General features: G+C 40.4%; 2 protein-coding genes across 5 annotated transcripts; one reads left to right on the top strand and one right to left on the bottom strand.

The window, feature by feature from the left end:
• Nucleotides 1–1,051: 1,051 nt before the first annotated feature.
• Nucleotides 1,052–3,037, bottom strand: LOC311081840 (uncharacterized protein). The gene is made up of 3 exons (XM_084112544.1): nucleotides 1,684–3,037; nucleotides 1,465–1,573; nucleotides 1,052–1,372 (listed from the first exon to the last, which is right to left on the bottom strand). The coding sequence occupies exons 1-3, from the start codon at nucleotides 1,877–1,879 to the stop codon at nucleotides 1,285–1,287; spliced, it is 393 nt and encodes a 130-aa protein (XP_083968670.1). The 5' UTR covers nucleotides 1,880–3,037; the 3' UTR covers nucleotides 1,052–1,284.
• A 23,051-nt stretch (nucleotides 3,038–26,088) lies between these two features.
• Nucleotides 26,089–67,551, top strand: LOC311080814 (uncharacterized protein). Of its 4 annotated transcripts, none has more exons than XM_084110957.1 (4): nucleotides 26,089–26,135; nucleotides 26,430–26,578; nucleotides 65,495–67,012; nucleotides 67,129–67,261. In XM_084110957.1, the coding sequence occupies exons 2-4, from the start codon at nucleotides 26,494–26,496 to the stop codon at nucleotides 67,137–67,139; spliced, it is 1,614 nt and encodes a 537-aa protein (XP_083967083.1). In that variant the 5' UTR covers nucleotides 26,089–26,135; nucleotides 26,430–26,493; the 3' UTR covers nucleotides 67,140–67,261. The 4 variants fall into 4 exon arrangements, with proteins under 4 accessions (XP_083967083.1, XP_083967080.1, XP_083967081.1 ...); XM_084110955.1 differs by lacking the exon at nucleotides 26,089–26,135 and adding exons at nucleotides 62,533–63,604; nucleotides 63,797–64,524 and having other exon boundaries at nucleotides 26,444–26,578; nucleotides 65,495–67,545; XM_084110956.1 differs by lacking the exons at nucleotides 26,089–26,135; nucleotides 26,430–26,578 and adding exons at nucleotides 61,025–61,975; nucleotides 62,533–63,604; nucleotides 63,797–64,524 and having other exon boundaries at nucleotides 65,495–67,545.
• Nucleotides 67,552–72,089: the final 4,538 nt, after the last annotated feature.

Raw genomic sequence — 72,089 nt, 5'->3', positions numbered from 1 at the left:
GATCATTTACAATAGAGATTGATCGCTGCTAGAAACATGTTGTATTCACCAAAGTTAACGCTGACTGCATAGATCTAGCTAATTAGATCCTTGTGTTGGTTTGGCGAACATGAATGTCAGTTTAGAAAGAAAAATGGATTTACCTGTTCTGCAAAAACAAAGCAACTGAATGTCGGACTGGAAGCCGTTCTGCCGGCGGAGTTCTCACCACCTTTCGAAGGTTTTCCCGATGTAAATTCGGGACTTCGCGTGTTCCTTATCCTTGTCCCTCTTCTTTGCAATTTGTTCATCGGAACGTTGTCTCTTTGGTCGTGTGTCGGCCATAATTCAAACTTCCCTCTTCATGCTTCTCTCTCCTCCACACCCCCTTCACGTGCACACGCACTAACCCCCCAAACCCCACCCTCAAATACTTCTTGTCAGTTATTGGCTGGAACTCTGTTTATAATGTTTCTTGGTGCGGGTGAGCCCAGTTTGTTTTTGTTGCCGTTTGTAGAGCCTGTGTGGCGTCTAGAGAGACCGTGTTTTTTACAGTGTGTTCAGGGGACAGACAGCTAGCGGATAGTGAGGAGATGTTTGCTGTATGTGACAAAAAATGTTTTGGCCTAAAAAACGCGTTGCATCACTTACAGCACCTTTAATCTAAACCTAAACCTAAAAATTAAACCGAAATCTTCGGTGCATCCGGCACCTTAACTAACCTACCTAACAAAACAAAAATACAAGGAGTGGCGCTCACTTCTTACCTAGTGTGTCTAGACAATCATCTGCTACGGGTGCAGTGTATATCGCGATATACTGACCTGCGTTCTCTTCCCACTATAACAGCTGTTAACCAATGCCTCAGAGCAAATGAAAAAGTAGACAACACAATACGAAGAACAAGCACATAGCACACAACTCAGTTCGCGGGCAGAGACAGACACAAGAACTCGATTCACTACAGAAAACTCATTGCGCTACAAGGAGCTCAGTTCGCAACAGAAAACTCATTCCACTAGACAGAGAGAAGATAATGAAATGGAAGTGTAAGCACAGACCTGAGGGTGGATGGAGGCGGTGCAGGTGTCTGCACTGACCTGAGGGTGGATGGAGGCGGTGCAGGTGTAAGCACAGATCTGAGGGTGGATGGAGCCGGTGGACTGTTTAAAAATCCACACTGTAAAAATCTCGTAAAACAACAACAACAAAAAAAACACACACAAAAAAGCCAAGAATCAAACCACCCAACCAAAGGAAGCGATCATCACCAAAATGGTAAAAAAAATTACAGTGTGGAGGTGATTACCTGAGGGTGGGTGGAGGTGTAGGCCTGATTTGGCTGCCGGACCAATTGTCATCATCCTCATCCTCACTGGACAAAATCACTCGCCTAGAAATGTATAATATACAAGCACAATCAACGAGTTTTTCAAATTCAAATTTTCATCATCCATTTAGTAGTAGTAATTCAAATAGCCTCACCTCTTTTTGCGCTTCCCCCTTCCCGTCTTCTCTGTAGAATCGGACTTGGTTGGTACATCTGTGTTCTGTTCATACTCGACTAATTTTGTGCGGGCAATTTCATACGTTGCTTTGGGAAAGAGACAAATGAGTGGCAATTAGTTTCATTCAGAGCTAATTTAAACCGAATCAACAGTGAACTCATCATGTCAGATAATCTCATACAAATGGACACCTTACCGACTTTTCTCTTGACAGTTAACTTGTATGTCGCCCAGTCAGTGTGAGGGTCCTGTTGCTCTATGACCGCCTTTGCCATGTTCATCCTTGCTGGTGGCCAGTAGCATTCATCCTCCTCAGGCCCGATAAACCATTTGGTCGGTATAACTGCCAATCCTCCACTATTTATAAATTCTACTATTGCAAAAGGTAACATGCTTAAAGAAAAACAAATACATACAAAAAATTTAAAAAATAAAAAAACAAAAAAAATAAAAAATAAATAGCACACTAGTGCAGGAGTGGCAATGCCACATATCCAGTCTTGAGTGGCAATAACACCATTTTTGTTTTTAACTCCTCCACAGGTAACAGCTGCAAGTCTTCAGATAAATTAAAAACAAAAAGGATTCCAAGACATGATGAGTCCATTGGATAGGTGAAAAAGGATTTGGCAGTTTCAAAGAAATTACACAGGACTTTAACAGTTCCAGAATGTGACAAAATGTTCCGCACAATAAGAATCCATCCCCCTACAGAAAAACAGTCATCGCCACGAGAGGAGGAGATCAGTGTCTGTCCATCATTGTAACGCCTGTATTGTTCCCATGTTGCAATTGAATTAATCAATGGTCCAGAAAAGTGGAGCTGTTTAAGTGGGCTGAAAACTGATGTGGTCTTTTGGCTTGCCACTTTCTGCTTCTCATGGATCCGCCTGACGAGTTGTTGGACAGGGTTTTGAGGCCGACGGACAAGTTTTTTCAGTTTACCTAAAAAGGTCTCAAAGGGAAAAGCTGAAACACTATCTAACGGGCCGAATTTTCGTGCATCTTGAGCTAGGTGGATCAATGAATGCATGTTATAGCTGACAAATTCAGTGCCATAAATTGCAGCAAAATCTGTTACAAAGAGTTTCAAAATCTCCTCAGCATAGTCACAATTGTCAGGAGAACACAAGGCAGGACTCAGAAGAATTCTCATAGATACCGATAGAAGTAAAAAGTTTCTGTACATTATACTGGGTATATTATTGAGGAGAACAACAGGGCCAGTGTAAAGTAAAAATTGACGAAGCTCTGTAGCTTTCCATGCGCTGAATTCAAACAAGGATCGTGGTTTCCTTGCAAAATTGCTAGGTAAATATTGCCTGATAGAAACCATATATGCTGACATTACAACAAAGAACTTCATAGATTGCCTGCATTTCAGCGGCCCCTTCAACCAAAGAAATATTAACTTACGCATTGCCCCCAAGCACACAAGGTGCATATAATCTAACACAAAACTGGTAACTAAACCTATACCCAAATCATTTAGGGGGGAGGCTGACAGTTGGTGCTGTTGATAGCCTTGCCTACCAAATTGCTCATCTGTCCTGAGCTCTGCTGATATTTCAGGATAAGCCACCTTCCCATTAATGTACTGGCCTTTTTGAGTGCACCTCTCACACCCATAATAGCCTGTATGGCCTTTGGAGCATTTAAGAAAGGCACGAGCAGGTGCATCACAAATAAAAGCATCGGGTAATGGTACCCTGAAATTGTACACAATACCACTCTGAGAAACGGCTTTCATATCTACAATGAATTCTTGTAAATACTCTTGCACATTTGCGGGTTTGGACACACCCGAGTACACTCCAATTACAAAGACACTACACTCTGGAATTTCCTTAATCATACCCAGAATAGGCCACAGACTCATACTGGAGCTACGGAATAAGGGCAATCCATCGATGTTAATTCGAAGTGTGAGAGTATCAGTCACATTTGCTAAATGTCCTAAAGATGTTAGTTCAGCTATGAGAGCATTTTCGATTCCAAAGTGGTAGTAGGACCCCCCAGCCATATTCGCCACATTGCGAGATCTGTCAGTTGACATAAGAGTTCTGCCATCCATTGGGATATCAAGGCCCTTTCTCCTTAGGATTTTAAGAAGTGCAGACAGCGCTGTTTGTGGTATGTTGAATTTTGCAGCCCACTCTGCAAGCCTATGCGAATCATCATCATTATCATCTTCCAAGTCAGAACATTCATCTCCATGCAAATCACAGTCACTATCACAACCAGGCACCCAGTTTTCAGAATCCAAATCATCAAATGAGGAAATGTTAAAATCATAAAAAGAATCTGAGGAATTTTCATCTTCTAAATCATTTGATGAATTCTCAAAACAAATCTCATCACAAGCATCGTAGAAAGTGTCCGTGGAATCTTCGTTTTCAGTATGCTCTAACAAATCATCCAGTGGGTTTTCCTTTTCAGAATCATGTGCCAACAAATCATCAATCATAGACTCCTTTTCAAGTAGACGCAAATGTTCCTCCACTTTCGCTGATATTTTCCTCCTTTTAGTTCTTTCTGAACACTCCATTATTTCTATTAAAAAAAATAGAAAATAAAAAAAGCATTTTAGTTTTTAGCTATGATTACAGGGGATCGGGAATGACAAACTCTAGAGTACAATTGCAATTCATATAGTTTGGTGAAGCTGGTATTAATGTGGCTGATTTTACCAACTGTTCTTCTAGTAGCCTTCAATTTGATCAGTACACTATTTTAAAAATAGCATTAATCTCTGTTAAGGCCTAACCTTTTACTATTGTGTGTCAATTGATTTCGATTAATATGCGTGAGGGAGAGAGAGAGAGAGAGAGAGAGAGAGAGAGCGAGCGCTCGTGTTGTTTGAAGACGGTGAAGGCGCTGATCCACTTGCCCGACACGACTGTCGCGTGGTGTCGCGACGCCTCCCCACATTGGTACGTTGATGGGCGTTTACTGCTATGGGCGTGGTTTTGACCGAGCGGGAAATGTAGCGTATTAAAACAGAGGACCTGCGAGAGACTTCCCTCCGTCTCCATATGCTCTACTTCTATTGGATAGCCGCGTCGCGTTCAACAGAATTCATTTGCATAAAGATGGGCATCGGCCAGCTTTTTGACGCGCAGCATTTTTTCAAATGAAGCGCCGCCTTCCCGGAATGCTTTGCGGGCGCGTCAAAGTCGCTTGACGTCACCCATAGGAATATAGTGGAACGCGGCGCGACAGAAGTGTCGCACGGACAAGTGGATCAGCGCCGTGAGAGTGTGCGCGCGCGCGGCCGGGTCTCTCTCTCTCTGCTCGTTCGTGTTGTTTGAAGACGGTGAGAGTGCGCGCGCGCGGCCGGGCGGGCGGGTCTGTCTCTCTCTCTCTGCTCGCCCAGCAGTCATTCACCGATCAAAATAAGGCTTTGGCGGGACAAAAAAATTTGGCCACGAAAAAATGCAGGATAACCCCTGTATCAGTCGGCCTATGTAGCTTATAAGGTGCATGGCAATATGGAAAACACTGTCGATCAATCCACAATATTAAACGACGCATTAAACAATTCACACGTCGCCTTAATGTAACAGACAAATAAACATATTTATGTAGATAAATTAGTCCCTTATTACTATGGAAAACCCTTCCACGTCGCTATTTGTTCCATTTAAGAGGTGAATTCGTAGTGCAGCAAACTCCGCTTCTCTGCGTGCTCCCGCGGCCAGAGGATGCAAATCCTGGCGGGAATAAGTGCCTTGACACGACACCCTAGCCGATAAAACATTGCTGACATTCAAATGGACTTTCATCTGTGTTTTTGCTTTAACTGTAAATACAAGTGCAAACATTAAAATGCCACCAGCTGGTAAAAGCGGAGAAATGGGCATTTTACAGCTTTTTTTTTTAACAGCTTGCTAAACGTTATGCCTGTTCGACTGCTTTGCTAACAAAGTTCACAACCAAATCCTTCTAAACAATATATTCAAGTCAACCACTCAAAATAAGCTCAACATATGCATGATATTGACTTAATAAATTAAACTCGTCTGTTCAACGCCATGCTTTAACCAGGTTTAATTAATGTTACCGAAGCTAACGTTACCTCACTGGTTTATATTCGCTAAAAGCTAGTTCCCTGGCCTCTTAACTAATACTTTACAAAAAAGCTTTTGGTTAACATTCATCATACGGTAAAATCATCCCCTGTTTATTATAGCCTACATTGAGGCAGATTCTTACCTGTCTTTTGTCCACACGACACCGTAATGGATCCTTAACGGACAGCAGACTCAAAGGCGGCAAAGTTGTTGCTGGGCAAACTTCTTTCGCTCGGTGATGGGGGTGGAGCTTTCCGGATGTGCGCTGCACAGAGTGCGCACTTCTTACTTTAGGGTTTTAACATTTTGTGGGGAAACCTGCTGTGGCAAACTTGTCTGTTGAAAGTCGTATAGTGCTTAAGACCACTATTAAATTGCTATGGCTTCTAAATAGCTTAATAGTCTAATAAAATTCGTATAAAAAGTGGACCTAGCCCAGTGGCTATTGTTAAAAATAGCATCCATGTCTGACATAATCAATTTGGAATAATTATATATGAAAACATAATATCTAAAAATAATATATAAATATTAATATCTAATAATAAATAACAAAAACTAAAAATGCAAAAACTACAGAAATTAGAAATATAAGATATTATATTAGGCTATATTTTATAATAGTATAAATACTATATATTTATATCTAATATCTATTTCTATTATATAGAAAACATAATATCTTAGGAGTGGAGCCCAGCTGGAGCCCACTTAGTTTAGCCCATCTACTGCCCATGTGGGGCCCAACAACAAAGCCCACTCTGAGCCCATGCCCAGCCGAAGCCCAACTAGCCCAATGGCGCTTTTCCACTGCATGGTACGGCTCGGTTCGGCTCGGTACGGTTCGACTCGGCGCGGAACGGTTCGGCTCGCTTCGCTTCGCTTTTCCACTGCGTGGTACGACTCGACTCGGTACGGCACGGTTCGGTTCGCTTTAGCTCGGTTGCTTTTCCACTGCAGTTAGTACCGCTTCAAAGTGGGTGGGACTGATCGTTAATAGTTGCCGCATCTACTATCATGACATCATCCTAAACGCGCCATATTTCAAACGCACAACACAGGAACAATCATAGAACAATGGAGCCTATCGAGGGGATGGTGTTCTTGATTCTCGGCATGTGGATGTTTTTAACTTCAAGACGGAGAAATGTGTTTAAAATGAGGCTGATGGCAGCAAAACAAATTACTGCAAAAAAAAACAAAAGAGTCTGGGAACTCTTACAACAAAGCGAAGATGACGACATCACTCGGTTTGCCCGACGGCGCACGAGGGTAAGCTAATCTTGTTTAGGGTCTCAATCGCTATATTGTCACAAAGCATATAATGAATTTAGCTGCCAATTTTATGTATTAAAATGTGTACTCTGTGTATTTCAGATGTATCATATTTCGCAAAGTCGCCGCCACAGACCATCTGTTTGGACATTTAACAGAGCTTCTGAGTGGTGGGATGTGATTGTTCCTGGGTTTACAAACACGCAGTGGTTGGAGAACTTTCGAATGTCGGAAGAAACGTTTATTTACTTATGCAACAAACTGCGTCCTGCGATGGAGAGACGGGACACAAACTTCCGCGTGTGTGTACTTCTAAAGAAGAGAGTAGCCATTGCACTGTGGAAGCTTGCAACCGGCTCTGAGTACAGAAGTGTTGGAGCAATCTTTTTGGAGCAAGCATTTCAACTGTGTGTCGGTGTGTTCAGGAGTTCTGTGCTGCAGCAGAGACGTTGTTGGTACCAGAACAAATTCGTTTTCCAGATCAGGAGAGGTTTAAAGAAATGGCTGCCTACGTTGAGAACAGATGGGGACTTCCACAGTGTATTGGTGCTATTGATGGATCACACATACCCATAATAGCACCACAAGACTATCACTGTGACTATTTCAACCGTAAAGGCTGGCACTCCATCATCCTTCAAGGTGTTGTGGATGGAAAGGGACTTTTCTGGAATGTGTTCACAGGACTGCCTGGAAGCCTGCATGATGCTCGGGTTTTGAGACTGTCCACACTGTGGGAGATGGCAAGCCGTGGAAACCACATACCAGCTAGCACCAAAAACATTGCTGGGGTGAATGTTGGCTACTACATCCTTGGAGACTCTGCCTATCCCTTGCAGAACTGGCTATTAAAACCATTCATTGACACTGGACGGCTAACAGCGGAACAGCGGGTCTACAACATGAAAATCTCCAGAGCACGTGTAGTGGTTGAAAATGCTTTTGGTAGATTAAAAGGAAGATGGCGTTGCCTTATGAAAAGAAATGACTGTGCGGTCGACCTTGTGAAATCTATGGTGCTGACATGCTGTGCTCTACATAACCTTTGTGAGAGTCATGGAGAGGCCTATGAGAGTGCATGGGATCCACCTTCAGCAGCAGAGCCTGTGCTGGGACTGGCACAGCCTGTAGAGGAGGAGGGCAGGGATGTCCGTGAGGCTCTGATGCGTTACTTGAATAGTTGACTATGTCTGTTCTGTAAAGTGTGTTGTAAATAAACTTTTGTGGAGTATTTGAAAAAGTTTCCCTTGCATATTTATTTACCCATTTATTATAAATATAATATTAATAATAAATAGCATCATTATAAAGATGTAAGACTCCAGCTTTGATATTTGACCACTGTTTATGATAAATCTGCTTTGCAGTGACATTAAATTCTTAATTTATTCCAGGAGTGCAAAATTATTAATCTGTGACATTTGATATTTTGAATAGGAATTATCACTCATAATGCAGTCAATCATGTTTTCTCAGGTTTGTGTTCACTTACATGCAATATACAGCATTCATCAGGGCTCATATCCAATTGTGTGCATATTTGGAGAAATAATTATCACATGTTCTTTTAAATATTTTGTCATACAGAATAGCCTTTTTGTTCATTTTATGTCCAAACATTATTTTAAACCACGAGCGGAATATGATACAAATACTCAATAGCGGTTTAAAGTGAGTTTTAAGTAAAAGTGTACTATTAATCTTTTAAATTGTGACATGTAGCTTGATGATACCTGTTGCTCTAATCCACATGCACCATTAAAAAGGAAAGTACACGTTTGACAAGTAAATTTTATTGAAAAAAATGTAAACAGATCAAACGTTAAACAAAGTGCAAATGTATGTAGTGCAAAAAAATGTATATAAAGACATATATAAAGACAAATTTAAAAGTAAAGAATGTACACCAAGCAAACTTTAAATGTGCAAATGTATGTAGTGCAAAAAATAAATATAAAAAATATAAATAAGACATAAACAAATTTAAAAGTAAAAAATGTACACTAAGCAAACTTTAAACGTTGTGCACAAACGTATGTAGTATAAAACCATTCACAGGAAAAACAAGTTAAAAAAATAACTATTTCCGTGAAGTATGGACTAGGGAGTTTTAGTCGGGCAGAGAGTTCTGTTCTTGTCGGTTCTGTCACTGTTCTGTTCTGTCACTCATCGCCTGTACAAGCATCCCCATTACGTTGAGAAAGGCTTGATTGAATGCAGCCGTTTGTGCATTTTCCTCCCTCCTTAAGGCCGCTTCCTGCTCCCTTGCTTGCCGGGCCTCATCTATTGCCATCTGCAAATGGAGCTCCCTCTGTGCCCGGTTCAGTTCCTGCTGTTGAATATCAGCCACCTGCATCTCTCTTAAAACAGCAAGATGCTCCTGATGGTGCATGCTCCGTTTCCTCTTGCCTGGACACAAAGAAACAAAAGTTATAATTGTGATTTTTTTTTCTAAAGGTTTTTGCTAAAAAAAGAAAATAAAAAATTGAGAGTAAAAATAAAGCTAACATTATTACATATCAATTAATTTATGAAAGAACTGTTCATTAACAACCCCATGATCTACAGTGTGAACTAATCAAAGTTACAGTAGCTAGCAATAATGTATTTATGGTGAGCAACAGGATTTCATGATATATCCAATTTTAGTGCAGGCTTTCAAAACGACATAAGAAAAGGATTAGGTAAGCTTAGTCTAAATATATGATTTGTAACAGTAAGTGTTTTAGTCATATTTCATACCTGGTACCACACGCTCTGGTGTCCTGCTGGTGCTGCTGGAGGTTGCTGGTGTCGACGGTCATGCTGGTGGCGACGCTGCTATCACCAGTTTGGACGTTGAGGCATCACTGCACGGAGAAAGTGCTAACGAGTCAATCGTAGACAGTGCATCTGAAACAAAAAGTTTGTACAATGTTTGTTAATGCACAAATTACAGCAACACAAATCAAACTAGCAACAATAACAAATCCAGAACATTTAAATAATAATTGAATAGGCATACATGTAAAAAAACAAAATAAAGCTTTACAGTATAGATGGTCAATAAAGTGAAGCTTTCAAACTTAATATATTGTACACAAAGTTACGTACCATCCTCGATTGTGTTGTCCAACAACGAGGTGGGCGAGTCCAGGGCACCCTCTCTCCCATTGCTCGCAGGTCGACTTCCGTAGATAGCGTCCATTTGGTCGAACCACTTCCACGTTCTTCTGTTTGCACCACTCCGGCCGTTGTGATCCTTTATGGCTCGGTAGTCACTTTTTAGTTTTTTTAATTTGTCCCTACACTGTTTGTAGGTCCGGTGGTAGCCGTGGGCGGCTAAGAGCTGTGCTACTTCTTGGAACACTTTTTCATTCCGTGTTGCCCCATCTAGCTCTCGCTGGATCCGCTCCTCGGCAACCAACGAGAGGAACGTCTGCACCTCGTCCACTGACCACGATTCAGCCATTTCTTTTTTTGAATTTTTTTACTTCTTTTGTCAAGTAAATCCTCTAAAAACAGGTGCTACCGCGTTGGCTGTTGTCTGGCTATTTAAATCTAGCGGGTATTGTGTCTCGTGTCGCAAATACAATGACGCTGGTAGTGACGATTCTGTCTGACCAATCAGTGATCTGCAAGTGTTTTCACGTCACATTTTAGTATCGGTACGGTATGCTTGGAACCTCAACAGAGGTGGTACCATTTAAAGCGAGCCGAAGCGAGCCGTACCGTACCGTACCATGCAGTGGAAATGCGCCATAAGTGAGCCGTACCGAACCGAGCCGTACCGTACCATGCAGTGGAAAAGCGCCAAAGCGTGCCGTGCCGTACCGAACCGTACCGTACCATGCAGTGGAAAAGCGCCACAAGTGAGGCCCATGTGGGCCCCAAGTGGACGTGTTTGCAGGGTAGAGGGAAGGCACATTTTGGTTATTCTAAGGTCACATAGCAACGTTACAAAGAGGACATTTGGGACGTTAACAGAACGTTCTCGCATGGTCCTCTGTTGGTCATATAATAACGTTCCCGTTGTGACTTTAGGTGGACGTTCCATACTGGTAATTCTATGGTCACATAGCAACGTTACAAAGAGGAAAAATTAATGAAAGCAAAGATGTCTGAAATGTACATCTAATTCATGGAAATATTAAAATAATAACCCCATTAATTACATTAAGAATTACATTTAAAAATAATAATACTAGTTAACATGCTAGCCTACTTATTGGGTCCTCTGTACTAATTCTGGGAAAGGGTCTAATTTTATCTTTTTTACTTCAAAATAAAAATTAGGCTATGACTTTGTTAGGGGTAAACAGTTTAGGACCCATGGACCAGATGTTTGAAAGAAGACCTGGAGTCAGAATTATACAAAAATTAAGAAAAGTTTTACTGAAGATAGTTTGCAGTTTCATCAGCAGAAGTTCAGCTTCAAGACTCACACAGGAGTTTGTAGGCCGCCCCGCTTACAGTTACAAAGATCACAGCAGTTATACCATTTCCAAGGTCTAAGCTACGTCATTGCTTACAGGTTGAATGATTCTGATTGGCTAAGAAATTGATAAACATAGTAATTTTCCACACATATACAGATAGACAGAAGCATATCTCCATAGATTATGCCGCTGACACTCGGACCCTGAAGTTAGGCACGTCGTGACCTTCCAGGTCGCAAATTTGGGTTGCTGGGTGCCAGCATGTCTCGAACAACAACTCAGTCAATCTCCAACAATGCCAGTGGTTCCTTTACCTGTAAGCAAGAAGACTAACACACACACCCGACACACATCTTTTCCAAGGTTGGATTTGGCTAGGCTCTAACTATAAACAGGAGTCTCGTCTCAAAACATCAAGATAACAAGTTCATTCTCTCAGGATAGGACACTTTAGTCTAAATGGAAAGTATAGGCTTTAACTGACAAATGGTACCTTAAACTATAGACTTCAATGACCCCTATGTGTTTTAACATGTTGAAGACCTTTCTCAAACACAAAACCAGTTCCTATTTCATTTCTGGAAGCTGGGATAAATAGGCAAGCAATGTTACTGCATTCAAATATCAAATATTGACATTAAAGAATACATGAAAAGAACATTTCAGTAATCACACTGGTAACTTCTATAACAAAGTAAAATCTCCAGAGAAGTCATTCAACTCATTTGATATTTAGAAGGAAAAGTATTGATTAATATCTTGATGATAATCACTCATTACATATACATTGAAGCAGCAGTGGATTCCATTCCACCCCCTTCAACTTTTACTCTACAAATCTACAAATCTAAAAACATTGATGTGTCCACAAATCCCTCATTAACAAATATACATAAAAAATACAATGTCATATTAGAGAGTGGCAACGTGAAAATAAGCGATGCATTAGTGATGCAGTTCCATTTTTCACCACAGATTTACATTGGAAAATTGTGGAGTTCTGTGGAGCTCTGACACTGTCTGCTAAGCTTCATAATACTGCTGAAGTCATGCGTTAAATTTGAATATCTCAAGCGCACTTTACGACTTGAAATAGTCTAAAAATACTTAAAAACATTGCTGCAGAATGCTGAACACATTTATCATTTATAATTGTTTATATAAAGGTCTTAAGCCAAAATACATATATGTTTTCTACTGGATGAATATTTTGGTGAGGCACCCATCAGCGGCTGACACTGACTCTGTTGTATTCAGAGCCACTGCTGTATATATCTTCCATTATCTGTCCGTGATGTGCGGAGTGTGGAGCACGCTTACAGTACATGACATGGAGGCGCTGGCGCAATCACTTGCATTTTTTTCTTGTCAACAGTGGAAACAACTTAAAATACTCTATCATTTCTTGTCATCCAGATAAGAAAAATACATTATTTAAAGCTTTTATTTGTGTAAACTCACAATAACAAGAAAACGTGCTTCTGCAAAATAAAGAAAACAAACAGGTCGTGCTTTCACGGTCTTCCTTGAACTGGAGCGCATCTCAAAAATTAGCCGAAACACGACGTAGCTATTTTTGCAGCCAACACTGACTCAGAAAACATTAGTTTGTTAATAAACAAATAAAATGCCTCCTTGTTATTTTTTCGACACATTTATTATCATTAGCCAACTTTTGCTGGTGCTTTGCGGCAAGCTTTATGCGTGAGCTTGAGCGCAGAATAGGCCTATTTCTCCTTGCATGCACCCAGTATTTAAGCAGCCTAATTAAATTAATACGTGCGATTATTCAACTAATTAATTGCTTAAATAAATAACTATAGTCAACTAAAAAAAATCTTTAGTCGGGGGCAACTCTAATTAGCTGAATTAAAAACATAATTCGAGAATTTATTCTGATTTAAGGGGAATCAGAATGCCATACTGACTGGACGAGAGGAGGAGCTGGGGATGGAGGAGGGTAATTAGCTCCTGAGAAACGTGAAAGCTGCTGATAATACTGAAGGAGCTTATATATGTATACAGTGATAGGCGTCGTATTCCTATAGGTAGACATGATTCAGCGGAGAGTCAGCTGATGCAAGCTTGACTAACGTGACCTGCCAGAACTGATGCTACGCTTATTGTGTGATGGCCACAAAGTTCACACCACAAGACTGAACAATGCCTTCATTCTGGGGAAGACATTTTTTTTTTTACCATCAAAGAAAAAGATGTATTGGTTCAGTCAGGTTCTGCACATCCTACTAGAAAAGAAGAAACAGGTAAGACGTTTATAATCTCATACATTAAAATAATGAAAGATTTTTCATGAGCAATAAGACGAATAAAACATGACAATTTTACAACTGAGCAATATGACTCATTGGGTCTCTTTGCACTTCCACAATTATTATTTTATTTATTTTTTATAATAATTTTTAAAGTAATTTTAAAAATAATACTAAATAATGCTCACAAAAATATTTATTTGAAAAAATTACTTTCAATATAACGCAAAGTATGGTGATATAATGGTATGGTTTAATAATAATAAAATAATAATTATAATTATTATATAGGCTAGGCCTATATATAGCCTACACACACACACACACACACACACACATACTGTTTTTTGTTAATTAGGAGGACTATTTTTTCAAACCAGTTTTTTGCAACACTAAACAGTCACCCCTTTCCACTTGTGCTAGAAAGATGTAGTAAATCTTAAAAAATCCTATTTGAGCTATACAACACAAATCTCACTTCAAAATTTGAATAAACACATCAGAACTCAAAATACAAGAACTTGACACCATGCTGTATTAAGAGGACAAACAATAATGAGGTACTTAGCGCCGCCCATGACACAAATAGTAATTACCAGGGCCAACTTTATTTGTCAGGACCATGGCCATACACATACACAAACATGTAAGCTGTGTATTAAAGGGTCAAACATGGGTAAATGTGGACTGTGTGATACAGTGCCTTCACTTAAGTATTAGAGCAACAGAATCCATACTATTTGTGAACAGAAATGAAAATGAATGAATGGCAAAATAAAATTATGCATGTCGACACATGTGTCTGGCTTGAGTAAAGAGAGTAAAACTAACGTGTCTTCTCGAAGAACTCGAAGGACAAACATCTATCTTTGTCCTTGCAGAGAGCAACACAAACACTGCACACAGTGTTCAGTGACATCTTCTATCTGTGCATGGTAGAAAGCACACAGTGAACTCAGAGAAAACGCTACGCTTGAGCAAACAGTTTGTTAATAGGCTACTACAAATGATAGCCGTGAAAGAGACTGTGAACACATTGAATAGGATATGTTTAGTTGGTGAATAGCATATGCTACTATTACAGAGTAGCGATAACGTTAAGCGCACCAGAATGAAATATAATATTCAGAAGTAAACAGCGTAGGTGACTTACAGATTCAGTTAACATCCACAAATGAATAAGCGCGTCGATTCAGGGAGCAGTGCAAAATGCCTGTGCAAAATCATTTTTTGTGTGTGTTTTTAGTAATTGTTAGTTCGGTGTTTTTGAGTGCTCATTGTTACAATTTCACAGCAAAAGTTCAGTGACATTTTTATTTGTGCATGGTAGAAAGCAAATACTGATACTGACATAATGACATACAATAAATGTGGAAAATTGAACTACACGATTCAGGGAGCAGGCTACAAGACTGCCAACCAAAGATTCCTCTGAAGGACAGACAATAAGACTTTAACCGTACACCATAACCAAAAGCAAGCAATTAAAAAATACAAATGAGAAATACAGGTTGTACTAGGCAAGGCAAGGCCAGGCCAATCTTTTCACACTACATATCGTTTCTATAAACAGTCAAGGGCAGAGATAGCAATGGCCATGGCCTGAATTGGGTGGCATATTGACGTGGTCAGAGAAAGACAACTGGTCAGTCATGACACCCAGGTTTCTCGCTACTGATTTGGATTCAGGTTGTCGTTCTGTGAGAGGAATTCAGAGACCTGTTTGAAAACTGCTCTTTTCATAGACTCAGATAAAAATGGGAAAGGTGAAATTGGCCAATATTTCTCAACTTCAGCAGGACTGAGAGAAGGTTTGAGCAGGGGAGTTACCCAAGCCTGTTGAAGCCAGTGAAACATGTGTGATTGCTGACACAATGGTAAAAGTTATGGCTTGGATGAGGGTTAGTAAGAATGGGTTCAAGCAGACATGCAGTAGGATGGCCACAAGTCAGTGAGCGAATGGTGGAAGTGATGCGCAGTTGATGGGGAAGACAGGTTGTTTCCAAGTGGCTCTGAAAAAAGTGGCAGCCATTAGTGACCAATTCTCTGTCAAGAAAGCAGCAAATAGATCAACAGAGGTTAGTGGCTTTGGTACATCATTGTAGAAAACTATTTTAGCAGCACTAATGCAGGATAAGAAGGAAAATAGGAGTGCAGGGTAACCCTTGAGATTAGTTGGATCACTAAAATTCTGACATCTCTCAGCAGCTCTGAGATCAGTATGCAGATTTCAGATAGTAGAATCAGCCATGGGTGAGGCTGGTTTGAGCGAGCAGGTTTGGTGGATAGAGGACACAGCCTGTCCAGACATGAGCTTAATGTAGAGCAGAGATACTCTGTGGCATCACTGACCTCCAGTGAGGAAAATGTGTCGATGTAGAGTTGAGGTGACCAATGAGAAGTGGGTGGGAGACAGGTCGCAGTAAAAATAAACCAGTAGTGGTGGAACAGAGAATGAAATTAACTGAAGGAAACAGTGGTCAGAGATGTGCAGAGGCGTGACCAGTAGGCATTCTGTGGCACAGCTTGGGTGAGAATGAGATCAAGTTCCTTACCTGCTTTGTGAGTCAGAGGGCTGCAAACCTGTTTTATCAGGGACAGCCATACATATTTTTATAATACAAATAGCAAAATCTAAATCTTTATCATTCTATATCATTGATAAAGAATTCTTTATCCCCCCAGGAATTCATATCAGATCACAGCTGACCATACCTGTAGATGCTGAAGAGGACTGACGTCGCTTTTTTGGCTGTGGCATCTCACTCTCTTCATTCTCACTTTCAGACACATCACTACCTACATTCACTTTCTCTGCAGAAAAGTGTGTAGAAAAGCATTTGTTTCCATGCACCATATAGAGCTCCTTGTAACTGAACTAAATAGTGTCAATTTATAATATGTATAAGAGCAAACATTTTCTTACAAGCAAACATGTGTTCTTACAGTAATGCTCAAGGTTAATTTCATCAAGGTTTTTCCCCTTGAATTCTGATACTCTTCCCTGTTCAAGGGCCATCAGCACCTTGCTGATCTTTGCTAGTTGTAATATCCCTTTTGGCAACCGGTAAAACTTTCTATGGACTTATATCATGTCCCAGAAAAACTGCTAACTGGTCCATCTCAGTATCTCTCAGATTAAGCACTTAGATAATGTTGCAATATGTTTCTGCAGCTTTGTGGATGACAAATTCTTTGGATGTTTGGCTCCACACTGGTGGGCAACCTTCCTGATGCAATCCGTGCCATGGTAGAATGAGGTCTCAGTCATGGGCTTTGCGCAAAAAAAAAAAAAATTTCATCCAGTACACCACATGTTTGACAGTTCTTTACAAGTAGCTCCATGGAGTCCAGCATACTTGGGGGCAGGAGTATTGGCACCTTTCTGTCTCGCTTGCCTCTAATTTCGATGCGCTGGAAATGCTGGCAGAGCTTCTGCTCAACTTCAGATAAAGCATCAGCGACATCGTTGTGTAAAACAGATGTGTTTCGGAGAAGATATGAATCCAACCTCATTTTCGAAACTTCTGCTCTCCTGCGATTAAACAGAATAACTTCACACAGAGTTATTTGGGCAGGTTTTGACCAGTTCTTCTGACTTTTCTCAAGTTTGAGCTTTTCTTGGTACAGTTTAGTTTGATTGCTCAGATGAATGTGCATTTTTTTAACATCCTCAGTAAAAGGGAGAAGTTCTGGAGATCCATTTCGCTTCATTAAGCGTCTTCAAGGCTGAGGATGACACATATTCATTCCATTTTGTGGTATACATTTGCTTGAACATTTTTACATTTTGGACATCATTTCCCTCTCCTGTGATCACTGCTTCACATTCTGCAATATCGGACATTTTTTTAAGGTTGTGGCCCAGTTTTAATGCCAAAGATGGAACTGTGACGATTTCATCTTCATCTCGGAATCCCGAGGTATCTTTAACAGCCTTGATAACATGATAGAAGTTTGAGGGTATGAAAAAGTCTTTAATACTCTGTAGATTTCCCACTTTCCTAGCACAGGCAGAGGGAGCGACATGGTGTTCATTTCCACTAAGCCGAAGCAGTTCACGATTGCTGACGGTGTTAGGTAATATCTATTGTCCTATGCAATTGTACAGCCTACTATACAGTATAACTTTGTGATTGTTGTTTGAGTGTAAAATTGTTCTTAAAGTCCTAATTGTGAAATTAAATTATTCAAAGGAGTACACGTTACAAGGCAGTGCGAGGGGAGCTGCCAGATCCAGATGTCCTCAAACTTCTTGCCAGACATTGCTCCACTCATCACCACCATGGCGATAAATGTGGACGTCTCACTGGTTGACTCCGCTTTGGGAAAAGTCCAGGAAGGTAGTCCCATATCCTACCAACATCCATTACCAGTGAGCCGGGTTGTAGTACACCACCCAGATGCCCCTCCACCACCACCTCTACCTGTAGATGGCTATAGGCTGGAGCCTACCAGCTGTCAGTTTGTCTGCCGTCACCAACAACACCTCCATCTACAGTCACTTGTAATTACAGTAGACATGGCAAGGAAAATAGAGGTTGCCACCAGGGAGCAGAGCAACACTGTGGAGTGGCACCATGTCAGGAGGCCAAGACTTCTTATACTTCTTATACTTCCAATAACTTCTTCCCGATTCAGGGAAATATGCCATGTCAGAGGTCAGAGTTCTGCTGAAAACTTGGCACAAAGAATTAAAAAGGGAGTGGCTCAAACGGCTGCAATGAAGAGGGGACTGGCACTGGAACCGGTTGCCATCCAGGAGTACTGCAGAGTAAAAAACACAAATTACTGGCCTTGTGGGTTTATCATCCACCCAGACACCCCCTGGTTAGGGTCATCTCCTGACGGTCTGGTGTTTGACCCAACTGAGAGCAGCCCCTTTGGATTGCTGGAAATTAAATGTCCCAACGCAAAGAGCTATGTGGACTGTAGCTACTTGAAAATGCAGAGTGGCACATTTAAATTGAAGCAGACTCACAGCTACTACTGGCAGGTGCAAGGCCAGCTCCTACTTACAGGGATGGAGTGGTGTGATTTTGTAGTTTTTGCAGAGGAGGATATTCTCATACAGCGCATCTACAGAGACTGCGAGGTGGCTAAAACCATCAGGGAGAAGGGAGATTATTTTTATTTTTATTTTTACATGGTAGTTTGAACAGGGTTCTCTACCACTTTTTTGCATTTAGAGTTGCCTTTGATTGATATGCACTAAATTTTTTATTTGAAAAACATATTATTTATTAAGAATCACTGCTGTTATGTATAATAAATATTACTTTAAATATGCTTCTATGTGTGGTCTCCTCTTAATGCTATCATGCTTTCAGCCAGGTGTGTAAAACAATGCAGAACTCTAAACTTTCCTTAGTTGTAACTTGTAACTGCCCATCTCATCACCAGTTGTGGAGGAGGGGGTTTAAAGAGTTCATGAATATACGTGTATACAGTTTTTATATTTAAATTACCTTTTTAATAATGTAAAAGCTGTGTCAACAAAAGGCTGTTTAATGAATCAATTCTGGTAAGTAAATGTTTAACAAAACTATAGAACATTCATTAGAAACTTTGCAAGAAACTAAAATTAGAATTAGAATTACATTAGAATTAGAATTACATTAGAATTAGAAATACATTCATTAGAAATACATTCATTAGAAAACTATTAATAAGCAAAAAGTGAAATGTCATTAATACATGAGTCCAGAGTTATTCATTGTTGAGTTGCCCATACGGGAAACGAGTGAAAACTTATCTCCGAGTTATAGCGTGACGAATTACTACAAAGAGGTACACAACAATGTAATGCCGGCTTTTTCACCCGTTAGAAGGCCAATCGCCTTTCTTTAATCTTGAATCCACTCATTAATACTTCCTAGTTTGATCTTAGTGTCGATGTCAAAACTCTTATTAGCACAGCAGTGCGGGATGCAATTTTTTTTTCCCCAGGATGGTAGGGGAAGGTACCGGCTTTTTCGCCTCTGATTGGCTAGAAGGGCTCTCCTCCGATTGGTTATTTGATTTGGCCGTGAAACGTCATCTCACGTTCATGGCAGTCTGTTCTGGTCATCTTTACCGCCAACAGAAGTGAATTATGTAAGTAAACAGTGTGATAAGTGCGTGTCATCACATTTATATTCCAAGTTCACATTTTCATAGCATGTTTAGATCGTGTTTAGATTAGTCCTAGCAGTTTGGGGTAGTTTTGTGATGAGAGAGAGAGAGATGGTAGTGGTGGTGATGCTGTCGACTTGCGCGCTAGTCTGTTTTGATCTTCTTTACCGCCAACAGAAGTAAACTAAGTAAACGAAGTCAATCCAACAGTGTGATAAGTGCGTGCCGTCAGATTTATATTCCAAGTTCACATTTTCATAGCCTGTTTAGATCGTGTTTAGATTAGTCCTAGATGTTTGAGCGAGTTTTGTGATGAGAGATAGTGAGAGAGAGGTGGTAGTGGTGGTAGTGGGTGGTGCAGAGGTGTGTGTGTGTGTGTGAGAGAGAGAGAGAGAGATGGTGTATCTAGGTGAGGCAAACACTATGAGTGTGGCGACCGAGTTCTTAAAACAGGGAAAATAAATAAACCAACTACGCCACCCTGGGGGCTTTTTTTTACCAGGGAATCGCCCTCAACAAACTAGGAGCACACAAGGCTCACAGGCTCGTATCAGTTGGAGTCAGGCATGAGACATGGGTGAGGTACAAACAGTAAAATCACTTTTATTGATTAAAATGATCCAAACAAATCACAGAAAAAGAAAACCACTATCAACAAAAAGATATTCAAAATTGGACACTCCTGGCGACGGAAATTGGGGACGGCAGCCAAGTCCCTCAACCCAAAGGACCTCCCTATTCTCCTAAAAAAAAGAAACAAAGGAAACCACAAACACACATGCACTCACACCGCACTCAGTCGAAACACCTCCGTGTGGCACAGCAATCACTCCAAAATACCACCACCAAGATGAGGAGGGCTGCCGCCCCTAGTTTCCTTGCCGCCAAGGCCTACAATAAAGAACACACACGTAAGACTCACACCACAAATAAAAACAAAACAAAAAGAAAAACAAGAACTACACAAAAACAATTGTTAGATCCAAATGCACAGTATTCATCTCAAAACAGTATGATAACAAACATTCTCATCACATGTGGAAGGATACATTCCAGATAATCACCTCAAAACATTGTTTAATACTACACATTCAACACTCAAATTCAGGATACTCTTATGAGAACAGTTGGATAACCTGATATCCTAGACAGCATCAGGAAAATACAGACCAGGTGTTTGTTTAAATCGTACCGGGGCCACGAAGACCGCACTTGAGCAAAAAAAGGAATTAAGCACCAAAACAAACAACATTCACATGATAAGTAAATAGACAAAAAGAATGAAAACTTAAATCAAAACAAAAAATGAACAGTGATGACTAAGAGTAATGAGCATCAAAAGCCACTTTAAATACAGCTCATTATATTCTGAGTAACCAAGATCAAATCCCGGGCAATGAAGACATCCCCACCAGTTCTCATGCAATGAAACAGTTGACGTTAATGGTGTCGTTGAGGTCGGAGACGTCGTAGAGACACTAGCCATTAAGGCTACATAACAGAGCAGCACAACAGCACACAGAATTGTACACTCACAGTCGGATATCCGTGAAATCAAGTCAAACAGCAGCACGTAGTAAGTTAGTGGTCGCTCAGCAGCTTATGTTGAACTGGACCTCTAATTCAAGCATCCAGTGAACGAAAATGATGACGAAACAACCCACCATAACCTTGAACAGGCATATGAAACACACCGGGATTAGAACACAAAACAAAGAGGAAACTCACCAAGCGGACTTGAGGTCGGACTGAGGCATTAAATATAAAAGGTTGAAAACATACCTGAGACAGCAAGTCATTAAAGAACCGCGAAACTCATCCGCTTTACCGGAAGTTCGCACAACAACGAGCGCCACCGAGTGTACGCCGATCAATTCCCCCGTCCACTACAACAAAGAAGTCCATATCACCCGGTGCCACAGGAATCACTTGCAACAGAGTCGCTAACCTGCAGCTCTTACCTCTCCAGCTCTTGCACACCGCGCCGGAACGACAACAATGACATGACGTCACGTGTAATGCCCTCACAGGAAACGTGCACCAACCACATTAATAGCCCTCATAACTAGCGCTAAATCACCATCCAGCCGAGCGTTAATAGGCGGAGCGAATGCCTACTGCTACATGAGGGTAAATCGATCGAAGGTAAATCGACTGTACAGTAACTTATAGCCACACAGAAATGTATTTTCCGAGAAATAGGCACCCAAGCTGGAACATCCACTCCCACCCAAGGCACCCAAGCTGGAACACCACAAGACGGCTCTGGAACTGAAGCGTCATCTCAACGTGAGCACCTCAGAGGTCGTCTCAGATCAATGTTTAATGACCTTGTGGACAAGCTTCAAAATGATGAGACCTTCCAAGCCCCAATACAATCCCTTGTCTCATCCTACGAGTCCATTCTTACTGACAGCGGCCTGATTTCAGCATTGTCTACCTTTGGGAAGATGAGGAGTGCTGCTGCAAGTAACATCAGAATGCAGCCAAGAAAGGGTCTGCAAATGAGCACACAAATAGGCGTGCAGCTGTTGCATATAATGTATACAGCTGTTGCCCGTCGTAAGACTCCGCTGGGGGGTAGATGGGCGCTCATCACTGGTAGACCTCCAAAAAGAGCCCGGAGGGAACACAACTATGGGAAGGTAAAAGAGGGGAGTGGTGCACTGCCAAGAAGACTGGCACCACACTCCCTTGCCCAGTGTGTCTCTACTTGTGTGTCCCTAGGTAGCCAACACAGCAAGAAATAAACATACTCACTCTGACACACACACACACACACAATTACTAATAACATAATAACACAATAATTACTAGTATGCTTAACATGAACTAATATTGTCTATTACTAGCACTTATGCAATGTTAGGTTCACAATAAATAAAAATCTGTCATATTTTAATCATACTGTGGTGTCTTTTCTACAATTGGCTGACTGCGGCTTCATTCATCTGTGATAGCCTATTAAAAATGTTCATGCCTGTGACTTTACTTTGGTAATAATTTGGATGTAATAGTTTCATTAAATAGTTTCTGTTGAGCAGGCAGGATACAAGTTAGGACCAACACATCTCTCGTCACCTCAGGGAGCCTTAATGAACTCTGTTGACTGTTCTGTTAATTGTGCTGCTGTTCTAAGCCTATTTGCTGGTTGGGAAAACTTGTAGCCTATTTGTTAGAGGTGATTGTCAATGTTACTCCACTGCAGTGTACAATAGTCATTACATGTCTCACTGCTTTCCATACCTAGTTCCCTCTGTGTAATTGTTTGTATTATTTAATGGACCTTAAGTCAAAGCTGAGCATGATGATGCATCACTAGTTTTCATTAGTCTAGAATAGTGCACTGCACTGCACACAGCTGGGCAAAATAGTGCCGTTTTATTGTATTGCATACATCTTAAACCCAGGCAATGCATAGGCCTAAATATGCTTATGTAACTGTTCAGTACTTGAGAGCCACGGCGAGTTTACGAAACGTAGGCTGGTCAGATTTGTGCTCCCAAGTTCACATGTTCGTCACAAAATTCCTTCAAACAGCTAAGACTAATCTAAACAAGATCTAAACAGGCTATGAAATTCTGAACTTGGAATATAAATCTGAAGACACACACATATAGCGCTTTCTTAGTAGGCTATGTTGGATTGACTTTGTTTACTTCTGTTGTAAATACGATCAAAACAGACTAGCCGACAGTCTGCCATGAACGTGAGATGACGTTTCACGGCCAAATCAAATAACCAATCGGAGGAGAGCCCTTCTAGCCAATCAGAGAGGCGAAAAAGGCGGTACCTTCCCCTACCATCCTGGGAAAAAAAATATTGCATGCAGGATAGCTAAAACCGTAAGTACTGACATGCACTCTCATATACCGGAAGTTGATAGGTGCCATCTTGTGCACGGAGTCTATTACTGACAGAATTTTCATTTTTGGGTGAACTAACCCTTTAAAGGTACAATATGTAAGATTTGTATGTGCATTAAAATATCCCAAAATCACAAGGCCAGTGTTATATATTTTGTTAAGTTGATTACTTACAATATCCCAAATGTTTCCAACTATTTTTAAATCTTGAGAAAATTGTGATTCTAACCAAGGAAACGGGGCGTGTGAACAGGGGTGAGCTGGGAGTCGCCAGTCAATGGCGTCATATCCGCGTTACCCTCGGTTTCCGCTCTTACTGCGTGGAGTCCTGGGCAAATGAGGAAGTTGTAGTTGTGGCATCTATCAAGCAACAAACGTTAGCTTGTTTCGTGCAGTCATTATGGAACAAAATTATTCTTTACCGATTGCATCTGGTTCTGTCGACAAAGACAAGTCCCATAAACGTAAACGTCAACGTACGGGTATTATTGCTTTAGGTTTGTGTTTAGTTTATTGACATTGTTTATCACGTCTGGAGTTTATGGCCATGTAAATAAATATAGCATGTGTTATACATAAAGATTAATCAGTATTTTGGCAAATGATGTGGGTATGTTCGAATGTACTGTTACAACAATTGTTTAGAACACGTAAAACTGCGCAGCGTTATCACAACAATGAATTCGACAAATACAATAACATCTATGACAACCAATTTAGTATTAAACTGTAACAAAATTCAAATTCAAGAAAGGAAGAGGACAGGGTCGGCTTTCGGAGCTATGGGCGTATTTATTTATAAATGAAAGAAAAACAACAACAAAAAGTCACGCACACAGCACTGTAGCAGCAAAGTCCAAAGTCCAATGTAACAGCAATCGTGTCCTCGCGCTTCCCGCACTCGCGCTCTCAGCCCACAGATCTCCGCGTGTCTCTCTCCATGAATGAGGTTTCCCCGTCCCTTATATGCGATCTCGCCACGCCAATCACTGAAACAAGACACAGGTGTTTGTCATTTGCACTTGACCCACTTACGCCGCACCTGTCTCCCGATCCTCTCTCCCGTCACAGACTTCGCTAGATCACGCCCCCCTTGCCACATAAACCTTACTTTTCTTGCGGTTAATTCATTTTAATGAAATAAAAGCATGTCATTAAACGCAACATTTATAAAAATAGAACTTTACCTCATCCATGAACATGATTTTTCGATTCCCGTCTGACTGATTTACATCCACGGTGGAGTTGAAAACGACAGTTCCCATCATTCCATGCTCCTTCACATCGTCATCAAGTTACGTCGTTGTTGTTGTTTGGAATGTAGCGCCCTCTAGCGGCAGAAAATATTGCATATTGTACCTTTAAGCGTATTATATGGGCAATAAAGCTCGATTACGGTGCCGTTGTCTGTTTTAGCAGACTACTGCCATCTAGTGGAAGCAGGTTTTCTCAGTCAGCTGTGTGTAATGAATGAATCAATTAAGAGTCAATGAATGCACGCGTGTCACCTGATCCACAAATGCACATCTTACTTGTTGCATGCACAAATTCTGACCTACATTAATACAAAATCGAGGTTTTGTATTAACACTATGTCTCTATTTATACAAAATGCTGCAAATTCATGTGATTCTAGATTTTGCTCACACAAGTTGTATTGTATTAGTTTAAATGTAGTAACGCACATTTGTGAATTTGTAAAATAGATGGGTAGTTGTGCACACATTAATAATTAGCACCAGGTCTATTAATTTGTAGTTGTTTGTGTGTGGGTTGTGAAATGCTTAAAAACCGCAAAAAGAAAGTCTCAAAATCCAAATGAATCAAATGAGAATGACATCAATGAATGAACGCGTGTCACCTGATCCACAAATGCACTTTGCAAATGGTATTCTGTCCTATCCTTATTTTGGCACTGAGTTAATCTCACTTCTTAAATCTCTTAAAGAAAATACATGCACTTAAAAGCTTTCCTTGTATGTGCATGTTATTGTGTCAATACAATTGTAGGGTATGCCTGCTTGTCATATCTCTTTGTCATGTCATCCTTTGTTTTTGTATAATTATGTTTTTATTTTTTATTTTTTATTATGTATATGTATTTGTATGTAATTCCTTGACAATGTTCTTATGTTATAGAGCATAAAAAAAGAGTACTAGTGAAGAAAAAAAAATGCACATCTTCTTTGTTGCATGCGCAAATTATGATAAACTAATACAAAAGAAAACATTTATATTCACCAAAAATGTCTCTATTTATACAAATTGCTACACATTCATTTAATTTTGAATTTTACACACGCAAGTTGAAAGGCATTTGGTTGTGGATAGTAAAACATATCTGCAACATTGTGCTTGCACGTGTTAATTATTTTGATACTATATTCATCACATACAATTCCTATCGGAATCATACAGGATATGTATTGTCCTATAAACCTATAGGAATGGTTCCAAAATATGATAGAAATTCTGTTGGATATTGGATATTCTATTCTATTTATTCTTATTGGAATCCTTTAGGATTTTTTGACAAGGGGTTTTAAAAACTGAACAGGACTTTTATTTTGGTTTGGCGATATGACGTCATAAGGCTGCACTGCTCATTCGTCTTGATTCGGCAGAAGAAAGGGTTTGTGTTTTAAAGCATTTCATTGTTTAAGTCAATGCAAATCGTTACCGTTTTATTCTAACTGCGAAGAATGTGTATTAGTCATGCTTTATCTAAAATTACTGGTCAAAACTGTGAACATGCAACAACACGTGTAATAACTTTTACAAACCAATTGCAAATGGCTAATCGGGTTATTTATGATCATCACTATGACTGACTCTCTTATTACTGAACACTGGAGCTGAATGAGATTTAGCTTGGAATTATTATTTTACTTTTTATTCATCTTTTGTCTCATTTTATACACAACAGTATCCAAACACACAGAAAACTCCTGGTGAAGCAACTGAGATCCACGTTACATACTGTTATAAAGATGGCATTTATTAAAGAGGAGAGTGAAGACTTCAAGATTGAAGAAGTATTCAGCATGAAACAAGAAGATACTGAGGAACAAACAGGTAGGTTTCTTTCTCAAAACTGAACTCTGTCATTTGATCCTTATTAAAATGCCTTTACAGAAATGAATCATATTTTTTGATGAGTGTCCTTATTAAAGTGGTTTTATTTGACATGGAGCCTTATGTGGACAGACATGTTGAGATCACATGGGACAAATACTAATGAAGCCTTCAAGTGCACCTGAGAAGATCAAACTTCCATGTTGGTCATTATTATTTTGACGTCATTCAGAAAACCAGAATAATCATACTGAAGTAGCCTAAGAGCTAATCATTAATCATTTAAGCTTCTCATTAAACATTAAACACAATATCAACTCTGACCATTCCAACCATTCTTTTTTTATCACTTAATTATGCAACCATATCAAACAAAAACACTTATTTAGCATAAAGCAAACTGAAAATTGAGTAGGGCCGGCAGCTATCGATTATTTTTAGTAATCGAGTTTTCTACCGATTATTCCATCAATTAATTGGATAAAAAAATTGGGATAATAAAAAAAATAGATCCAAGTGAACAACAGCCTTTAAAATTACTTAAATCACAAATTTATTATAACAAGCAATAATAATGGGTTCAAATAGCATATCAAAGTAAGTAATTATATTTAACAACGTTAAAATCCAACATGTAAAATAAATTATATAAACTAATATAAACATAACTCAGGGCTCCAGACAAATTTTTTTGCTAGGAGCGCAAGCAGAAAATTTAGGGGCACACCTTAAATCATCCTGCAACGCAGTTATTCACATTTCCCCCATTTTGACTGTATTACTAACAAATGCCTTGGTAATAAATAGACTTAACGTTAGGATAGCCATTTCCATAACAGCAAAAAGGAGAACAGTATGCAGCATTTAGTGAGGTAAGAATAATTGCATAGGACTCTGGTGTACTCGCAACTACAATACAATTTTGTCCATCATATCGATGGTATCATGATACAGTGATTCTGAAATAGTCTATTCATTGCCAGACAATTTGATCTACAATATATCTTGATGTAGACCTATTTGTAACAGAAGAGGCAAAAAAGTGTTTGTTCACAGTATTTGTATTTATTCAAGACATTGTGATGTCTGTTTAAAAAACTGACCACTGAGATGAACCTGTCTTGAAAAGTGCACAGTGCCTATAAACATAACATTTCTGGACTTCTGTAAATAACAGAAATACATAAATAAACAAATAATGAATGCGAAAAATAAATAAATACACATTTCAGTTCTTAACAAAGAAGTTCACCCTCTGTATCAGCTCAGGCGACAACAGCACCTCTAGGGTCATCATGGCCAAATTCGTGCTCTTTTGCCCATTCAGGATTAAATGAGGTCTGATGTTTCGGCATGTTAATGTTATATGACATGACGTAGCCAGCACGTGGACTCCACGACGTGGAGGCTTGTTTACATTTTTAAACAATGATATATCAGATATTTATTTGACACCGCTTTCAGCCAATCATTTGTTTGACCAAAGATCTTACGGCATTAGACACTATGCTGCTGCATCCCGATAAAGAGCGGGGTTTTTTAGGCCGATTCAGCGCAACTCCAAAAAGGAGGACAAATGAGTGTCCGGCTTTAGGCTGCGCCAAAATCCGGATGTATGGCAACCCTACTTAACGTACAGAAATTACAACTTGCAGAAGATGAGACAGAGTTCTTTATTAAACTCATAAAAGACAAAATAATTACGGGAATACTATATTTTAAACCACAAAGAAATGCCACAATCAAGAGCTTGAAGCAGAAATGAGGGAGAAACACCCAGAAACGCTTCATATGTGCCGTTCACAAGTATAAGGGGATTTTTCTTACCATTAATGCTTGGATAACACACCTACGTCTCCTTCGATTTAAAATAATGGTTGGTGCAGTGGCTTGGATGTATGTAAATCTACCAACATATGTTGGCATAATTATTGTAATGGTTTATCGCAAGAGGAAAAAATTACGTTTCAGGCGAATAACATCGGTTAATGGAAACCCCGTCATTTTGCAATAGTTTTTTATCTGCATTTAGAAAATATCGCAAAATATTTGTGCAAATCTATAGGCTAATGGAAACGCGGCTACTAAAGCACTGAGCCTAATTTGGTGTAGATAAAATTAACTTTAATTATTGTCATTCATAATGTCTTAATATCAATTTGAACGCAAAACGAGTGAAAAAAATAAATAGATATTGTGGTGAAAATAGCCAATAAGCGTCCTCTGCAGCTACACTGTTTACAATGGTAATTTCATCTTTTTTATTATTTTTAAATAAGTTTGAGGTATTCCTACATCTTGAAACTTTTAGTTTTAAAAAAGCTTGTAAAAGATGTGTAGTACTCGTAAGCGTATGACTATTTCTGTCACAATATAATAGTTATGGTTAGTGTTACTACATTAAAGGAACACTCCACCGTTTTTTCATATTAAACTATGTTATTCCTTTAACTAAGACGAGTTGATGCATATCTCTCTCGTCTCAGTGCATGCACTCAATCGCTCTGGCGCGCGGCAACACTTTGATAGCACTTAGCTAAGCCCAGTTCATTCATTAGGGACCAAACAGAGATGAAGCTAGAAGCGACCAAACACTTCCATGTTTTCCCTATTTAAACACAGTTACACGAGTAGTTACACGACCAAGTATGGTGACACAAAATAAAATGTGGCGCTTTTCTAAGCGGGTAAAAAGGATAACTATAATGTATGGTGGAATAGCACTTGAGACTCGGGAGCACTTCGACTCGGCACAGTAAAAAGTCACGCTTGAAAAATCCTCTCCCTATCACTTCTGTCATTAGAACCAACGTGACTTTTTACTGCGCCGAGTCGAAGTGCTCCCGAGTCCCAAGTGCTATTCCGCCATACATTATAGTTATCTGTTTTACCCAGAGCGATTGAGTGCACGCACTGAGACGAGAGAGATATGTATCAACTCGTCTTAGTTAAGGGAATAACATAGTTTAATATGAAAAACGGTGGAGTGTTCCTTTAAATCCATGGTGAATGTTGCTGATTTGTGGACTTAAAGCCTTCTATTACTTGTTCATTCATGGGACAATGTTTCTCCTGGTTTTCATGTCAGCGCACGACATCCATGGTTTATAACAGCGATCACAGCGATGTTATTAATTCTGTGGCGAATTCAATGTATTTCTTCACTGGATCTCCCAGCGCTGTGTAGTAACGGTGTGACTGGTGAGTAGCTCAAACCAATAAACAGTCCGTGAAGCACAAACGAGTAGCACAATTTCGTTCCGCTTTCATTTCGTTTAGAGGTCAACCGATAGTGGATTTTACCGATATTTAGGTTTGACCGTACATGCCCATAACCGATTATTCAACCGATATTTTTTTAAATGGATACTGGATTAAAAACAAACATAACACTCCAAGTAAAACAGTGGTGAACTGAAATGTGCTAAATATGTAAATATCAATATATTAAAATGAGAACGAATTCTACAGAAAATTATTTAAACATTAAAATATTACAGGTTAAATGTGTTTCTTTAGCTATAACCTAGAAACATACATACATTACAGTCCCATTTGTTAAAGGAGAAGTTCACTTTAAAATGAAAATTCTGTCATCATTTACTCACCCTCATGTTGTTTCAAACCTGTATGAATTTCTTTCTTCTGCTGAACAGAAAGGAAGATATAGAAGAATATCAGTAACCAGGCAGTTTTTGGGTCCCATTGACTTCCATAGTAGGAAAAAAATATACTATGGAAGTCAATGGGACCCAAAAACTGTCTGGTTACTGATATTCTTCTAAATATCTTCCTTTCTGTTCAGCAGAAGAAAGAAATTCATACAGGTTTGAAACAACATGAGGGTGAGTATATGATGACAGAATTTTCATTTTAAAGTGAACTTCTCCTTTAACTAGGATGTATTAGCTGCTTTCATGAACTATAGGCAATATACATTTTTACTGCATGTATTAATCAAGCGTGCTGCACAAGCCCTGAAAAGTGAAGCCAAAGCGTCTCGATTGCCCCTCGGTGACTGGTCCTAGTATAGGTCATAAACCCGCCTCCCCGTGTTAATTAACGGGACGTGAGACCAACTAAACAATTAAATTACACTTCAGATATCTTTTTTCCAAAGATGGTTTCTGTCATTTGCTGTCGTTCTTATCAAACTGATGTAAGTTCAAGTGTCTGTTTTTAAAATAAGCTTGTTTTTAGTTACGTGATGCTATAAAATTTATAGATTGACAGCTGTTATTGACAGGTTCTCTGAGCGAAGTAGTCGCTGAAGCACCAACAGACTTTTTTTCAGGATCTTTGGAGGACTGAGGAGATTGTATTTACTTTATTTTAGCCTCTTGTCATACTGCAATCAACAGACATCAAAATTGGAGCGGAACAGAGCAGACATGGGTCACTTAAAAAAAGTGCAGGGAGAGTGCATTCTGCGAGAGTGAGGGCGGGGCGTTGATTTCGCGGCTTTACTTCCTGCTCATTACTGCGCAGGTCTGGTCCTGAGATCGCTACTGCGCAGACTCAAGTTCCAAGATGTCAGCGCCATATCGGGATACTGGTGGCTTCAGTTCTCACCAATGGAAGAGAGCGAAGGGGCGTCGTCGTCCATCTTTTTTTACAGTCTATGGTATTATTATATGAGCAATATAATTGTACCTTGATCATTCATGTTAGTTCATAGTACATTAACAAAGGTAATAACAGATAAAATAAAAATGAAAACTCAATTTAAAATGTATTAGTAAATGTTGAAATTAACAAACTAACAATGAACAATATTTCTACATTTATTAACCTTAGTTAATGCTAAAAATGGAATCTTATTGTAAAGTGTTACCATTTCATATAAATCCAAATAGTCATGCTGAAAGATGGCCATCTTTAAATATCTGCAAAGCATTAAATTACATATATTACATGTACAGTCTCACTCTATTTGCTTTTATTTTAGAACACTTGATGATTATCTAATCAAAATAACAAAATGTATTGTAGTGATTAAAAAAAAAGAACTGAAATCAAATGCGTTTCTGATTTGTTTGTTTTTGTCGGCTGCATGAACATTTCAATGTTGAGATCACGTCACTAGCTTTAAAACTTCGTCAGCTAATGAATGCATAAAAGTGACCAGCTGGATATAAACTAATGCAAATAGATGGTAACAATTGCGACATAGGACATTTGTGTCAGGTTTGCGTGTTTTTTTATCACATTGATTTAACCGCTTGAGGTAGCCACTACTAATGTTAGTCCTCTCAGCCTCGACGGCAAACACCGTTTACTGTGAACGGAGCTAAAGTACTTTAAACATGTAATCTGCATGCATGTAAATAAAGCGTTGTGCTTCTCTGTGGGGGTATCCTATCGAAGGCAGCCCAATCAAGAGTCGTACAATTTGGGATCAGGGAGGCTCCGACTCGATCGGGAGCAGTAAAATAATCGTAATGACACCACACAATTGAGAATTTTTGGACAAAGTTGGTTTCGACAAGCCTCGAATCAGGCTACGTCCTACCCACCCCACCCCCTCCAATCATTGTGGCGTACAAATCGTGCCCAAAATCGTGCTTAAAATCTTTGTGTGACCAGCATTAGCAAATCGGTTCACAAGAATAAAAGCGAAAGTGATGAAAGCGAGTAAACCATGAAGTCAAAAGGAGAACACAATTTTTCTTCTAATCTCCTAGTATGCAAATTCTTCATTCCAGACATTCATGTTTTAATGAAGATAAGTGATTCATGTTAAAAATTGTAAACAAGTACTGCTTTGATTATGGTTTGTATATCTGGAGTCCTAGTTTTGGTTTCTTTTTTTGAATGATGAGTATAAACTACCTGCCACCTGCTGATGCAGTCAGTTATTTTCTCTCATGTACACGCTGTGAAGGCATCCTGAAATTGCTATTGCTGTTGCTATTGTCCAAGTGAGGGCGGAGTGGAAAGCTGAAGTAATGGCGTCCTGTAGGCAAACTGACATGGGTCCAATGTTGGGGGCAGGCATGTTTTCAGGTGAGAGAGATCAAGCCTCTCAAAACACCAGGCAATGATGGGGGTAAGAATGACATGGCCGAAGTCATTGAGGGTCATTGCAGCAGCATGTTTTGGGTTATTCTTTGGGTTGTTACCGTGTCGACACACCTGTTGTTGTGATCCAGAACAGAACTGGTGTAAATATTAATGTCCGTCTGGGAATTCAATGTAGCCTGAAAAACAAACACATCCCAGTCCAGTGTCCTGGAACTGGTGCCGTAATAAAGAATCTGCTTCCTCCTGCTGTCCTTACTGTGGGGTCCACATGTTTAATGATGGGGGTGTGTTTGGGTAGCAGGAACAGGGATACGTGGTCTGATTGTCCAAAATGAGGAGGGGTGTTGCTTTATAGGCCTCATGTTTGTACAAACATGATCTAGAATGTTGTCTTCTGTTGTAGGGCTGGAAATGTTCTGATAAAACTTGGGTCCTTACATTAGTGTGATTTAAGTCACCATCATTGACAAAGGCTCCATCTGAATGTGTTGTTTGCAGCTCGCTAATAACAGTACAAATATATTTCATGGCTAGCTTAGCATTAGCATCCGGGGGTACATACTGTAGTGATTATGGTGCTTATAAATAAATTCTCGGGGCAGATAAAAAAGGTCTGCACTTGATAAAGAGCTACTTGATATCAGTAGAAACGAGGGACTTACTTTGTAATAACAGCATCAGTGCACCAAGATCTGTTTACATGGATGCAAACGCCACCACCTTTTGCTTTTGCTTTTACAGCAGTATAGATGCACTGATTGCAATTTTCTTGGTCGATTCCGATGTTTTTTTGTGTGTGTGTGACCTGCCGATACCAATTTTTGAACTATAATTGACAGCATATACAAATGAAAATCTACTTTTCTGTAATGCAAAATTTTAGTTTCTTAAAAAAACAGAGTAATAAAATAAGAACAAATAAACAAATTTCAAGCAACAGCACAAATTAATGCAATAAAAAGAGATATGAAATAAACATGGCTTTAAGTTTTTCAGGTTGGCATACAGTATATTCAGCTAAGAAATACTACAGAAAAATAATCAAATGTAAAATAACACTGGATCGTCTTCATTGTAAAATATTAAATACAGATTAATGCTTACAATTAGTTACAAAAGTTATTCCGTCAAGAGCAGAGAGTGATTTTCTTTGTCTTTTATTCTTTGATTAACATGACAGACAGCAGCAGGAATATTAGGCTGCTGTCACTTTAAGAGCATATGCACAAATCCAATATACTGTTACACAACTTGCGTTATCTTTCTCAACTAATTAGATTCCAAAACTGACTGTTTAACTGAATACTCGCCAAGAAGGGTATTTTGACTAGTCTGGCTATCACCATACCAAGCTCAATCTTTTAAGATTGAACATTAGTCTGGGGAGTCTGCTCTGTATTTTCTACTGCACAAGAGGCATGATCAACGGGCATAGTTCAAATGACTCTGTACGCAATTGGATAGTCCTTCAACCAATCAGACCAACGATCCAGGTGACGTACTTTGCAGCGAAAACTCCAGGCAGGAAATGTGTTAACAAACTTGTTGGTTTGGAGCATTGATCAGCGGTTTGCAGAAGCAGCAATGGCATCGAGCGATTTTTGCAGGTTGTGCAAAAAAAACATGAAAGTGAGTGGTATTTACACCCACTCGAGCAATTTGTTTGCTAAACTAAAGAAGCCATTGAGCATCGTTGAGAGGTTAAAGGGATAGTTCACTTTGAAATAAAATTTTGGTATGTTTTAGCTTACCTCAAGGGCATCCAAGATGTAGGTGTCTTTTTTTCCGCAGAAGTTTCAATTTTGATATTTTTAGGTCAAACCGTTCTTGTCTGTCAGTCATATAATGCAGGTCTGTGGTCATTGGAACGAAACTGTGGCCAAGGCGACATCTAGTGTATATATCTATACCCGCCCGCGCCCTCAGATCACTTGGACGCGGCTGTGTTCAAGAGGTAACAACGATATAAATACTGTTCGTTTTCTCACACAAACCGCTCGTTTCGTGTCTTAGGCCATCAATGTGTACTTACGATGGGGAATTGTTTAATTTGGACGATGGGGAATTGTTTTAATTTGGACTCTGTGCTTGCTCTTTGAGGTGGTGACCATAGACCTGCATTATATGACTGACAGACAAGAACGGTTTGACCTAAAAATATCAAAATTGAAACTACTGCGGAAAAAAAGACACCTACATCTTGGATGCCCTTGAGGTAAGCTAAAACATACCAAAATTTTATTTCAAAGTGAACTATCCCTTTAAAAGGAATTGGACTGGATTAAACCCGCCAATAGCGCACCAGGTGGATAAGCCAGTTTGTGATTGGTCCCCGCAAATTTGTAACGGAAGCAGGATAGAATAATGTACAGGTTTCCAGCCTGAGCTGCAGGGCGAAATCAAATTGCCGGCAGATCGGGCTGGGTTTACCCAGTCTATATTTTGACAGTTTTGAGTGTATTTGGCCATTTAAGTGCAGTAAGCCCTCATTTTGGTACCTGTGACTCACAAGCTGCTTGAGACTGACAGGCGGCTTCCCTTATATAGATCTGTGGTGCGCCCGCTTTTGGTGTGAGCACAGGAATTAGTCAAATTATGTGCAATACAAGCACTCAAGGGCGTAGATTTGGTTTGAACATTGGGGGGGTTGAAGTTTGGGAATGCCTCTTGATATTGTGATCATGGTATAAATATTGGGGGGGTTGTAATGCATAGATTTAAATATTGGGGGGGTTATCTCCCCCCCCCCCCCCCGTCCCCCCCGTCCCCCCCACAAACTACGCCCCTGCAAGCACTATTTGCCCCAAGCGAATGAGATGATTGATTGAGTGAGTGAGTGAGAGGAGGTGGGTGTGTGTCATTTTGCCATTGGAGAGAAGAGAGCGAGAACACGCAGCTGACGTTATTGCCTCGGAATTGATCACTGGTCCGGGCCAATCATGCGGAAAAAAATGGCCGGTTGATCGGTGCATCTCTACACAGCAGTTCTGTCAGCTCTAAAGTTGTTGATGTTGATCAGGAGTGTTTGATTAGGAAAATGTGCTCTTTTGAAGGGGTTCCAGGGTTAAGAAACCACAGATCCAAATGATCGTAACTATAGTAGTTATCTAGGCTTTTTTTAAAAAAACTTTTATGACAGAATCCTTTAGCACATCAAATAAAAATATTTCATTAATATTGTCATAAATAGTCATTCATATTTTTTACATTATATTTGAAGTAAAAAACATAATTAAATCTAGAAGTAATGCAAAAACTGCCTTATGTGCAGTTTACATGTTTGCATACAATATTTAGCAACTGAATTTAGGTTAATAGTTTGGGCTCTGTTGTTAACCTTTAATATTATAGTAGCTAATGTGCAAGTAAGGGCTCCCTTATATAGTTTACTGCATTAGCAGAGATAATTTTTTTTATCCTTAAGGTGAGACACTACATGTGAATAGGGTAAAAATTTTAACTAGCAGATATCACCATGAAACTTTCCCAGTTGATTACCTACATTAAGATAAGAAAAAAATGTATTACAAATTTTCTGTAATTTAATGTTTAAATATGCAAATTAGGCAATATCTAATTAAATATGCGCTAATTTGTATATATTTTAAAAAACGAAATCTGAATATTGGATAAAGCCAGATTAAAAATAATTTTTTCATTGTGTTCACATATTAGATGGGGAAAAAAATTACAGAGGGATTTATGGATATCTACTTTTGTTATCCTGTAAAAAAGCCTTAAAAAAATGATTTTCGCCATGTTTTTTGTAATAAAATGTTATATAAATCAGGCTAGGAATAATATATTTACAAATCCCTCTGTAAATGTCTTTATAATATAACTAGGTACAAGACTGGAAAGTTTGGTGTATATAGGTGCTACTGAAGTGGAGATTTCGTACTTGGAGTATGAGAGAAAGGTCATTTTGAGAAAACGGGCTTTAAAGATTTATCATCAGCCAATGAGATTGCGCATTCAGCCCGTTGGTTGCTGATAAAAAGGAAATGACCATATTTGGATCCGACAGCATTGTACAGTGAAGAGAGAGCTTTCCAGCCGTGCCTGTGATGACAGAGAGCAGACAGAGATCGCGGATCGCGGATCGGCGGGATGATTTACAACGACAACTTTTGTTGAATTTACGCGAAATCTACAGACGCAAACAGACAAAGTGTAATAAAATAAAGATCTAAATGTGTATTTCTGACTTTTTTTCACCACAGTCTGAAAGAAGACATGTTATTTAAGACAAATATCCAAAAATCATTAAAAAACAATGTTTTTGCCTGCCGTGTCTCGCCTTAAGAAACTTTTAATTATAACTGAAAACGGACATGTGCATGGAAAATTAAGTCAAAATGCCGCCTCAATGAGTTTCCTCATAAACGCAGTCGGTTATGAGTTGTAAATGGAGAAAGAAAACGGATGCTTGTCATTACCGGTATTGGATACATGCATTCGTCTTAAAGTGACATCAGTCCAATATACCCGCAGTTTTGTGTCAAACAACATAAGAGAAAGAGAAAATCACTTTTGCAGCATTAAAGGTGCAGTATTTGAGAATGCAGGGTTCGTACACTTTTTCCAAGGTCAAATTCAAGCACTTTTCAAGCACTTTCCAGGTCCATTTTAAAGCTTTTCCCAGCACCTTACACTACCGTAAATTACATACCAATACATAGTTAAAATTATTATTTAGTGTTTTTATCACATTAAAAGAGATAAACAGCCAAATGTTTCATAATAGCAGAGGGCTGCACGATATTGAAGAAAAATGAGATATGCGATAACTCATTAAATAATGCGATATTCAATATGCGATACGATAATGCTTAAAGTGTGTCAAATTAACTTAAAATATCTTTAAAATGATATAACCTACACATACGTGTTTCACATTCTTTTTGTGATAAGAAAATATCCCTACAACTTCTGACAGTGAACATCAGTGTTTTACTATAGCATAAGAAGTGTTATTTTAACATCACTGGGGTTTAAGGGTTCAGGTTATCCTACATTAGGTTTATTTAACAACAGAAACTGATTAATCAAATGTAAAAATAAACACTGCTTAGTTTTCACTGCATGAATTAAATATACTGATTCTTATTAAAGCTACAAAAGTTAGCCTATTCAGCCAAAAGCAGTGAGTGATTTTCTTTGTCTTTTGTTCATGACCCCAGTTATTGCAAGCCGTTGCGATATGCAATTATGCATATTGTAATATATACATTTGCAATATTTCGATATATTGTGCAGCCCTAATATTTAAGCCAATCAGAAGTTTTATTCTTCAAAATGTATCACTAAGTATATAGCCTAAAGCAGGGATAGACAACTCCGGTCCTGGAGGGCCACTGTCCTGCAGAGTTTAGCTTCAGCCCTGATAAAAACTCACCTGCCTGTATTTAGTAATCCTGAAAACACTGATTGCCTTGTTCAGGTGTGTTTAATTAGGGTTGGAGTTAAACTCTGCAGGACAGTGGCCCTCCAGGACCGGAGTTGTCTATCCCTGGCCTAAAGCATATGAATAATATACTTTTCATTATATTAATGTCCAAATATTGCTTATCAGATAATGTGATTTATAGGCTGTAAAACTGAATTAATTTCAAATATGAAGACTTAATATTTGAACAGAAATATTTGACAGGGCTTCCCGTTTTGGGACACATTCTTGATATAGACAAGGTTTGAACAATATCTGAGTGCACAGGCACCTGCCTGATAAATGTATTTCATTGCCAAGATGTCTTGGGCCAAGACATAACGTTACCTAATACATTTACTGTAATAGAGCAGTGTAAATATTGCATAGGGCCATCCTAAACCTTACAGTAACAGTATAATACTTATGACACTGACTGATTTCAGTTCAGCAATCAACGACTGTTGTTATGCACTGGGCTAACGTTTGCAGGTTAATTTGCACGTTACAGTTCTGTAATTTTGGCAATGTTCACTGCATATTCCACAAATGAACGTGACATAACGGACATGCAATACTCACATTACATTATCACACCAAGTACTCTCAGTCACTAATGGCCCTTTCAGATAGGACGCGGACCGCGCTGCGCTATGAAATGAAACCGATATATTTCAATGGCTTGCGCCGCGCGACTCGATCCAAAGCGGAGCTCAGCGAGCTCGCGCGCACGCCGCGGTCAAAGTTTAAAATAGTTCAACTGTTGCTACTGCGTGGCCAATAAAAACGGTGCATCCAAACAACCGCGGAAATCAAAATGAAAACTCCGCCTACTTTTGCTCTGGCCAGCGTAACGCAAATCAATCTGTATCTGATTCTGAAGGGCTACATTTTTTTTCTCCATTTAATAAAGAACTATTTCGTCAGAAAGATATTTCTTGTGAAAGAAATACAGTTACAAATTCAAGCATTTTCAAGCATTTTATCCAAAATTCAAGCACTTTTCAAACCTTGAAAACACAACATCAAAATGCAAGCACTTTCAAGGATTTCAAGCACCCGTACGAACCCTGAGAATGGCAGCTAGCGGTTAAAATAGGTACTGCAGTCCAAATTCAAAATATCGGAGATCGTCGTTTCCCCCACCCTCTCCTGCTCAGACTCGACGGTAACATGGGTTGCCAGATTGAGGACACGCAACTGGAACGAGTGCAATTGACAATGGAATGTGTGGAGACTTGATGAGTTGATTTATTGATTTATGACGAGTTGATATCTCGTTTTAATATGCTCCCGTTCTTAGAGATTTTTAGATGGGTGCGGAGGCTTTTTAAAGGTCCCATGACATGAAATGTCCACTTTCTGAGGTTTTTTAACATTAATATGAGTTCCCCATAGCCTGTATATGGTCCCAAAGTTTCTAGAAATTTTAATCGGTGTAAATCGAGCTTTTGCTATTTTTCTCTGCCTTTGAGAAAATGGAAGCTCAACCGGGCTGATCTTGAATCTCCTCCTTTTGACGTTATAAGGAGAAATGTTACCTCCCCTTTCTCTGCATTGCCCGCCCAGAGAATATTTCTCCCCCATGAGAAAATGAGCTAGGAAGTAGAACGCGCGCGCGCAATTTTAGTTTGTCCACGAGAGATATTATGGCTTTTGAGCGAGTGAAGCATAATAATTGCTCAATAATTGGATGTACAAATGAACATATATATATGGTGTGCGTCCACGGCGAGGAACGGGCAGAGAAGAGCGAACGTTTTTTAGTTCATTCCTACTTCCATAGGAATTCATTGAAAACGCTCGCTCTGCACCATTATCCATGTCAGTGCGGTCAAAAAGCATTTTGAAAGTGACACACTTCCTGCTGCCAGTTGGTGGCGCTATAACTTTGACTCACAATAGTTACATCCATCTGATTGGCCTGCTGAAGCACGAACACACTGCTGAAGTTTCATCAAGATCAGTTAACGTATGCAGAAGTTATATTACTTCGTGTTTCTCTTTTCTCGCCATAAATTCGTTTCCTCGCCACGGCCAAACCGTTCGAGATATCAAAAATCCGTCCGCAATTTAGCATCCTCAATGTCTTGACTTCATGCTAACCGAGTTTGGAGGCGATTGGATGAATTCTCTAGGATGAGTACATCAAATTCCACAGCATGCGTTTTTCAAACAACCCATAATAGCCGACTTCCTGTTGGGCGGAGCTAATAACTTAGAGTGCGGAAGTTGTTCAGCCCGATGAGATCTATATGTGTACCGAGTTTCATATTAATTCATGCAAGCGTGTTTGATATATGGACCAAGTTTTCAGACCGTGTGCAAGGGGGCGCTGTTGAGCATGGGTACCAGCTTCAGCCCGGCTCTGATGACCGTGGGTTCTGACCCGTGTGAAAAGTTTCAAGAGTTTTTGAGCACGTTAAGGGCCCCAAAAGCCCCTGAAACCTTGAAAAACAAAGATTAAATGGAATAGACAAATCCCCCCCCCCCCACACACACAGAGACACACAGAGAGAGAGAGAAAATTCTCCAGAAAATCCACATTCAAACCAAAATATCTGACTTCCTGTTGGTCTGAGGTAATGACTGTAAATTAGAAAGTTGTCCGGCTTGATGAGAACAATACACCTACCAAGTTTTGTGATTCTAGGAAAAACTAAGCCCCCATTTTTGACTAAAGGTGGCGCTACTGAGGAAACTCAGTACACCGAGGAGACAATAGCAAGTAAAACTGGTTCTTTATTGAACAAATAATAGAAACCAGACTCAGAACGTGTAGGAAGAAAACAGGAACAGACACAGTCAATTGCAGGCAGGTCTCACGATCCTCAGAAGAGAGCTCAGGGTGCGTTGGCAGCGCAGGCTTACGTGGGCAACTCGGCGAAGCACGGTCAGATGAGTGAGGTGAAATCCCAGTGAAGACGAGACGTGAAGACAAACTGCAAAGACGAACAATCCAAACGGGACTCAGGCTGGAGACACGAGGAGACGAGGATGAACAGGAACTGAATGGGGAACATCCACAAACAACGATCTGACAAACACAAGACGCACAAGGTGAGTATAAGTAGTAACTGGAGATGAGGATCACCTGTCGCTGATTCTCCCGGAGAATAATCAGCGACCACGCCCACACACTCATACACATACACACACACAGCACGCAAGGAAGAGTCAATGAATTCATCAACCTTGACAGTACCCCTCCCCCTAGGAACGCCTCCTGGCGCTCCCAGGAGCTCCTACCTGTTGATTGTAATCATCAATAAGGGATTGATCCAGGATGTCCCTAGCAGGAACCCGAAGTTGGGTCTCCTCCGGACCGTAACCTTCCCAGTCCACCAGATACTGAAATCCGCGTCCCCTCCGTCTCGAGTCCAGAATACGATATACCGAATAAGAGGGTTCCCCGTCTACGAGACGCGGCGGTGGAGGAACCGGGGCCGGCGGATTAATGGGAGAATAAAATACGGGTTTCAATTTGGACACATGGAACACGGGATGAATTCTCCTGTACGCAGGATGAAGTTTGAGTCGGACTGTCACCGGACTAATGACTTTGGTGAAAGGAAACGGGCCAATGAATTTAGGAGCTAACTTATTCGAAACGGACCGGAGAGGAATATTCTTGGTAGAAAGCCACACTTTGGAACCGACGACAGATACGGGAGGTCTTGACCGGTGGCGATCGGCCTTGACCTTGGTGCGCGCCCCTACTTGGAGCAGAGTCTCACGGGCTCTGGTCCATGTACGGTGACACCTCTGGACGAAGGCGTGAGCGGAGGGGACCGCGACTTCGGATTCCAGACTAGGAAAATTGGTGGCTGGTACCCTAAACTACACTCAAACGGAGATAGGCCCGTAGATGACACTGGTAACGAGTTGTGTGCGTACTCCACCATAGAAAGTTGTTGGCACCAGGAGGAAGGATTCTTTGACACCACACATCGCAACATTCTCTCTAAATCTTGGTTGGCTCTCTCGGTCTGACCATTGCTCTGGGGGTGGTAACCTGAGGACAGACTGACAGTGGCCCCCAGTAATTTACTAAATTCTTGCCAAAATTTGGACACAAATTGGGACCCCCTGTCAGAGACCACGTCCATCGGGAGGCCATGTAACCGACGTGATCAATGACAGTTACCGCTGTCTCCTTGGCAGAAGGTAATTTAGGCAAGGGAATAAAATGAGCCGCCTTCGAGAACCGGTCCACTACGGTCAAAACAACCGTCTTGCCCTGAGAGGACGGGAGGGCGGTGATAAAATCTAGCGCAATATGGGACCAGGGTCTCGAAGGGACAGACAGCGGCTGGAGTAACCCATCTGGAGATCGATTGGAAGTCTTACCAGTGGCGCAAACCGAGCAAGCCAAAACAAAATCTCGAATATCGCGAGCCATCAAGGGCCACCAGAATCGTTGCTTGACCAAAAAACTGGTACGGTTTACTCCTGGGTGGCACGCAACGTTAGAACAATGACCCCACTGAATAACGTCGGACCGTACTCCCTCCGGCACAAATAACCGATTCGGTCGGCAACCGGGTGGAGGCGTTACCCCTTCTAAGGCCGTCTTGACCTTCGATTCGACCTCCCATGTGAGTGTGGAGATGAATAGAGTCTCGGGTAAAATGCACTCGGGAGTAGACGGGCGTTCGGATGGATCAAAAATATGAGATAAAGAATCGGGTTTGATATTCTTGGAACCCGGGCGGTACGAGAGAGTAAAATCAAAACGACCGAAAAAAAGAGCCCACCGAGCCTGCCTGGAGTTGAGTTTTTTAGCGGATTGAATGTATTCCAGATTCTTGTGGTCAGTCCAGACTATAAAAGGTACCCCCGACCCTTCTAACCAATGTCGCCATTCTTCTAACGCTAACTTGACCGCCAACAACTCCCTGTTACCAATGTCATAGTTACGTTCAGTAGGCGATAATCGATGGGAAAAAAACGCGCAAGGATGCATCTTGTCGTCTGTGGAAGAGCGTTGGGAGAGTACCGCACCTACCCCCACCTCTGACGCGTCAACCTCCACCACGAACTGACGTGATGGATCAGGGGCTATGAGAATGGGAGCGGAAACAAAGCGACTCTTCAGGTTAGCGAATACAGCCTCGGCTGCATCGGACCACCTGAACGTCGTTCTGGGGGAGGTCAAGGCTGTCAGAGGAGCGGCTAGCTGGCTGAAATTACGAATGAAACGTCGGTAAAAATTGGCAAACCCCAGAAACCTCTGTAGGGCCTTACGGGAATCTGGACTTGGCCAATCCACCACAGCCTTAACTTTGTCAGGATCCATACGCACTCCCTCAGACGAGATGATGTAACCTAAGAAAGGGACAGACTGTGCATGAAAAGCGCATTTCTCCGCCTTGACAAAAAGCCCATTCTCTAGCAACCTCTGAAGCACTCGTCTGACGTGCTGAACGTGTTCCTGGAGAGACGAAGAAAAAATCAATATGTCATCCAGGTAGACATATATGAACTGGTCTACCATGTCTCTCAGCACGTCATTGACGAGTGCCTGGAAAACCGCTGGGGAGTTGGAAAGGCCGAAAGGCATGACCAAATATTCAGAGTGCCCCCTGGGGGTGTTAAATGCGGTTTTCCATTCATCTCCCTTCCTGATGCGGACCAAATGATAAGCATTACGTAAATCCATTTTTGTGAAGACCGAGGCTCCCTGCAACCGTTCGAAGGCTGAAGACATCAACGGCAAAGGATAAGTATTCTTTACCGTGATGTTGTTCAGCCCTCGGTAATCAATGCACGGTCGCAGGGAACCGTCTTTCTTCCCCACAAAAAAGAAACCCGCCGATCTCATACCGATCCAGGCAGAAATAGAATTATGTCCCCAGTCAACCCTGGGGTTATGCTGCGTGAGCCAAGGCTGAAGACATCAACGGCAAAGGATAAGTATTCTTTACCGTGATGTTGTTCAGCCCTCGGTAATCAATGCACGGTCGCAGGGAACCGTCTTTCTTCCCCACAAAAAAGAACCCCGCCGAACTCATACCGATCCAGGCAGAAATAGAATTATGTCCCCAGTCAACCCTGGGGTTATGCTGCGTGAGCCAAGGATGACCGAGGACAATGGGGATATGAGGGGAGTCCAGAAGCAGAAATGACAGTTCTTCGGAATGATTGCCAGAAGTGATGAGCGTTAATTGAATGGTGGTGTCAGATATAGTGGGTAACTCTTGGCCATTGAGTGCGTTGACGGAGATTTGGTTGGTGAGTGGTATGGTGGGTATCTGAAGTTTGTGTGCTAGAGACCAGTCCATAAAATTACCTTCTGCTCCGGAATCGATGAGTGCTTGACATTGATGAGTGTGAGTTGCCCACTGCAATCTCACCGGAAGGAGAGTGGAAGAGGTTTTCTGGATGGAGACCCCGCCCGACAGAATCCTCTTCTCTACTGCCGGGCTCGCTCTTTTACGGGGCAGTTATTGAGAAAGTGACCAGAGCCTCCACAGTACAAACACAATCCTCGGGATCTCCTTCTCTCCCTCTCATTCCGGGAGAGCCGGGCTCGACCCACCTGCATGGGCTCTTGATCGTCGACGGGGCTGACCGCATCACGACCGCTGGGCTGAGGGAGTCCCAAAACTCTATGAACCGGAGTTGTACGGGTGCGTTGCTCCAGGCGACTCATGCGAGCGTCCACTCGCAGTGCCAGGTCAATCAATTCGTTGAGACTCGTGGGTAGCTCCAGGGTGTAGATCTCGTGTTGGATGCGGTCAGCCAGCCCATGCAGGAAGACGTCCCACTGCGCCTCCTCGTTCCAGCGGCACTCTGCAGCGAGGGTGCGGAACTCGATGGAATAGTCAGCGACCGGTCTTTCTCCCTGGACGATGTCCGCGAGCTGACGAGCCGCTTCTCTCCCTGCGACTGCCCGGTCGAACTCCCTCTTCATCTCCTCTGAGAGTGCCGCGAACGAGGAACAGCATGGTCGTTGGTTCTCCCACACCGCCGTCCCCCACAGAGCCGCACGCCCAGACAGCAACGTAAGCACGAAAGCCACTTTCGAATCTTCAGTGCAGAATATCTGAGGCTGAAGGGCAAAAAACATAGAGCATTTGGTCAAGAAAGCTCTACAATAGCTTGGCTCACCCGAATAGTTCTCTGGCGTCGGTAAACGGGGCTCTGATTGACGATTGGGTGCGGGAGGAGTGGGGGGAACCGACGGTGGGGTTGGCGCAGCGGGCATCGCTAGTTGTTGTATTTGCTGGGTGAGCCCGGACACCTGCGCTACCAATGCCTGCACCGCTCGGCCGGTCGCGGCGAGATGCTCCTCCTGCCGTTCCATACGAGCCGAACTGTGAGCGAAATAATCCGCGAGCTCGGGTGTGCTTGCTGCCTCCATGCTGGTCAGATCGTTCTGTGACGGCAAGTAACCGAGGAGACAATAGCAAGTAAAACTGGTTCTTTATTGAACAAATAATAGAAACCAGACTCAGAACGTGTAGGAAGAAAACAGGAACAGACACAGTCAATTGCAGGCAGGTCTCACGATCCTCAGAAGAGAGCTCAGGGTGCGTTGGCAGCGCAGGCTTGCGTGGGCAACTCGGCGAAGCACGGTCAGATGAGTGAGGTGAAATCCCAGTGAAGACGAGACATGAAGACAAACTGCAAAGACGAACAATCCAAACGGGACTCAGGCTGGAGACATGAGGAGACGAGGATGAACAGGAACTGAACGGGGAACATCCACAAACAACGATCTGACAAACACAAGACGCACGAGGTGAGTATAAGTAGTAACTGGAGATGAGGATCATCTGTCGCTGATTCTCCCGGAGAATAATGAGCGACCACGCCCACACACTCATACACATACACACACACAGCACGCAAGGAAGAGTCAATGAATTCATCAACCGTGACACAAATCCTTTAAATTTAATGTAAAAATATAAACGAAAGTAAGCAGTGTTGGGCTCACGCAACTCTCTCATTAGAATCAAAATGTTTCAATATTTGCGATGTATTTGGATGCTAAACTTTTCTTTATTATAGGCTTTGTACTTCACTCGTGTTACAGTATCGACAGAAAAAAATCATCCTCTTCACACGCGCAAAAATGTGCTTGGAAACATCACAGTGAAGGCGCTGCTAACCGTGAATGGTACAAATTGTACTAAACAATTCTTCAATTGAAAAAAAAGAATAAAATGGGTTTAGTTCTGATATTTGTATAATTTTATATAGAAATAAATGGTGTATAATTAGGCTACATTTTTAGAAGATATGAGGCTTTTAGTGTTTCCATTTTTGACATTACTTTAATCCCTCACCATAGCAAAACCGTTTGAGATATGTATTATCCGTTCACAATTTAGCATCTTTAATGTATTTTCATCATGTTGAAAAAGTTTGGTGTGAATAAAATAAACCACTTAGGAGGAGTAGCTAAAAACTCCAAAAAATCCACATTCAAACCAAAATATCTGACTTCCTGTTGGTCGGAGCTAATGACTGTAAATTAGAAAGTTGTCTGGCTCGATGAGACCAATATACGTACTGATGTTTGTAACTGTTGGTAAAACTAACCCCCCCACTTTTGTCAAAAGCATTTTGAAAGTGACACACTTCCTGCTGCCAGTTGGTGGCGCTATAACTTTGACTCACAATATTACATCCATCTGTTCGGCCTCTTACCACAAACACACTACTGAAGTTTCATCAAGATCATTTAATGTATGCAGAAGTTATAACACTTCGTTTTTCTCTTTTCTCGCCATAAATTCGTTTCCTCGCCACGACCAAACCGTTCGAGATATCAAAAATCCGTCCGCAATTTAGCATCCTCAGTGTCCTGACTTCATGCACACCGAGTATGATGGGGATTGAATTAATTCTCTAGGAGGAGTACATCAAATTCCACAGCATGCGTTTTTCAAACAACCCATAATAGCCGACTTCCTGTTGGGCAGAGCTAATAACTTAGAGTGCGGAAGTTGTTCGGCCCGATGAGATCTATATGTGTACCAAGTTTCATATTAATTCATGCAAGCGTGTTTGATATATGGACCAAGTTTTCAGACCGTGTTCAAGGGGGCGCTGTTGAGCCCCCCTGCCACGCCCAGGTACCAGCGTCAGCCCGGCCCTGATGACCGTGGGTTCTGACCTGTGTGAAAAGTTTCAAGAGTTTTTGAGCACGTTAGGGGCCCCAAAAGCCCCTGAAACCTTGAAAAACAAAGATGGAATAGATGGAATAGACAAATCCCCCACCCCCCACACACACACAGACACACAGAGACAGAGAGAAAATTCTCCAGAAAATCCACATTCAAACCAAAATATCTGACTTCCTGTTGGTCTGAGCTAATGACTGTAAATTAGAAAGTTGTCCGGCTTGATGAGCACAATATACGTACCAAGTTTTGTGATTCTAGGAAAAACTAAGCCCCCATTTTTGACTAAAGGTGGCACTACTGAGCCATTCCACCACGCCCGTTTCTGAAACTTTGCACATGTCTACTGGATAATAAATGTGATGTGTCTGTCGACTTTCATGCATTTTCAAGCATGTGAAGAGTCTCAAAAGCATCCGAAAAGAATATTAAAGTTTGATGCGTTGCCACGGCAACAGTATCTAAGATATCAATAATCCTTTCACAGGTCTACATCTGCCGTGTGTCTACATTATACACATAAAGTTTTAAGCAAATCGGGCAAAAATAAGAGGGTGATTTCAAAGCATTTTGAAAGTGACACACTTCCTGTTGCCAGTTGGTGGTGCTATAACTTTGACTCACAAAGGTCACATCCATGTGATCGGCCTCTTACACCGAACACACTGCTGAAGTTTCATCAAGATCAGTTAATGTATGCAGAAGTTATAACACTTCCTGTTTCTGTTTTCTTGCCGTAAATTCGTTTCCTCGCCACGGCCAAACCGTTCGAGATATCAAAATTCCGTCCGCAATTTAGCATCCTCAATGTCTTGACTTCATGCTGACCGAGTTTGGTCGCGATTGGATGAATTCTCTAGGAGGAGTATTTCAAATTCCAGAGGATGCGTTTTTCAAACAACCCATAATAGCCGACTTCCTGTTGGGCGGAGCTAATAACATAGAGTGTGGAAGTTGTTCGGCCCGATGAGATCTATATGTGTACCGAGTTTCATATTAATTCATGCAAGCGTGTTTGATTTATGGACCAAGTTTTGGACCCGGTTCAAGGGGGCGCTGTTGAGCCCACCTGCCACGCCCGGATACCAGCTTCAGCCCGGCCCTGATGGCCGCGGGTTCTGACCTGTGTGCAAAGTTTCAAGAGTTTTCGAGCATGTTAAGGGCCCCAAAAGTGCCCGAGAAGTCGAAAAAAATAAAATAAAGAATAATCCTAACGAAAACAATAGGGCCTTCGCCCTTTCAGGGCTTGGGCCCTAATAATAACAAATAATCCTAACGAAAACAATAGGGCCTTCGCCCTTTCAGGGCTTGGGCCTTAATAATCCTAACGAAAACAATAGGGCCTTCGCCCTTTCAGGGCTTGGGCCCTAATAACAAATAATCCTAACGAAAACAATAGGGCCTTCACCCTTTCAGGGCTTGGGCCCTAATAATCCTTACGAAAACAATAGGGCCTTCGCCCTTTCAGGGCTTGGGCCCTAATTACTGACGTTACAGATCTCTCATGAAAAGGCAACAGTAGGTTTGCGTTAGTTACATGATAATAACTGTAAACCATCCGAATAAAGTACCGTATCCAGACATAATATTTTAAACTAACCATTCGGAAACGTCCTGCTGGAGCCGCTGAGTTGCAACTTCTTCATCCGTTGCTTCTCCATCTGGATCAGATTCTGGGTCAAACTGAAATGCTTGAATGACTGCGTGTCTTTGTGCCATTGCAATATATCCAACATAAACAAACATGCATGGTACCGTTGCAAGATGGTCAAGGCCACACCCACCCTCCACCTTGCGCTGCCTTTCTCCTCCTCATTAGTATTTAAAGCTACAGACACCGAAACGGCCCGTCTGAAGGAAGCTCATTCTGGGACTGGCTTGTAGTGGCAATAATTCTGCACCGAGGCTGAATTTTTGGAAAGAGATTTCAGATACAGTACTAAGGACCACTAAGGACTATATTAAAGCCTACAAAAAGTAGCATGTCATGGGACCTTTAAGTCAGGTAGAATTTGCTATCTCTGACCCAGTTTGTTCGCTGGCTTCCATGGCTCCAATATGCTGTGTTTTCCGCCATCTGGCAACCTGTGGTGGCGAAATACTATTGGGTAAATTGGCAACGGGCAGTATCGCACAGACCAAAACAAAAACTGACATTCCGACACGGAACACACATTTCAAAGTAAAAGAACTGGCTGTAGCATTGTTTTTCAGAGAAACGAGTATGTGAACTCGGCATGTTTCCTAAATACCGGCAAACATATTATGGTATTTTTATGCTTTAGTACAGTCAAAAACTTACATATAGCACCTTTTAACTTAGATCAACTGTATTAATTATATGAATCATATTCAGTGAAGACTATGCAGTGTTATTTTACATTTAATTATTCAATGACTGTACCTGAATACAGTTTTAATATTGCAATATACACTCACCTAAAGGATTATTAGGAACACCTGTTCAATTTCTCATTAATGCAATTATCTAATAAACCAATCACATGGCAGTTGCTTCAATGCATTTAGGGGTGTGTTCCTGGTCAAGACAATCTCCTGAACTCCAAACTGAATGTCAGAATGGAAAAGAAAGGTGATTTAAGCAATTTTGAGCGTGGCATGGTTGTTGGTGCCAGACGGGGGAGTATTTCACAATCTGCTCAGTTACTGGGATTTTCACGCACAACCATTTCTAGGGTTTACAAAGAATGGTGTGAAAAGGGGAAAAACATCCAGTATGCTGCAGTCCTGTGGGAGAAAATGCCTTGTTGATGCTAGAGGTCAGAGGAGAATGGGCCGACTGAGTCAAGCTGATAGAAGAGCAACTTTGACTGAAATAACCACTCGTTACAACCGAGGTATGCAGCAAAGCATTTGTGAAGCCACAACACGCACAACCTTGAGGCGGATGGGCTACAACAGCAGAAGAGCCCACCGGGTACCAGAATTTGAGTCAGAATTTGGCGTAAACAGAATGAGAACATGGATCCATCATGCCTTGTTACCACTGTGCAGGCTGGTGGTGGTGGTGTAATGGTGTGGGGGATGTTTTATTGGCACACTTTAGGCCCCTTAGTGCCAATTGGGCATTGTTTAAATGCCACGGCCTACCTGAGCATTGTTTCTGACCATGTCCATCCCTTTATGACCACCATGTACCCATCCTCTGATGGCTACTTCCAGCAGGATAATGCACCCATCCTCTGATGGCTACTTCCAGCAGGATAATGCACCATGTCACAAAGCTCGAATCATTTCAAATTGGTTTCTTGAACATGACAATGAGTTCACTGTACTAAAATGGCCCCCACAGTCACCAGATCTCAACCCAATAGAGCATCTTTGGGATGTGGTGGAACGGGAGCTTCGTGCCCTGGATGTGCATCCCACAAATCTCCATCAACTGCAAGATGCTATCCTATCAATATGGGCCAACATTTCTAAAGAATGCTTTCAGCACCTTGTTGAATCAATGCCACGTAGAATTAAGGCAGTTCTGAAGGTGAAAGGGGGTCAAACACAGTATTAGTATGGTGTTCCTAATAATCCTTTAGGTGAGTGTATGTCGCAGAAAGCAAAATATCGCAATGGCAGTTTTTTCCAATATCGTGCAGCCCTATTGAGAACTCATGTTTATTGTGATAGTTTCATCCTTACATCTACTATATCTATAATACAATATATTGTAAGTCCCGAGATTCTTCACATTAGTTAATAAATACATAGATACGCAATTAGCATTTGGATTCCCTAATGGACTGGTGGTACAACTTTTGTTAAGCGTGTCAGAGGTTCCAGGTTCTAATCCACCCTTGTATAGTGCCCCCCCCCCCCCCCCCCCCCCCCCTGTTTATCAAGAGCAGAAACATGTTTGTGTGCATTTTATTTTGTGACTTCACCGGAAAGTCTCTGCAACAAACCATATACATTTCTCCAAAAGCAAGAGAGCATAGAGTTTATTGCATTTTGTTTGCACGCTTTGAGGTGTATTACTATACAGGAAAAAAGAGCCATAGTGGCTGGTTGTTGCAACTTCCATATTATTAATATTATATTATTGATATTTTATGCCCTAGGAAGTGATGGTTTTGTCCTTTTGTACACATGGGGTGAAAACTGTGTTGTATTTGCAAATGTTTTAGCCAATATTCCAATTGTTTGGAAAGGCGTCTGCCTTTACATGCACATGAACTTAAATGACATCACATTCTTAATCCGTAGGGGTTAATGTGGACTTGACCCACCCTTTGCAGCTCTAACAGCTTCAACTCTTCTGGGAAAGCTTTCCACAAGGTTTAAGAGTGTGTTCTTCTAAGAAGCGCATTTGTAAGGTCAGACACTGATGTTAGACGAGAAGGCCTGGCTCGCAGTCTCCACTCTAATTCATCCCAAATGTGTTCTATCGGGTAGAGGTCAGGACTCTGTGCAGGCCAGTCAAGTTCCTCCGCACCAAACTCGCTCACTTTACACCTTACTTTGTACACTGGTGCGCAGTCATGTTGGAACAGGAAGGGGTCATCCCCAAACTATTCCCACAAAGTTGGGAGCATGAAATTGTCCAAAATGTCTTTGTATGCTGAAGCATTAAAGGACAAATCCAGTGAAAAATGAACCTGGGGTAATTAACACATGGTTACCGAGTCGATCGTTCCCTGCGATGCGTTTTCATGAAAATCGAATGTATAGAGTTTTATCTTTAAAAACAGATTAGCTCATAACACTAGTATATGGGGCACAGAGTAAGTAAAAGTAAATCGCTACAGATGTGGCCTTTAAAAACGCGCGTTTTCTCCCGCGGCATTCGGCAATTCGTCTCGCAGAATTCTGCAAGTGCTTTCGGGGGGGGGGGGCCTACTTAAAAAATCCCTTAATGTGTTTCGCTTCACAGAATATCCACCAGGTGGCGCATAAAAAACAACTTTACATTAGATTTTTTATTTTACTTCACATTATGTCATGATTGTGAGAAAACTTCCACAATAAAATATAAATTATAAATAGTAATAGACACAAATATTTACAGTAGGCTACTGTATTATACAGACATTTGAAAATATTTGTAAATGCAAAAGGTTAATCAAAGTTGTCTTAAGACAAGAAGGGGTATTGGACAATGTTTACGAATTTTTATATGCTTTGTCATTGCTGTGGTTTCCAGGAGATGAGTGCATGCAGAATATTTAACATTGCTTTTATTAAAACAGCAAAGTGACGTTCTTGCCAGCGCATAACTGTTTTGTACAACTATTAAGATGATTGTGCGTGTAATGTGCATTTATATAAGTGCAACAGATAATTTAGTGTGAGCATAATACACGTGACTCTGCCTGTAAAAACCCAGCAGTATTTTTTTATATATACACAAAATTATCCTAACATAATGAAAGGCTTAAATAATGCGACTTACCCAGATTCTTAATTCGTGCAGATATTTCTTGTGTGATTGTTCTTGTGCAGATATTTCTTGTGAGGTAATGTTGCAGCACAACGCGTAGCATTTATATTTTGGGCGCATCTGATTTGCCATTACATTATTAATAAATATTTTAATTGAACTGTCTTAATGGTCTTGCCGACAGTTTGTAAATCTTTTAAATATTCATATTCACAAATTCCATATAAAGGGTGATCAACAGTTATGACTTCTAAAATAAAATAAAAATGACCAGATAAGAGGTATCTGATTGACAGTTTGACAGATGTTGTTTTAAAAAATAATTACAACATTATGGGGAAGTGGTATTAAACGTACAGTATGGGATTTTTTCTCCACTCGCTAACCTATTTACAATAACAAAGGCGTAGTTTGATGACGCAAGAATTAAGGATCTTGTCGTCAACGTCAAGCCGACCGATCTAATAATGTTTATGGATGACTGAATACATCGATGCTTTTATCATGACTGTGATATGAAGCAGTTCGGGATTGCTAAGAGACAGCTATCAGCTCCAAACGCGACGCGAGTCCCGCGGATATAAAAGGAATATGGACATTTCATTCTACCGAACTACACGCAGAATTACTACTCACAGGTCAGTTTATTAGACAAATTAAACTTGTGAGGTAACGCAGCGCTGTTTCACTTGGTCTAACATTACACTATCACACTAAACTGCATTTGAATGTGTTGAAATGTATGTGTTAGTCTGTCTGTATGAGACTAGCAGTAAACTAGATCAACATTAGAATAACATACAGATCATATTCTGACATTTTATCATTGTTGAACTATATAACATTGATTAGTTTTATGTAAATGTGCTCACCTGTTTAATAAAGTACATGTAGGAGCGGTCGAAGTCTCGGACGTGGAGCTCTCGTTTATATACTGTCTATGGGAGCTCTCGGCATCTCGAAAACACCGCGCTGATATTGATTCTCGTTTTAGTTCTCCTTTTTTATCCAAAGTCTGCTTGCCATGGTCCATAATGTTTGAACGAAACAACAACAGCGTGCAAATAGACATTGCGAACTACAGTGGTCCATGTCTGTCGTCTTGGTTACTATCAGAGGGCTCTGGTTCATAACTCTGGTTACCATGGCAGCACGAGCGGAAACCAGGGACAACGCGGATATGACACCATTGACTGCGACAAAACGGAAATAAAGAAACGTCCCGTGTCTTCGAATTAAATTAAAATTTCTCCTTTTTTGAAAGTTGTTGGAAACAGTCGGGATAATGTAAGTACACAACTAAAAAAAATATATAACATAGATATAGTGATTTTTGCTATTTTTAAAGCAAAAAAGTTACATATTGTGCCTTTAAATATTTGGTAACACATAATACAATTATTTTAATTCCGCATTTTGATCAGTTTTGCTTTTACAAAATATTCCATGTTTTTTATATAATTAATTTAACCTGAGATGTGCGTTATATCGCTTTTTGATCATTCTTTGTGTTGTCGAATTTTGACACAGTGTCATTATTTGTTCATAATAATTTGATTCATAATTATGTCATTTTTTTCTAAAAGTAGCAATATTCTAAAGAGATACAAAGACAGTGTACGTGTACCCACCAGATTTCGTCATGAGTCATTTTGTACCCACCACTTTTAACTTCCGTTGACCGTTTTCAGTGGTTATGAGGAGCAATATGAGAGAAAAATTTGGTAATCATTGTCTGACACAACAAAAAAACATTATAATATTCATTTTATTTTAATTTTCGTGTTCGCATTTATGAGGGAAAAAACAACGTGTCAGTTCTCGGTTACGGATGTGAGCGCTCTGAAAGCGGCACTAAAAGACTGCTTTAAAACTTTAACAGAGACCTCAAACAGAACAGCTGCCTTTCTTTAAATTGAATTTCGTTTTGTATTAATTATATCTTAATTTTAATCAATGTTTCGTGAACCAATTGCCTGGATTTAAGAAGTAGTAAATATAGCAGACAATCACGACATTGGAGGCGCCGGCGAGTGAACTGGAGTTCGTCTCATAAATGAACCGAAACTCAGCGTATAATGCACATTCACAGCGTATTTAGACACATTTAGACGCATTCATAATCATTACTTTTACTGGTTCTTTGTGGGAAGCTTTATGCGTGCGGTTGTGCGCTTGAGTGCGGCTATATTATAGTAAACGCTCATTACTTAATACAAAGCATAAGCCTCTTCCTGGCATGCAATCTAACATCTACTAGGCTACAATGTCAGTTGGTTATATGTCAAATTAAGTTACGCGATATCAACAAATGAAGTTATAAACATTAATTTGAAATAACTTAAAGCGTATGTATAGTAGATTTGCTTAAATAACATTTAAACAAAGGAACTGCAAGGGATTAAAACCCCGCCCACACGCTGGTGAAAACAGGAAAAAACGGTTTTCTTTTGATTCCCTGAGAGGAGATCGATTAGCATTGGGGGTTGACAAAGAATCGGCAGACCTGGGGGGTGGGTGGTTTGTAATTTCTTGACTCTGTGTCAATTGGTAGCAGCTAAAACAAGCAGCTAAAACAAAGATTGTGCAATTAATTACATTTTGGAAATAACTTCCTTCATGTCGTTTTATTTATACACTGTAAAAACTTTTATTTATTTATTTGTAAGTAAAGTATTAAATATGTTTTACAAACAATTGGTTTACAAACTCTTGGAGGTTTGTGGTTACCATCATTCAGAAGAGTGGTGCTTGTGTTTAGACTTGTGTTTTACGTGATTAAATCAGGAAGATTACATTGGTTTCTGTCCACACGGAGACGCATTTAAGACGATTTAATCAGGAAATGGAGGCACCGGCGCGATATAACTTGCATTGCTCGTGAACTGAGCTCGTCTCATAAATGAACCGAAACTCAGAAATGTATCTAGAAAGCTTGAAATGTCCACTTTTAAACAAAACAATTCAAAACGAAAAGAAACAGACAACTCTCTTATGTAATCCGTATGAAGTGTGCATTTCTCTCTATAGGCACGTTCACAATATCTGCGAAGATGACGAGTCAGCATTGTCAACATCTTTGACTGACACATAAAACACTAGCTTATTAATAAACAATTAAAATGTCTCCTTGCTATATTTGACACATGATTACTTTTGCCGGTTCTTTGTGGCAAGCTTTATGCGTCCGCTAACTATCGAATATCGTGACTCATATTTTGTACCAGACCATTTATGGTTGTTCATATTGTTCAACAAAGTTCTTGATAAAAAAAAGAAAAGAAAAAAAGAAGCTACTGTGCCTAATATTATTGTTGTATACAGCGCGCAAGGTTTATGCGCATGCTTTAAGTCTTCTTCTCCGTTTTTAGTGTATGTCTGTGGCAGAATTACAGCGCCTGGTCTGGTATATAACTAGGCTACATCGTTTTGAGTCGGTTTCAGTGGTTTCGTGTGTACGCAGATATTTCTTGAGACGACGCCATGTTTACGGAATATTTTTTTTTGAACGGAGAAAAAAAATATCGGATAGGGAAAGCTCTGGCTTCGTGTGGATTGTGGCCTCAGTGTAGTTTGTCAACAAAATGCAAAAAAAAAAAAAGTATATTTATAACCATCGCTAAACGTGAATAAGAATTTAAAAAGTAATGACGTTTTTTATGTTTTTATGCACTTTTAGTTTTGTTGCAATTTCACCAAAAGCTTATAATTAGGAAATACACACAACACGCTAAACTTATATTCTTTATATGTTAAAAATGTTGTAAAAAAAATATGTATTATTCTTATATAATAAGAATAACAATATGATACATTTATTGCGCTCAAAATGATTTAGATATGGAAAGAGGAATTCTTCTCAACTACCACCAATAAAGTTTTAAAATTCTTCTTTAGAAAATATTATATTTTGATGATTCTGCGCAAGTTCAGCAGACAGTGAGGTTCAGGTTTGTTCCGATCAGAGCTCGTGAGTGGAGAGCGCATTTCTGAATATTCCGCTCCGCTCGTTCCTTCCGCAGGGTCCCTCGCTCAACACAGATGTCCTGTTGCCTGGTTCGAAAATATGTGGAATAAGGGCTGCTTCCGACTAAAAGTTTTTTTTTCTAGTCGACTAGTAGGCTAGTTGTTCATTTAAGTAATTCGTGGACAAATCGCCCCTTTATATTAATTTAATTAGCCTACTTAAATAGCCTACAGTATAGCCACTCAAGCGCACGACCGCACACATAAAGCTTGCCACAAAGAACCGGTAAAAGTAATGATTATGAATGCGTCTAAATGTGTCTAAATACGCTGTGAATGTGAATGTGCATTATACGCTGAGTTTCGGTTCATTTATGAGACGAACTCCAGTTCACTCGCCGGCGCCTCCAATGTCGTGATTGTCTGCTATATTTACTTAGTAAATCCAGGCAATTGGTTTATGAAACATTGATACATCGATATAATTAATACAAAACGAAATTCAATTTAAAGAAAGGCAGCTGTTCTGTTTGAGGTCTCTGTGAAAGTTTTAAAGCAGTCTTTTAGTGCCGCTTTCAGAGCGCTCACGTCCGTAACCGAGAACTGACACGTTGTTTTTTCCCTCATAAATGCGAACACGAAAATTAAAATAAAATGAATATTATAATGTTTTTTTTGATGGGTCAGACAATGATTACCAAATTTCTCTCTCATATTGCTCCTCATAACCACTGAAAACGGTCAAAAAAATCGAACCAAAAGTCAAATTAATATGGACGGAAGTTAAAAGTGGTGGGTACAAAATGACTCATGACGAAATCTGGTGGGTGCGTACCCACCGTCCCCACCGAAATCGACGCCTATAAGGGAAACATGATAATATAAAAAGTACTGTACAGTAATGCAGAAAAGCGCATTACAACCATGTTAAAGCTATTTAAAACGTTAAGATGCAAAAAGGAACTAAATGTAAAATTAGATAATGATATTGCGCAAATGCTCTCGGTCTCTTCAAAGGTCTTCGCAAATTATTGTGTTATAAGACTCACTTATCATACGTGATGTCTCTTCTACTGTAAGTAGAATGCACGTTTGAGTCGGATTTTTATGAAGAATATGTGACTGTTTATGTAACTGGCAAAAGAAAACATTGTCTTCGTCATACTTCGTCAACTCAGTATGGCCACATGAAACACGACTGCCATCTACAGGTTTTAGTATTTCCTGCGTCCAACACCTAATCCCCCTTCTGCACGATCCCGCAGAATTTCGGAAGTGCTCGCGGCATTCTTCTCTCTGAGACGCGCATTTTTAAAGGCCACATCTGTAGTTAATACCACTAACAAGGCTCAAAATAGCCTCACACTAACACGGTAGCATAATGAGGGTCCCTACATGCAAACCGAAGCATTGAGAACTTTGTAAGTGTACAGACAGTTTAATAAGAAGATACTTTATAAAGACAGTACATTACACGTTTACAGACAGGCGTCATCTTGGAAAACAGTCTCGACTAATCGAGTCACGAACACCGTGCTAAGTGAGCTGGTCGATAGGAATTACGCATAGTGAAATCTAACGTAGCACGGCGTTCGTGACTCGACTAGTCGAGATTGTTTTCCAAGATGACACCTGTCTATAAACGTCTGTCTTTATAAAGTATCTTCTTATTAAACTGTCTGTACACTTACAAAGTTCTCAATGCTTCGGTTTGCATGTAGGGACCCTCATTATGCTACCGTGTTAGTGTGAGGCTATTTTGAGCCTTGTTAGTGGTATTAGTTGGGGATATTTTGGGGATATTTAATTTTATTCTATCAATCAAATTCCACTAGAAACAAACTTTGTTGTATTATTTTATTTTAATACTGTGAAGCTGCTTTGATACAATCTGTATTGTGAAAAGCGCTATACAAATATATATACTTGATTATTAACTAGCGATTTACTTTTACTTACTCTGTGCCCCATATACTAGTGTTATGAGCTAATCTGTTTTTAAAGATAAAACTCTATACATTCGATTTTCATGAAAACGCATCGCAGGGAACGATCGACTTGGTAACCATGTGTTAATTACCCCTAGGTTCATTTTTCACTGGATTTGTCCTTCAAGCGTTCCTTTCATTGGAACTAAGGGGCCAAGCCCAACCCCTGAAAAACAAACCCACACCATAATCTCCCCTCCACCAAATTTTGCACTTGACACAATGCAGTCAGGCAAGTACCGTTCTCCTGACAACCGCCAAACCTAGACTCTCTCAGAATATAGTTCATCATAACATTGTTATATCATACACCCGCTATATTGCTAAATATACACGATTTTTCATATCAACAAAAAAACATACCGGGCTAACCTGGCTTCTCTCGAGACTCAACTACTAGTTCGGTTTTACTGAAATGCTGAAGCCTGCCCGCACGGTTATGTAATTGATTACAAAGTAGTTTGTAACGTCAGAAATACCAGCGATTTCAAACTGGGTTTTTGAGACTTTTTTTTTTTTACTGCAGTTTTGAGGAGAAAATACTCAGCAATGGTGTTGACTTCTGAATTTTCACATGGTTTGTCTTAAAGCATATTAAAAATGCCACATAGACATAAACAACATTTAAAAACTTGATTTTCACCATGAGCCAGACAGATTTTTTTCCCCTCTGCATACTCCCTTACTTACTGAATTAAGTACAGCACAGTACTTAACTTTACTGAATCAGATCATAGTGCTGTAGCGGTGCGTCGATTACGCCGACGTCATATTTTTGCGTCGACACTTCTTTATTTATTTATTTTTTGCACCATTCCTGGAGGTACAGCTCGCCACACACATCGCCCGCCGTGTTATTCTGTCATGTTTTCTCCCTTTCTTTCCAAACCGTGACAAACGCCAGTCTCCTTTCTCTGCAGAATGCGATAAATCCGCTCAACCAATCACAGCGCACCATTCCACGCATTGTAAACCGTAACGGTGGCGCTTTGAATACACCCGGCATCCTAGTTTTCCTTATCTACTTTGTACTTTTTGATCAACAAACAAACAAAAAATAATACATTTGACGGCATTGATGAACCTGTGGTGGTTTCTGCCGTAGGGAAGAAACGTAAGCCATCGAAATCTAATCATTTACGTGAGGAGATTAAGAAGATGAGGCACGCGGGAGGAGGAAAAATGCCGACTGTTGCTTGTTCTCACACGACAGCATCAAACTTCTGTCACGCTAACACGATAACCCCAGGGGATCTTTTAAAAAACTTTCAATTCTTGTACTCAAAGTCAACGAAAACCGAGCAGGACCAAGCCATTTTACAGCTGATCGCCGTCAAAAAAGTTCAGGAGGTATTTCTTAGCGATGGCTGATTGAATGTATGTTTAGTCCAGTACATGCCTGTATATAAGATTAGTATTGACTGAGTGCGAGTTCAGAGGCTGTCATATGTGGATCAACTTACGTTGTTGTGTATTTTCAACAGTTTCAATATGAAAAATAACTTTTATATTGATTCAATGGATTAATTGCATTTTGGAGAAAAAAAAAAGTGTCATGAATTTATTGCATTTTTGGGAAAAAAATTATCCGTTTTTATAATAAATCTTTGAAAATCTAAATCTGGATTTGAATTGTTTATGTTATTATAACCTAAAGATGCTATGTGAAAATTTGAAACAGAAAATAGTGGTTTTCTTCTTGCCACTTTCTTGGTAAAGAAAACACATTTTTACTCAAATTAATCAAAATGGATTTATCACGTTCATACTACAATATTCAGAAGTAAACATTGTAGCTGACAGAGTGTTTATGTCAGAATGTTTATTTTTAAACCACAACCTTCTAAGTGCTTCTTTTACCAATATATTTAACGATATCTTTTGCATTTCTCATCCAAACAACGTCAAACTTGGCACTGCACTTACTCGTGCCCATAGCAAGACACCTGTCGAGTTTGAAATCCATCGGACTAACGGTTCGAGAGATATGCGAATAACAGACAGGATAATTAATTCCAATTAGTCTAGTTAGATTAGTCGACTAATCGATAAAATAATCGCCCGACTAATCGTTTAATTAATAATCGTTTACCCCAGCCCTATCAGATCATCACCTCATTAGGAGGGCTCTCCATGAACTTAACTGGGTGCGTCAGATAAGAGGGACAAAATGCAGAATGAGCTGGGCTGTTTTTCTCAAAAGCATTGTAGGTTTAAGTAGATCATAGAATCATTGCCACCAATAGTCTCTACGATCAACTTGCTCATGATGCTTTTGAAAAACGCAGCCCAGAGCGGTGCGTCTCCAGGACCAGGATTAAAGTCCCCATGAACCGAAAGTTGCAAACGACTTTTCTCCATTGTTGTGACACATTTCTAAGTGAAACGGAATAATGAACAGAGGGCAGGGTTTTACTCTAGCGCTCCTCCTCTCAATCTCTGCTCATAGCAGACTAACGGTTTGAGGGGAGTGGTTAAAGGACAATTCCAGTGAAAAATGAACCTAGGGGTATTTAACACATGGTTACCGAGTCGATCGTTCCCTGCGATGCGTTTTCATGAAAATCGAATGTATAGAGTTTTATCTTTAAAAACAGTATAGCTCATAGCAGTAGTATATGGGGCATAGAGTAAGTAAAATTAAATCGCTAGTTAATACCACTAACAAGGCTCAAAATAGCCTCACACTAACACGGTAACATAATGAGGGTCCTTACATACAAACCGAAGCATTGAGAACTTTGTAAGTGTACAGACAGTTTAATAAGAAGATACTTTATAAAGACAGTACATTACGCGTTTACATCCAGGATCCATCTTGGAAAACAGTCTCGACTAATCGAGCCACGAACGCCGTTCTACGTTAGATTTCACAAACGTAACTCCTATCGACCAGCTATCCTATCGACGGCGTTCGTGGCTCGATTAGGGAACGATCGACTCGGTAACCATGTGTTAAATACCCCTAGGTTCATTTTTCACTGGAATTGTCCTTTAAGCGATTTCAACCCAAGCCGTCAAACTGACGTCATCAGAAAAGGAACGCCATTCCAGACCGGAAATAAGTTCAGATTTTGATTAAAGATTACCACGGCAAACAATTTTTTTCTGTGTATTAACTTGCACAGATTAATTGTTCACCACAAGACTAGTAATATGCGCTAATAAAGTAAATAGGGTCAATTTTGATTTCATGTCAACTTTAACCCTTTAACGTGTATTGTAACCGTGCGGTTGACCTTTTTTCGCGGTCAAATTCCTGTAATTAAAACTCGCCAAACCCCATTTTTAGCTGTTTGTTCTTCCTCTCACTGAATAGAATGTGTAATGGCAATTATATCCACTGGGTGGCAATGTTGTAATACAATATTTGTTGCTGAGACGAGCTGAATCTGAACCGGAAGTGTATTGTCGTGACCTCTCTTCAAACAATGGCTGCCAGTGATGCTAAAATTTAAGGTAAGATATTTTTTGGTTGGATTTCATGTTCTAGACTTCCTAATGATTATATTTTTGTTGAATGGGATAAAAGTGATGACAAGATGTATCTCTCTGTTACCTCAGAAAAGTTGTGTGACCACTCGGTTGAGTTTCCCAGTTAGGGTAAACTGAACTGGACGCTAGCTAAATTAGCACAGCAACGCGATCGTGACTCAGTATAATACATGTCTGACAAACATAACACGATAATGAGACTGTAATTGAATTGATGGTTGGACATTTTTGGCTTTATTTAGCACAGTAAACTTACCTTATCAGTCACACTTCAACATTTTCTGTCTCTTGTTATGTAATTTCATGGTTGTGTGTTATCCGATTTGTCATACATAGTACACAGAGTATTTATTAGCATATTTTTTCTTAACAAATTAAAATAAATCACAATGTGCCTGTATGTTGGGAGAACAGTTTATCAATATGACAATTGTGCATTTATTATGGATAGATGTACTGATTACTCAAGACACAGTTTGCGACACTGTACAGTAATGTTTATTATGTTCCATCTCTTTCAGACATAATGGACTGCCGTACATTTTATGGACCCCCCCCAGATCTACCTCTAGCAGTATTGCACTTTTACCCGCTGATCCATGTGACTCAGAAGTGGAAGCGCTCAGTGTTCCAGACAATGGAGATAATGAAGATTTTGTCCCTCCACGCAGTATAGATTTACCGCCCCCTTCAAAGAAATTGAGGAATAGAAACAGGCTTGTTGAGGTATCTTCAGACCTCAATCAAACTCCCTCCCCTCCTGCAAAGTCCAGAAAGACCAAATGGGTCAAAAAGGACATTCCAATCTTCACTCTGCCCGAGCCTGTCTTCGAGCTTCCAGAGTTGGTCCAGACGCTGTTTCTGTATTTTAAGAACCTCTTTACTGACCAGATGATTGTGCACATAACTGAGCATACCAACCTGTACTCAGTTCAACAGACCGGGACATCCATCAACACCACAGCTGCTGAAATTGAGGTTTTCTTGTCAGTTTTGCTCTACATGGGTGTTTTTGAATTTCCCTCTTTGGAAGATTACTGGGCCTGTGAGTCACGCTTCCCACCAGTGGCTGATACCATGTCAGTGAAGCGCTTCAAAGTGCTCCGAAGATATGTCCACTTCAATGATAACTTCCAGACGGAGGGCTGCCCTGACCGCTTCCATAAGATACGCCCTCTTTTTGACATGTTCAGAGAACAATGCCTTCTTATTCCACCTACCAACAGGCAGAGTGTTGATGAAGTTATGGTGGCTTACAAGGGCACCAGAGCTGGCAAACTCAGGCAGTACATTCAGAGCAAGCCGGATAAGTGGGGGTTTAAGATCTTCTGTCGGGGCAGCTACTCTGGCATCATCCACGACTTCATATTGTACCAAGGGGCCACAACATTCTTCAACATTCAAGAGGAAGAGCATGCACATCTGGGCTTGGAAGACCTCCTCCTTGGCGCCAAGGTTGTCTCAATACTCTGCAACACTATCGTACACAAAGTGTGGTGTTCTACGACAACTTTACCAGCTTCAACTTGGTGAAGACGCTGCACACCAACCTGGGACTGAGAAGTGTGGGTACCGTCAGGGTAAATCACACAGGTAATGCACTTTCAGTAAATATGTTAATCATGTTAGTTACACAATCACAACCAAATCAAACCATGCATGCACATACATTTTTTCTTCTGATGCAGATATACTGTACACATGCCTTCCATTTGTTATAGAAATTATATTAGTGTTATTGTGATACATACTGTACTCATAAAAACAAATTTCCATGTCTTTCAGGTGGTGCAACATTGATGAGTGATAAGGAGATGGTGAAGCGAGGCCGAGGTGTTGTTGATTTCTGTTCATCAGAGGGAGTCGTTGCAGTAAAGTGGTTCGACAACAAGTGTCACCTTGCTGAGCAATGCTTATGGGGTGGAGCCACTGTCTTCAGTGAAGAGATACACAAAGGAGGCGCAACAGAAGGTCGACGTCCCCTGCCCATCCATCGTCCTGGCATACAATCAAGCCATGGGGAGCCATGGGGGGCATTGATCTCTCCGATATGCTTGTGCACCTCTATAAAACACCAATGAAGTCCCGGCGCTGGTACCTGCCATTGTTTGGGTACATCATCGATGTGAGCATTGTGAATGCATGGCTTATCTACAAAAGGGACTGCAGCATTCTCAAACAGAAACCGATGCCCTTGAAGAAGTTCCGTCTGTCGGTGGCAGCTACGTTGAAGGGAGCTGATAAGGTACCTGCCAGGGTTGGCCGACCCCCAGGTGCAAAGCACAAGCCACAAGTCCGTCGTCCCAACCCCCGAGTTCTCCACCCCACCCAGGAAGTCCGATATGATGGCGTTGGACACTGGCCTACATTTGGCACTCAGAGAGGGAGGTGCAACTTGTGCAAAAGTGGAGTGTCGCGTTGGCGATGTTCCAAATGTGGAGATGGGAAGATGTTCCTTTGTTTGAACAACAAAAACCAGTGCTTTGTTGCATATCACCAGAGATGAGTTAAGAGTAAGCCAAGGATGAGACCTATGCACGCATGCACGCACGCACACACACACACACACCCCCTTACTTGATATTATTACTACATTGACTAATCACCCTTTATAATTTTTTTATATGATTTTACAAGTTGCATTTTAGTATTTTGATCAGATTTCACATTTAAAGTAATTCAGGGATGAGAAGTTGTTTGAACAGAAAACTGTTCTTTGTTACGCATCACCTATCAAATCAAAAGATATGTGCTATATTTCTATTTTATTACATTGTCAGTTTGTCTATACCATACATCTTGTCAGATATTGTTACCAGAGATTATTTATTTATTTTATTTATAGTATATTTTTAAAATTATTTATTGTTTACAGTTATCATAATTATTTTAGTTTTGTATTTGTTTGTTACATTTCTTGATTTCTATTATGTTTACTGTTGCACTTTACAATGTTTTTATTTTGTGTTATAATAAGAACATGTTTTTAAAATAAATTGATGATATTGTTAACATATTCTACTGTCTGTAATGTTTTTATATGAAAAAAATTCAACTTCAGATGCACACAAGATAAAAATCCATGAATGCCTAATACTAGTTACTTCATGCCGAGAATTACCATAACTGGGCAAGTCAACCGGCTGGTTGACGTGTGTATCTGCTTCCTGATTGGGTCATTAAAAAAAAAAAAACACTGAAAAGTTGCTAAATGTGGACTAAGGATTTTTATTTCTTAGTGTGACGGATAAAGGGTTAAGAAGAATGCAATAAAACTTATGTCAACCCTGCCTTGAAGAAAACGTTCTTACTTTTTTTTCTATACAAGCTTGAACACTTTATTTTAGAACAAATCCTGAAAACTAAGAAAATATTTTGTTAAATATATTGAAAAGAGGCTTTGGATTTACAGGAAACGCCTATTCATGTTGTTTCTGTTGCTTTGTGCCATTAAACTGAGGTTTTTGTCTCTTTTCACCTTAGGCCTGATTCCACTGAAAGAGGAGAGTGAAGTACTTAATGAAATGAAAGAGAAAGATCAGTATGAGAAACATCATGATTTCATGACTGCCGGAAATTCAATGCAGACCGAAAATACTTCTACACAAAAAAGAGACCCAAAGACTGACCCTAACAGTTGTTTCACATGCTTTAGGTGTGATAAGAGTTTCAATCAACAGGAAGACCTTAAAGTCCACATTAGAATTCACAAAGGAGAGAAGCCTTATACCTGCAAATACTGTGGAAAAGATTTCCATAGAAACACACACCTTAAAAGCCACGTGAGAGTTCATACCGGAGAGAAGCCTTTTACCTGCCAACAGTGTGGAAAAAGTTTTGCCCAAAAATCAAACCTTACCAGGCACATGAGAATTCATAATGGAGTGAAGCCTTACATCTGCGAACTGTGTGGAAAGAGCTTTACGTGGAGCTTAAGCCTTAAATGTCATATGCACATTCACACTGGAGAAAAGCCGTTCATATGTGATCAGTGTGGGAAAAGTTTCAGACGTAAGGAAACCCTTTGTTACCACATGAGAGTTCACTCAAGAGAGGACTGTTTTAAATGTCATGAGTGTGGAAGGAGATTCTCAGACATTACATACCTTAACAAGCATGTAATCATTCACTCTAAAGAGAAGATTTTCAAATGCCAACATTGTGAAAAAAGATTTAGATTTAAAGTAGGCCTTAAGGTTCACATGAGAATTCACACTGGAGAGACGCCTTACACATGTCAATACTGTGGAAAGACTTTCAGATTTAACGAAAGTTTTAAGACTCACATGAGAATTCACACTGGAGAGAAGCCTTACAATTGCTCTCAGTGCGGAAAGAGTTTCAAATATAAAGCAACCTTTAAAGCCCATTTGAGAAGTCACACTGGAGAGAACCCATACACCTGCAAACTGTGTGGGAAGAGCTGCTCACAAAAAGGAAATCTTAAGACTCACATGAGAGTTCACTCTGGAGAGAAACCATTCAAATGCGTTCAGTGTGGAAAATCTTTCACACGCAAAGAATCCCTTGATTACCACCTAAAGATTCATTCAAAAAAGAACCGTTTTAAATGTCATCAGTGTGGAAAGAGTTTCCCAGACAGAAAAAACCTTAAGAGGCATGCAATAATTCACACAGGAGAGCAGCCTTTCACTTGCCAGCATTGTGGAAAGAGTTTCAGATTTAAAAGCAACCTTAAGAGTCACATGAGAATTCACACGGGAGAGAAGCCTTTCATCTGCCCTCAGTGTGGAAAGAGTTTCACATTTAAAGGAAAACTTGAAGTTCACATGAGAGTTCACACTGGAGAGAAGCCTTTTAGATGTCTTCAGTGCAAGAAGAGTTTCACATATCAAAAAGATCTGAAACGTCATTCACTAATTCATTCTGGAAAAAAACTGATGTGTTCTGAGTGTGGCAAGTGGTTTAGAAAAAGGAACAATTTAAAAAATCACCTGTGTATTCACTCTGAAGGAACGAAACTACAGTGTTCTGAATGTGGTAAGAGGTTTAGAAAATGGAGCAATTTCAATAATCACCTGCTTATTCACTCTGAAGGAAGGTCGTTTAATTGTGAACAGTGTAATAAAATGTTTGTTTTGCCATCACACTTACAGATACACCTTAAAAGTCATGCAGATGTGAGACCCTATTTGTGTTCCTTGTGTGGAAGGAGTTTTAAATGGCTCGGCAATTTAAAATGTCACCAGAAAATGCGTATCTGTGTGAGATCAAGGCTATGTTCACGCCGCAGATGAATGTGCAGCAAATATGATTTTCTGAGGCTTTTAAAAAATAATTTTGTTTACATATGAATGCCTGACCATCTCCTATGCTATAGCTTCCAATATTGAGTGATTGTGGAAGACTGACTCTAAATTCAATTGTTTGGATGCATCTCTCATGTATTTGATTCAGTCTAATACCTTGGAATCAAAATATTAAAAACATTTCCGTCTTGCTGGAAAATGCCACAATGTAAATTAAAATGAAAATAAAAGGAATTAATTATTAAGGAATTAAAGGAATTATGAACATTTTACTGCATTTATTTATTTATTTTTGAAAGAATGCACAGGTAAAGGTATGTTGTCAATCTGGTCTTGAATATGGCTGCTGTTTGGGGTACATCTGATTAAATCTGAGAGCTTATTCCAGCCCCAGGTGTATCACTACTGAGACTGTTACACTAATGATTCTAGGTATTTCTAGTTTATTCAGTTAGTCAAGTCAGCGTATTTACACAATACACTTTTTTAACGTACATTTAGGTGTCCTTTGAAAAAAAAGTCTAAAGATATACAGCTTGAGCTGAACTCAAAGATCTAAGACTTTTTCTATATACACAAAAGGCCCATTTCTTTCAAATATTGTTCACAAATCCTTCTAAATCTGTGTTAGTGAGCACTTCTTCTTTGCCGAGATGATCCATCCACCTCACAGGTGTGGCATATCAAGATGCTGATTAGACAGCATGATTATTGCACAGGTGTGCCTTAGGCTGGCCACAATAAAAGGCCACTCCAAAATGTTCAGTTTTATCACACAGCACAATGCCACAGATGTCACAAGTTTTGAGGGAGCATGCAATTGGCATGCTGACTGCAGTAATGTCCACCAGAGCTGTTACCCGTGAATTGAATGTTCATTTCTCTACCATAAGCCGTCTCCAAAGGCCTTTCAGAGAATTTGGCAGTACATCCAACCGGCCTCACAACCGCAGACCACGTGTAACCACACCAGCCCAGGAGAGGTGTTCTCTTCATGGATGAATCCCGGTTTTCACTGTACAGGGCAGACGGCGTGTATGGCGTTGTGTGGGTGAGCGTTTTGCTGATGTCAACGTTGTGGATCGAGTAGCCTATGGTGGTGGTGGGGTTATGGTATGGGCAGGCGTATGTAATGGACAACGAACACGGGTGCATTTTATTGATGGTATTTTGAATGCACAGAGATACCGTGACGAGATCCTGAGGGCCATTGTTGTGCCATTCATCCACGACCATCACCTCATGTTGCAGCATGATAATAGGGCTGGGACGGTATGGATTTTTTCTTACCGCGGTTGAAAAGCAAGAAATTCCCGCGGTATTGCGGTAAACCGCTTTAAACCTCAACCCCCCTCCCCCAGTTTTTTTTTTCTGCGACGTTGCGGCTGGAACAACAAACAAAGTGTGTCAATGATAATCTCAGGTAGTGTTTATGTGCTTTATTTAATGTTAAAAGCATGCAATGTGACTTTGAATATCGTTTAGTGCTCCAGCTTTGTAGCTGTAAAAGCAACAATGGATAATTCACCTCAGAACTTGAAATTAAACAAATGGAAACAAGAACGTTCAAACTGTGAACGTGTATTCTTTGACAAATATTGTTTTAGTAACTCATAGCCTATGTATTTTTAATAATGTTTAAATGGTGTAATATTTGTGAATTTGATTATGTAGCCTACTTATCCATTTTCTTGCTAGTGCCGTCAAGATTACTCTCTGGTGCTGTGCACTTGCCGCGACTCCGCGAGGGTTGACAAATGCGGTCTTCACGTGAGAGAATTGTGTTAAATAAGCACGTGCAATTAAAAGCTGAGGTCCTGCTTTTACTTTTTTTATTTATTTACGGTGCGGCTTGGACGCGGCGTCCGTCGAAAATAGACTAGGCGCCTATCTTTAGCGAAGCGGCGCGGAGAGACGCTTCTGAAACGCGCCGCGTCGTGGCTGTTGTAAACACAAGCATTGACTAGAGTGGGCGCGATCAGCTCCGGTAGCCGCGTCGCAGCCGTAACGTTCCACAGAGTGTAAATAAGGGGTTATAGTCAATAGGCTACGAATGGAATGTTATTATGTGTCATGAAACAACTTGCAAACTTGCGAAAGGTCGGATTTGCTCCATCTTTTGATAAGCTTTGTTTAGAAAACCTTGAATCCATGTAAGACACAATGTTATTAGACACAATCCATGTCATTAGAATCAATGAATCCATGTCATTAGACACAACGTGAACACATGTGAAGGCCAGTGTTTATTTTATTTTATTTTTTATTTTATTTTTGCGGTGATGACGGTGACGAGCTCAGACCCGCGGTAGGCGTCACGTGACCGCGGTATTGCGGTAACCGTCCCAGCCCTACATGATAATGCACAGCCCCATGTTGCAAGGATCTGTACACAATTCCTGGAACCTGAAAACATCCCAGTTCTTGCATGGCCAGCATACTCACCGGACATGTCACCCATTGAACATGTTTGGGATGCTCTGGATCGGCGTATATGACAGCGTGTTCCAGGTCCTGCCAATATCCAGCAACTTCACACAGCCATTGAAGAGGAGTGGACCAATATTCCACAGGCCACAATCAACAACCTGATCAACTCTATGCGAAGGAGATGTGTTGCACTGAGTATGGCAAATGGTGGTCACACCAGATACTGACTGGTTTTTAGATTTTGTTCAGTGTAATTCAGAACTACTATGCACACCAAAGCTCACATGAAAAAATAAATAAATATATAACTGTAAAAGTACTTTGTAATTATCATAGTTCACCATCTACAGTGAGGAAAATAAGTATTTGAACACCCTGCTATTTTGCAAGTTCTCCCACTTGGAAATCATGGAGGGGTCTGAAATTGTCATCGTAGGTGCATGTCCACTATGAGAGACATAATCTAAAAAAAAAAATCCAGAAATCACAATATATGATTTTTTAACTATTTATTTGTATGATACAGCTGCAAACAAGTATTTGAACACCTGTCTATCAGCTAGAATTCTGACCCTCAAAGACCTGTTAGTCTGCTTTTAAAATGTCCACCTCCACTCCATTTATTATCCTAAATTAGATGCACCTGTTTGAGGTCGTTAGCTGCATAAAGACACCTGTCCACCCCATACAATCAGTAAGAATCCAACTACTAACATGGCCAAGACCAAAGAGCTGTCCAAAGACACTAGAGACAAAATTGTACACCTCCACAAGGCTGGAAAGGGCTACGGGGAAATTGCCAAGCAGCTTGGTAAAAAAAAAGGTCCACTGTTGGAGCAATCATTAGAAAATGGAAGAAGCTAAACATGACTGTCAATCTCCCTCGGACTGGGGCTCCATGCAAGATCTCACCTCGTGGGGTCTCAATGATCCTAAGTAAGGTGAGAAATCAGCCCAGAACTACACGGGAGGAGCTGGTCAATGACCTGAAAAGAGCTGGGACCACCGTTTCCAAGGTTACTGTTGGTGATACACTAAGACGTCATGGTTTGAAATCATGCATGGCACGGAAGGTTCCCCTGCTTAAACCAGCACATGTCAAGGCCCATCTTAAGTTTGCCAATGACCATTTGGATGATCCAGAGGAGTCATGGGAGAAAGTCATGTGGTCAGATGAGACCAAAATAGAACTTTTTGGTCATAATTCCACTAAACGTGTTTGGAGGAAGAAGAATGATGAGTACCATCCCAAGAACACCATCCCTACTGTGAAGCATGGGGGTGGTAGCATCATGCTTTGGGGGTGTTTTTCTGCACATGGGACAGGGCGACTGCACTGTATTAAGGAGAGGATGACCGGGGCCATGTATTGCGAGATTTGGGGGAACAACCTCCTTCCCTCAGTTAGAGCATTGAAGATGGGTCGAGGCTGGGTCTAAATAACCCTTGGTCTGGATAACCAAGGAGTGGCTCTGTAAGAAGCATATTAAGGTTCTGGCGTGGCCTAGCCAGTCTCCAGACCTAAACCCAATAGAGAATCTTTGGAGGGAGCTCAAACTCCGTGTTTCTCAGCGACAGCCCAGAAACCTGACTGATCTAGAGAAGATCTGTGTGGAGGAGTGGGCCAAAATCCCTCCTGCAGTGTGTGCAAACCTGGTGAAAAACTACAGGAAACGTTTGACCTCTATAATTGCAAACAAAGGCTACTGTACCAAATATTAACATTGATTTTCTCAGGTGTTCAAATACTTATTTGCAGCTGTATCATACAAATAAATAGTTAAAAAATCATACATTGTGATTTCTGGATTATTTTTTTTAGATTATGTCTCTCACAGTGGACATGCACCTACGATGACAATTTCAGACCCCTCCATGATTTCTAAGTGGCAGAACTTGCAAAATAGCAGAGTGTTCAAATACTTATTTTCCTCACTGTATGTACACGGTGCAGCATCATAAACGGTATGGATACATTTTATTTCTGCATACTACTATGTGTAGTACTAGCCCTAATAAGTCATGTATAGGCATTTCATCACCCCAAATTACATGGTAAAAATCTGACCCTGTCACTTTGCCTAGGCACACAGTGTTTTTTTCCCCCATATTTGTCTGTCATAGGAGGTAGTTATCAGTGTAATTGGGTAGGACTGAGGTCGGGTCATGTTCACACCTTAAATGAACCGTACCAGAGTTCGTTTGAAACTGGACCGAGCTAACCCAGCTAAAAAAAAAACGGCATTCTGGGAACCTTAGTTTCTGGTTTCCAGAAAAGACATCCTAAAGTTCGTAAAAGTTTTCTTTACGTAAATCGAACGTTCCCTGTGGGTTTGGAGAACATTCCCTTAACCTTCCCAGTACTTTACCTCTTTACT

This window comes from Abramis brama, assembly GCF_963993115.1.
Source record: "Abramis brama genome assembly, chromosome: 4".
NCBI classification, from domain to species: domain Eukaryota; kingdom Metazoa; phylum Chordata; class Actinopteri; order Cypriniformes; family Leuciscidae; genus Abramis; species Abramis brama.
This window is presented reverse-complemented; position numbering and strand designations above follow the sequence as displayed.

Bases quoted from the DNA above. Each gene is read 5' to 3' on its own strand.
- LOC311080814 (XM_084110954.1), top strand. From the start codon at position 26,494: ATGGCATTTATTAAAGAGGAGAGTGAAGACTTCAAGATTGAAGAAGTA. The intron at 26,579-65,494 runs GTAGGTTTCTTT...TTTTCACCTTAG, and splicing joins AGATACTGAGGAACAAACAG to GCCTGATTCCACTGAAAGAG.
- LOC311081840 (XM_084112544.1), bottom strand. From the start codon at position 1,879: ATGTTACCTTTTGCAATAGTAGAATTTATAAATAGTGGAGGATTGGCA. The intron at 1,574-1,683 runs GTAAGGTGTCCA...TCTTTCCCAAAG, and splicing joins AACTGTCAAGAGAAAAGTCG to CAACGTATGAAATTGCCCGC. The intron at 1,373-1,464 runs GTGAGGCTATTT...ATACATTTCTAG, and splicing joins AGGGGGAAGCGCAAAAAGAG to GCGAGTGATTTTGTCCAGTG.